The sequence below is a fragment of the Amblyomma maculatum genome, chromosome 5, assembly GCF_055883805.1.
Source record: "Amblyomma maculatum isolate TAMU_Amacu chromosome 5, ASM5588380v1, whole genome shotgun sequence".
NCBI lineage: Eukaryota > Metazoa > Arthropoda > Arachnida > Ixodida > Ixodidae > Amblyomma > Amblyomma maculatum.
Genome location: NC_139348.1, coordinates 110859846 through 110921007, shown reverse-complemented (window position 1 = coordinate 110921007; position 61162 = coordinate 110859846). Strand labels below are relative to the sequence as shown.

General features: G+C 46.5%; 1 protein-coding gene across 1 annotated transcript; it reads right to left on the bottom strand.

Annotated features, from left to right (window-relative positions):
* Nucleotides 1-11758: 11758 nt before the first annotated feature.
* On the bottom strand, nucleotides 11759-29450 carry LOC146189245 (BTB/POZ domain-containing protein 6-like). The gene is made up of 4 exons (XM_084604138.1): nucleotides 29252-29450; nucleotides 19274-19371; nucleotides 16816-17036; nucleotides 11759-13342 (listed from the first exon to the last, which is right to left on the bottom strand). The coding sequence occupies exons 1-4, from the start codon at nucleotides 29253-29255 to the stop codon at nucleotides 12757-12759; spliced, it is 909 nt and encodes a 302-aa protein (XP_084460264.1). The 5' UTR covers nucleotides 29256-29450; the 3' UTR covers nucleotides 11759-12756.
* Nucleotides 29451-61162: the final 31712 nt, after the last annotated feature.

Here is a 61162-nt window from a genome sequence, read left to right as displayed (position 1 = left end):
GCGTAGGGTCGTCCGCAGGAGAAGGGATCATCGATGGCACCTCCACCAGTGTCACGACTGAAGTCAGAGGGAGCCGTGAAAGTACACGTAGCCGAGAACCCGAGAATAAGGTCGGCTTGTAGTTCCGAACACAGAGTCACAGCGTCCAGCACCAGCGCGCCGCTCGTGCCAACCCCCGCTTGGTCGTCGTCGGCACCAAACACGGCTGTCGCGCGGTGCTAGGCACGTGGCAATATTGTCGCCTAAACGAGGCCCCTCACAGTTGCGCCTGGGGCAGGCTCAGAGTCAAGAAACAGTGTTAGAGCTCAGTCTTGAAGCTAGTGCACTTTTCGTTCTCTCACACTTCTGCGCGTCGTCGTCGCAGCGCATGCTACATTAGCCCCCCGTTCGAGAAGCATCGGCCCGATGCTAAATTAAAGTGGGGGCAGAATAGTATAGTCACTGTTGTCTGGCATGAAAAGGCATCAGCCGTACTACGCAGACCCCTTCAGAACACTTGGGACTTCGGTGTTCTGGTTCCTCATGAGGAACGAATTCATAGTCTAGATCACCAACGCGTCGAAGAACACGGTAGGAACCGAAATAAATGCGCAAGAGTTCTTCACAGAGTCCGCGTCGTCGAATAGGGTACCAAACCCAGACAAGGTCACCTGGAAGATATTGTTCAATGCGCAGCCGCAGGTTATAGCGTTCTGCATCTCGGCCTTGCTGCTGCTTAATTCGCAATCGGGAACATTGGCGGGCCTCTTCAGCACGCAGTAGAAAAGCTGCAACATCGTCATTTGGAATTTCGTCCATATGATGCAGCATTGCGTCGAGCGCGATCGTCACTTCTCGTTCGTAGACTAGCCTGAACGGAGTCATGTTGGTCGTTTCTAGAGCGGCGGTTTTATATGCAAATGTTAAGTAAGGTAGCATTTCGTCCCACGTCTTGTGGTGGGCGTCCACATACATCGACAACATGTCGGCAATTGTCCTGTCCAGACGTTCCGTCAGGCCGTTTGTTTGAGGATGGTATGCAGTTGTCCGGCAATGTTTGGTGCCACTGAGAATAAGGATATGATGGAAGAGCTCTGCAGAAAATGCTGCTCCTCTGTCTGTAATCAGGACCTCTGGTGCTCCATGTCTCAGGCGAATTTGAAGAACGAAAAATTTTGCAACTTCGAAGGCGGTAGCACAAGTAATACCAGCAGTTTCCGCGTAGCCTGTCGGGTAATCAGTAGCTACTATAACGCACTTGTTCCCACAGGTGGAAGTAGGGAACGGTCCAAGCAAGTCCTTAGACGCTATTTTTAGACAATGCAAACAAGTGGTAATGGTGTTCTAACAGCCTGGCTCAACGTCATTGTCGGGTAGTCCTTCACAAACTACTGTTTCTTTAGGCTTGTTTGTAATATTATGCGCAATAGAAGATATATTCTCTGGAATTAGTTGATAGAATTATTAGCGAAATTTATACACTCGAATGGAGGTAGCAAAAAAGTAGCAGCTGAAGGCGCATTAACGCCCTCTCATCATAACAATAGAGGGGGATCATGAGGGGTCCTTAAATATTTTCAACAGTCCTTCATTTGTCGCTGCAGCGAGGGTAAATATATCCATTCTCTCAAACAATGCACGTAGATGATCTCTTTTTATACTCAAGGTTTTTCTGCACGAATGTCTCCCGAATTCAACACTTTATATGACAGATGTGATGGGCTTTGTGGGTTCTTAGCAATATTTAAACTCTAAGAACGGTTCATAATATTCTAGGCTTGCTGCTTATACACACCAGATGTCACCAGCATTATTACGGATTTATATCATGTGAATAGCAGGAAACAATCATATTTTAAGAATAAGGAATCATCAACGAGCTTGGTGAATTGAATTTGTATTTCATATCACCTAAAATATATTCAGTATCATAAATCGTCGGGCGGCATCCTTCCCCGTAAGCAAATTACCAAACTTTCGCTTAGTGCTCACCAATAATGGCTTATTTGCCCCAACATCCGTTTACCCTGGCGCAACGTGTGTGTTTCTGTAACACGGGTTACAAAATCTGTTACCAGAAAGGCATACCTGAGACGATGGTGCGCGTGTTTCGTAACCATTGCTTGCTTTTTCAGCATAAACCATTAAAAGCCCATTGGCACTGCAGGCTTCGTCCTGAATAATATGCGTATGAGGAAAGGACACCCGGTGTTTACTTCAAAATCAACCTTACTGTCTATTCTGTCCAATATCCTATATTGGCGAACCTAAAAGATTCAGGCAAGGCTTCGCCAGCATCGAATTCACGTCCCACATTTATCCTTTCACCGCAATAAAACATAGCGCAATATCAAGATGCCGCGGTGTTTGCTTACAAGTTGAGCGCGAGAACTGAGGCCGAGAACTTTTAAAAACGTTCTGGAGGCTGATCAGTAGCACCAAAGTGTGAACGGCAATGTATGTCATGGGTGCGAATATGGATATCGACGTGATTCCATACTGATAGCTACAGTAAATGACGATTAGAACCAATATATTGCAGTCATATCTCAATGATAATTTTGCCATGCTGTAGAGGCCTGAAGCAGCAACAAAGATAAATCAGAGAATACCGGCCATCAGCCGAAATTGCGCGCGTCTCAATGTGATAGTGATTCGATAGACGCAAATGAAACTCAAACCCACCTTTTTCGTATACGGTATTACGGTTTTGCCAGAAAGCAACATCCACTCTCTGGCGAATTATAATCTTCGCAGATGGTTGAATTAAGTTGAAAGTCCTTTATTAAATTGGAAAGCTGATAGCCATGAATGGGGGTAACGGGGAGTAAGCAGAATCTTCAGTGTCTGCACAGGTCGTCACTGGAATTACATTGCTCTGACCAGACCACTAAGGAAGCCATACTGGCAGATATAATTTGTGAGTTAGCATCAAATCCTAGAACGGAATGGTAGTTCAGGCTGTAGGGCAATCCCCGAGTAGATGAGATATGCCTCGCGTATTAGAATCGTGCAGTGGGGCACGTAATCATTTCCTCTGTGTACTGACACCAGTGGGCCGTAAAACGTGGCGTGTAAGCCAATGGGCGATGAGCTTATTCAAGACGACCTCTTGACATTGGATGAGATGTGCCTTACGCGTAAAAGGTAGGTGTGGCCATCTGCATTCGATGCTGACTAAGGTTATGAAGACTGGTACAATCTTTCCCTTTCAGGCGCTGATGTCTGACACCTACCTGAAGATATCCCTGTTCATGCTGAAACAATTGCGATTTGGGGAGCCTTGTCAGGTTTGCCTTGCACCGGAACTGATTCAGTACGCACTTTTACTGATTCGCGGAAGGAGTGTGCAACAAAAGAACAGTCACGCCCCATTGTCTACAATGCCAAATGTGCGACTATCCCGCCTGCTGCAGGTATATGCTGATGATGATCGACCACTTCACTTGTTGTCCCAAAGTAGTCCCAGTTCCAGACAGTACTGCGAAAACAGTTGCCAAAGCCTTAGTTTCAGCAGGGGTTTCCCGCTTCGGCTACGCCGGCACTCTTTCCACGGATCACGGCCGCCAGTTCGCATTCACTCTCTTCACTTCCCTTACCCGTCTTCTCGGCACTAAACATTTTCGCACCACAGCATACCATCCCTCTACTAACGGCATGGTCGAGCAGCTCCATCGTCAGCTAAAGACTGCCCTCGTTACTTTGGCTGTTCGGCGGCGAACCTGTCTACAGTGCTCCCTTGCGACTTCTCGGAGACTTCTTCGTTTCTTCGGCTCCCTCACCTCAGCCCCTGCAGTATATTTAACGTCTTCAGGACTGATTTCAAAACCTGCGCCTAATACTGACTCGATTTCACCGTAAGGACTTTGTGAACTCAGGCCTTGTGTACTTGACGCATGTTTTTCTAAGACGAGACGCTGTAATGGGGCCTCTTACCCCCTCAAACGGCGGTCCGTACCACGTCCTGAACAACACGACAACTTCGGCTCCTATCCAGCTAGATGGTCATGAACAGGCATTCTTTGGACCGAATGAAACTCGGATAAATGGAGACACCTCCAGAAGTGCACCTCGAATGTGGCTGGCTTACTTGCTGACTTGCAGCTGCCGAGGAAACCTCATGTCTACCACGTCAGCGGTACATTTTGCCGTTCCGTCTCGGCGGGGTCCCTTTAGCGCACAGCGACGCAGCAAAGCGGAGGCGCTACGATCAGTGTTCTGAATCGGCGAAAGAAAAAAATAAAGTTGAATGGCGCGTGCTCCGTAGCACGTACGGCCCGGGCTGTTGCGTTCTAGAAGCCTGCCACGCTGGTTCTCTTCATCCGGCGCTTCGCTGCGATCCCTTAAATTCTGTACACGCTCAGAACAAAAAGTTGTGCTCGACAGTGTTCGCTAGGAGTTTAACCTAGGAAGATGAATATATATTTTAGGCAAGCAGCATTCTTGTATGCTCGGGGCATCAACTGTCATGTGGGCGTGGGATCCTATTGTTTTTAAATGTAAGATTATAAAGGAGCGCTTAGCTTAGGACAACTCATAAGGCAGATGCATATGGGCAGGTTTGAATATCAGGACGTTGAGTTTGAAAGGTGTGAAGCGTAATTGAAAAAAAAAAATGTTTGCCTTAATAATACTACAAATACAATAGTAGTGCTGCACACAGCCGGTGCAGAACCACTTGACTGCTGACAACCATTCAAGTGCTTGTTTAAGTCTTGCAGCAGTTAACCGCAGGCATCAAGTACACTGCATTTTACAATATGCCACTCCTTTATCATGTCTTAGGCCTCTTTGGACGAAATGGGCCTCTTCAAACGCTGGAGTACTTGCACGCCGCTGCGTGCATCCCTCTTTCTTTGGATGTATACACATTGGCTGCATTCACGTTATCACTACTCTTTCTGAGTTTAACACTGATGCTAAAGAAAACAAAAGGCTGATGTCACCTAGGCTCGTCGTTAGGAGACCATCTGTGCAGACAATTTTCATCCCAGAATTTTAGTGAACAAAACGTTTTGAAACGAGGAAAGCCTGCTTCAGGTACAATCTTTTTCTTTCGCACTACACAGGCCTCACAATCGTTAGCTGAACGATGAGTCCATATTTTTAGCTTTGCTGCTACTCCAAAAGAAATAATCAGCCAAAATGACCTGGAATACAAATGGTAATCGCTTTCACCTGCACGTGCTACTTCGCGACGTTCTAGACATCGATTAAACAGCCTGCAGCTCTCCGTGACGAAACCAACTTCCAATTTTCTCCTCGTTATTTGGGAGTACCAGCGTGTGTTTATGCGCGCGATAGACTATTCGCTTGATTTAAGCATGTATTATGTTCATATTATTATAGAAACCTAAATTAAATGGCAAACCCAGTGAACCTGGGGTATGAATACCTAGTCGAGAGAAAGGTTTCGATGCTCCGAACAAAATAATAATAAAAATAATTATTGGTTCACGGAAATGTAACGGCACTGTATCTGTCACACTTGTGTCTGTGGACACCTGCACTGCGCATTAAGAAATCGGAGGAATGTGGGAGAGAAAGTGGAAAGAGAAAGATTAGTAGTGGCGGTCTATGGTGTTTTTTCGATCACCTGGCGATCCTTAACTTGCACTGACATCGCACAGCCCACGGACGCCTCTTCGTTTTGCCTCCATCGGAACGCAACCGCCGCGGTCTGGATCGAGTCCGGTTACTTAGGCACAATAGTTGAGTGTCTCACCAATGCACCACCACGGCTGGGCACCGAAGAAAGCCTCATGCAAAAAAAACGACGTTTTTATGCGGCTGTGCTCATTCTTCATAGCAGCCAGGGTGGATGATGAGACGCGTTTTTAAACACCACACACCATTGTTGCAGAAATGGTTCTTCTGGTGCATGAGTCTCAAGAGTGGTGCAACGAACTACAGATCCCTATCAAATGAGTGCGGGAGGGCTTTCAGTAGTCTAGAAGGCAAAGTATACACATGTGTCGATTGAAGAGAACCTCGTTATCTGCTAAGTGTGCAGATGATGTGTAGCCTGTGCCAGAAGTCCTGAGTTGTAATCGACATCAGCACATGCAGCGCCCTCACAGTTTCAGCGCCGCATCTTCGGAAAGCCACACTAATTTGCTGGACTGTAGGTTGGAATATTGAACAATGGCGAAGCTTTTGCGATAGCAGGCGGGATAGTCGTACATTTGACATTGTAGACAATGGGGCGTGCCCGTTTCTTTTGTTGCGCACTCCTCCCGTGAATCAGTAAGAGTGCGTTACTGAATCAGTTCCGGTGCCAGGTAAACCTGACAAGGCTCCCCAAATCGAGAGCTGCTCAGCATGAAGAGGGGTACCTTAATGTAGGTGTCAGGCGTCAAGGCCTGAAAGGGAAAGATTGTACCAGACTTCGTATTCTTAGTCAGCATCGAATGCAGGTGGCCACACCACACCCACCCTTTACGCGTAAGACACATCTCACCCAATGCCAAGAGGTCTTCTTGAATAAGCTCATCGCCCATTGGCTTACACGCCACGTATTACGGCCCGCTGGTGCCAGTAGACAGAGGAAATGATTACGTGTCTCCACTGCACGATTCTAACGCGCGGTGGCATATCTCATCTACTCTGGGATTGCCCTACAGCCTGAACTACCATTCCCTTCTAGGAATTGATGCTAACGCACAAATGATATTTGCCAAATGATATTAACACACAAATGATATGTGGCTACCTTGGTGGCCTGGTCAGAGCAATGTAGTTTGAGTGACGACCTGTGCAAACACTGAAGATCCTGCTTACTCTCCATTACCCCCATTCATGGCCATGAGCCTTCCTGTTTAATAGAGGACTTTCAACTAAACTCCACCTTCTGCGGAGATTATAATGCGCCAGAGTGGATGTTGCTTTCTGGCAAAACCGTATTACCATATACGAAAAATGTGGGTTTTCGTCTTTTGCGTCCTTCACATTACTATCATATAGCAACGCGCGCAATTTCGCCTGATGGTTGGTATCCTGTGATTTAACTTTGTTGCTGCTTCAGGCGTCTACAGCATGGCAAAATTTTCATCGAGATGTGGCTGCAATATATTGGTTGTAATCGTCATTTACTGTAGTTATTAGTATGAAATCACGTCGATATCCATATTCGCACCCATGACATACATTGCCGTTCACACTTTGGTGACATTGATCAGCCTTCAGAACGTTTTTAAAACGTTCTCAGCATCAGTTCTCGGGCTCAACCTTCAAGCAAGACACCGCAGCATATTGCTCTGTGGTGCACTGCGTTGAAAAGATAAATGTGGGACATGGATTCAGTGCTGTCGAAGACTTGAAGGAATCTTTTAGGTGCGTCAATATAAAATATTGGACAGAATAGACAGTAAGGCTGAGTTTGAAGACAATACCGGGTGTCCTTTCCTCTTGCGCATATTATTTAAGACGAAGCGTACAGTGCCCATGGGCTTTTAATGGCTTATGCTGAAAAAGCAAGCAAGGTTACGAAGCACGCAAACCATCGTCTCAGGTATGCCTTTCTGGCAACAGATTTTGTAACCAGTGTTACAAAAACACATACGGTGCGCAAGGGTAAACGGATGTTGTGGCCATCAAGCCATTATTAGTGAGCACTATGTGAAAGTTTGGTATTTTGTTTACGGTCAAGGATGCCTGACTATTTATGATACTGAATAAATCTTAGGTGATATGAAATACAAATACAATGCACCAAGCTCGTTGATGATTCCTTATTCTTAAAATGATTGTTTCCTGCTATTCACATGATATAAATCTGTAATAATGCTGGTGACATCTGGTGTGTATAAGCGGCAAGCCTGGAGTAATATGAACCGTTCTTAGAGTTTAAACATTGCTAAGAGCCAACAGCACCCTTCACAGCTTTCATTAAAGTGTTGAATTCGGGAGAGATTCCTGCAGAAAAACCTTGCGTTAAAACGCAAGCATCTACATGCATTGTTTGGGAGAATGGATGTATGTGCTGCTCGCTGCCGCGCCAAATGAAGGACAGTTGAAAATATTGTGAGCACTGTGTGGCGCTTCATCTTCCACACGGCTGAACGTGCTGCTTCATCTTCATCCTGCTCCCTCTTGTAGATACCCATCGTCATCGCGGAGTGTGTTTGGCTGCTGTGTGCGACCAACGCTTCAGGTCTGCAATAAAGCCTGATCTCCCAAGTCCGACCTTCGCGCTACCTTACACGTGGTGGAGGTGCGCCATGATTTCCCCGCTGCTTCGTTCTGGCCGCCGTTTGACCCCGATCACCATCGTCATGACTCAAGAGGGCCACTCCGCTATTCCGGCCTCTACCAACTCGACTCCAGCTCCCCTTGCCACTTGCACTATCAGTAGCCGTCAGCGCGACCGGCAGATGTTCGCCGGTCTACGCGGCGACGACGCTGATGACTGGCTCGACAGCTAAGACCGGGTGAGTGCTTTCAACCGGTGGGGCGATTCTCTTAAACTAATTAATGTGTCCTTTTATTTGACGGATGTGGCCAAAACGTCGTTCCTAAATCATGAATCGACGATTCCCGACTGGGCTACCTTTAAACAAAAGTTGCGCCAGATTTTCTGAGCTCCTACTGTTCGCACGGAGTCCGCCAAGAAGAAGCTAGAAGCCCGACTTCAGCGGTCCAATGAGATCTATACCTTTTATATAAAAGATGTTACAATATAAACAACCAACCAACAGATGAAGTTCGGTGTCTGGCTAGCCCGCGCCGCAAGCGGAGTTAGCCTACCTTTCCATCCCCGTAGGGCCAGGAAATGCCACCCTTCACCACCTCCTCTTCCCTCCGCTACAGTGGCTAGAATAGTACTCTAGCCACTGTACCTCCACCGCCCTGCAAGTGTATAAACCTTCATTTATATTGCGACCAAACTTCCTTACGCATGCGCAGTAGCGCGCCGTGCATGCGCATAGCTAGCGCCTCTTGAGGCATTGGCATAGCCAACACCTGGCATAGTTTACTAGGCGGAGCATGTGAAAACGTCACACCACTTTTGTTTGATTTTGGATATAATCTAGGGAAATTTTGTTTTCTGGATGGGTCGTTTTTATTTCTCTTTGTGCAGCAGAGCTCGTTGCTGCCGATACTTCACCACGCGTATTGGCGTCACTACGGCCAGTACACGAGCCGTGTCGGGCTCTCTTCCCCGCTGGCAGGTTTACTGGCAGGGCGCAGTCTCTACTAAAAAAATAAAAAAAATAGAGAAGCCTTACTCGGGCCGCGATGCGCGCACCCTTCATCAGCGGAAAGGGCAGACCATCCTGGATAGGTGGCTTTCGCCTGGATACCGCGCCGCACAGACGCTGCATTCAAACTTGGCTGCAAAGCTCGCGCGTGGGTCGCATTCCTCCTCCGTTCTTTGTATTCGCGGCATTCTTTAGTCACAGTAGTCACACATGGATTGGTGCGGTGCCGTCTGCTATAGCACGCGGTTTCACTCGCCAGATACAATCTCTTTAACCTCCCCAAACAAGCTTTATGAAGCAAAGCGATACAAACATTGGATTTCTGTCGCCCCGCCGGTCCAGGTGATCCGGTTCCTACGAGCAGTCGAATGCCTCCTAAAAGACAGCAGACTACGATTCCCAGCATTTCTACTTTTTCTCAACACGTGAGAAGAAAAAGGGGGGGGGGGGAGGAAAAACTCGTTTATATAATGCCCCTGTATTATCTGGTGCGAATTAGCATGTCCTACAGAGGGAAAGCGGCGTGCTCGTGGACGCAGTTCATTATTGCATAACCTTTATTTACCCTTTGCCTTGACCTATATTTGCCAAACGGGTGACTGTCCACGATAGCATGCATACGCAATTCTCAACGAGTACCTTGGGCTTTTAATTGCGCATTTATTTCCCTTTCTTGCGTATAATAGTTTCATGAATTTATCACGCAGCTTTTTCAATGCTCCTAGGCCACGCCGACAGCCGCTTCAGCCTTTCACTATGAACATTTTGTTTTCAACCAAACAGTTTCCTTCTGTCTCACCGTTTTCTGAGTGCCCCAGTGAATATATTCTTTAAATTATTAGGTAAAGACAGTCTACGCTTTATCTTGTATCGTCCTTTAAAAGTTCTCCTTTCTGTTTGTATGTAGTGTTTTGTTGCAATATTCAATTATTATTTGGTGACCATCACTTGTATACCCAGTGCACAATAAAAAGATCTCTAGAAAAATGAACAGTTTAAAAATTACAGCTTCCAAAGTTGCTACAACATGTGGCAAAAGGGTCTCTGGAAAATAACAGAGCTTGCGATTCAACTACGCATCTTTTTTTCCACGCCAGAACATTTTTAACCGTATCTAGGGAAATCTAGAGAATTTCCAGTTACATTTTGGGGGAGAGGTGGCTTTTGAGGTTGGCAGCACTGCGTCACTGTTCCCCGCATATGCGCAGAACTGCACCTGTTGGAGGTACGCGCAATGGCGGAACTTTTACCAATGTATCTCTGGCTACAAAATAAAGAAACGAAGGCTTCGGACAAACCTGCAATAGAGGCTTCCGCTTTGTTGCACTTTAGTGGTTCGAAGGGCCCCGTAAAATCTGTGTATTATATTTATAATTTCCTTTTAGCCTACCGAGCAATGACGTCAGCGAATAAACAAGCGCTGAAATACCGATCGCGCCGAATACGGCACAAGCATGGGTGTCTCATAACAGGATGCCTTTCAGCCAGCCGGCAAAGAAAATAACCGGTTTTATCATCTAGCAAGCAATAGATCTTAAACGGCTGTGTCCTCAATGCAAAGGGAAGCGAATGCATTACTCTCCAGGGGTGTCACAGCGGAACTGATTTTGATTTCTTCACGTGCAGCATTTCATGGGAGACTTATACAGGCGCCACACGAATCTATTGGAAGCGAGAGCTGAGATTGTATGATATTTTGGTTGTGACATCTACGAAAAACGCGTTATACTGCAAGAACAGGACTGCATTGAGCCATTTGTGTGCAACGCGTTTTCCCGAGTGATTTTTGTTACGTGCGGTGTAAACAAAAATACACTGCGGAAAACGAGTCAGCTCGCTCGAAGTGCAGATTGTTCTTTGACGTATGGGAGAGGTTTTCTTTGCGAGTATGATTGAACTGCCTGAAGAATGCCATATGATTGCCATGTGATTTCATCTGAATATTGGCGCATGTATAAATTTTGTGCGTGTGGTATTTATGTTCCTCAATATATAGTTGCCGATGAAGCTTGTTTTAGAACGGTCGCTTCGTTACAATTGATAATGTAAAGAAAAACAGATGGACAAAATTTTTATCAGTACACAAAGGCGTGCCAGAATTCGTCGTTTTCGGTTTGAGTTATCGCGTTTAATGCTCCTAACAGATTTAAGCTATGAGAGAAGCCGTAAGGAATAGTTACCGAAATTTCGATCACGTAAAGTTCTTTACCGCGCACTTAGATCACGAAGTAAAAAGGCGCTTTGCTTTTCGCTTTAATCACAAAGCGGTTGCCGCTACAGAGATTCGATCCCGCCTTCTTGGAGCAGTCCGGCGCCCTAACCACTCAGTCAGGAGAGTGGAGTGAATGTGCGCTTTTCAACGATACGCATTTAAAAACAGCCGTTAATTATAGAAGGAACTCAATTAGATCGAAGTTTAGGGTTTCCACTAAGCATTCCTTTAGCACCAATACATGTCATTTTTATAATTCCCTGCAAATGTTGCAAATGTAGAATTTTGATTTCGAACCAGTTTGATCATTCATAACAATTTTGTTTCGAAAATATCATTTATTCAGAGCAATTTCATTATTTCAAAATTGAAAAAAAAAAGAAATACCACGCATCTAACTCCGCCTTTCTCGGGATGTCTGAAAACAAATATATCTAAACAAATAATACGCAAAATGAACTGAATACTATTTTCAGTCAATGTAGGACACACTGCAATATGTGGATGAAGTAAAATCAGGTTCTCTGTATTCCTAAGCACCTCGACGTTTCGAGATGCTCGTAGCTGAAGGACGATTAATTTTTCAGTAACAAGACGAAACTATTTATATAGCAATAATAACATGAAGCACAAAAAGGTATTTACAAAAGACAGTGATGCAACTATATTACAAGAGAAGCTGACTGAACGCTGCAGCTACGTGAGATGGCATGCTACACGGCACTTCAGCTCTAAGCTCCCTATTCATGACTTATCAGCCAGGGTCTACTTGCCACGGCTATCGTGGCTTCGTCGAGAGCCGATGGTCGCAGCGCGGCGTGCCCTCAATTACCCGCCACAAACATTGCAGACGCGGGGCAGGAGTGGTGAAGAGAGCACGAACGCCGCAGCTCTCGCGAACTATGTATGTACCTCTCCGGCTAGCTGTAGAGAGACCTGAAAATTTCTGGAAGACATGATCTGCAAGCGCGGCCTTATCAAGGACACAATGTTAGCAGGGCCGGTTCCATGCAGTGGGATGCACTCGTATGCCACCGTGCCGCATGTGATTGAAGAGGTGAGGAGGCGCAGCGCTCCAGCGCGGAATGCGTAGTCGGCTCTGCTTCCGTCCGGGGGTTTTTGGGCCATTCCATCTGCGGCGCTTTTTCCGGCGTGTGCGCCGAAACATTTTAAAAATGGGCACCCGTTGCTTTACAGATGATAAAATATAATAACAAACTTGTCGAAGCAAATTAAGGAATAAATTATTGACTTGGCAAAAAGAAACACCGACTTGTTTGTGAATCCGAATAAATTGAAACCAGCAAATTCTTAAAACAGCAGATAGCAGCTAGATGCATTTGGTACATATTAGGGGAACTGTTACTATCGCGGTGCATCAACACTGCAGAATCCGTCGGGCAAAGGCATCGATCCTTTGTTCGCAATGTTACATAAGAGTGCGAGCGCCTCGTGGTCTTTAAGAATACCCCATTTGTTCGGTACAGACGCGAACTCCTTTGGCGTGATCGCCAGGAACCTCAGCTTTGGAAAAAACGGCTCCATTAATTTCCGAAGGTTCGTGTCTTCACCATTTGCTGCTCTGTGAAGGCACTGCTCCTGGGCCCACGAGAACACCGCCTCAAGGATGGAAACCTCGGGCACATTTGTGGCTTTGTCGATGATTAGATGAACCGTTTCCTCTAAGCACGATTTCAGACTATCGGAGGTAAGCACTTCTATACATTCGTCGTCAAGTAAATATATCGCTTGGGCAAGAATATCATTATCATCTTCACCCATTATGTGCAGGTAATCGATAGTTGCGCACACGTCCGCCTCTGACATGTTATCTATTGCGTAATTGAGACACTCCTCGGCTAGTTTCGGCTCCAGGTACTTGATGGCCGCAGTGCGAGTGTAGACAGCCTGGAGCGTGCTTTCCACTTGCAGTTGGCCGCTGTAGAAATACCTGCAGCGAAGTACAATTACCATGCACTACAGACCATCTGTAAGTAACCAACATGAACGCGGCCATTTTTTTAGTCCTAATTTGCAGTCGGGTCAAGGAAACGTAATCTCACTGCAATTATATTCCTGGCATGGAGAAGCTAGAAAAACGGTTCTAAAGGCGCCATAAACAAAAACAGTTATCTTGACAACTATTAATCAGGTTTCATAACGATATAAATGCAATGAAACACCAGTTTATGCTATCAACCATTCTATTCCCGTTAAACAGCAAGAGGAGAGGAAAATGATTCGCCAGATATTGTGACGCACAAATTACACTTAAATGGGATACAGCCATGGGTTTTATTACCGCGATTTTAATGCGGTTTTTATTACTAGTAACTTGGAGCCAAGCTCATCAGTGCTGTAAATTCTACGACGACCGCACCGCTCAATTCCTCCATCGTGCGGCGTGTGGAGCAGTCGGGGCTCGCTTCTGCTGCTGCTTCTTCACAGCTTCTACTTCGTACACCAGCTGCTGATTCTTCGCACACAACAAACGTTATTCGTAGTGCTACATATCTCCAAATGTATAAAACATTGCCTGACAATGCTACACAGTCCTCCATCCCAAGCTTACACTTTCCCGCCAGCGCTTCCCAACTGGTTCCCCCTTCAAAATTCCTTCTACACTTCCGAGTAGCCTAGACCCGGATGTAGTGTCCTTAAGGTTCGCAGACAGCTATGGACAGCCCCTTCCTAAAACCAGCAATTCGGCTACGTTTCTTTCACAGACAGCCATGGAGGAGTTAAACAACGAAAAACCGTGTCTGACCATGCATAAACGCAATAACAATGCCTTGATAGCGTCATGGGGTCGTTTGTTATGTTCATCTTTGTAATATGCTAATAAAAACGAAAAAAACGAGAGACAATTGCGAAGACGTATGCGGATGAAATACATTTTCAAAATAAGGAAGAAATAGGTAAAAATAAATTAAAGTAGAGGGTTTGGAATGCAAAACAAAACACGAGGCTGACTCTGCAAGGTTTGCTTACCGCGCAACTGTATCGTGGCTGCTGTGCTGTTAGATGATTGAAGGATGACTAGTGTTGTGCAGAGAATGAACGCGGATGTTGATCAGAGGTTGGACAATAGAGCGATTGGGAAAAAAAACTGCTGGCTTCCATGTATTGTGAAGGCGTCGCTACGGTTGTTAAGGTCAATTGTAAGCGTTCTCGCGTTCTTTCGGTCATAACCGGTTAGATTTTCTGTCCCATGCTTACAACTTTCCCGCCACTGCTGCCCATCTGGCTAGCACACTGGGATTTCCCCCTTTAAATTTCCTTCGATACCTTCGATTAGGCAATACCCGTCTGTAGTGTCCTTGAAGTGCGCCGACAGTTGTGGATAGCCCTTCGCTGAAATCAGTGTTTCGACTGCGTTTGCTTGATGTTCAGACAGCCGTGGAGGATTTAAACCACAGAATGCCATGTTTAACCACGCATAATCGAGCAATCGCTCTGTTAACCTTGGTCAGGCCTACGTGTGTCAAACTAGCTAACCAGCACAGCATTATGCAGTATAACAAAGATTTCACTTGTGTAATCATGCTCATTAGAGCTATGCTGCCTCTATTAATAATTAACCGCTCCTGCTGCAACAAAGTTCTCATAGGTAAGATGCACTATACTTTGATATTTAATGGTTTGTTTTGGTTTATGGCGTTTAACTTTCCTGAGTGAATCAGGCACGAAATATGCTGTATTGGAGGGCTCTGGATATTTCTACCACCTGGTGGTCTTTAACGTGCCCTGATATTACACAGCACACAGGCCCTTATAGCCTTGCGCCTCTATCGAAAAATGGCCACCGAGGCTTAGATTCGATCCCGCATTTTTGGGCACAGTAGTCGAGCGCCCTAGCCACTGCACTTCCCCAGCGGCACACTCAAAAAACGAGATTCGAGCTTCAATTTCTCTGAATCCCGCGTTAAATTCTTTAATACACCACGTCATGGGAACGAAATTATATGCATATCATACAACAATCACTCATAACCAAGCCTTATTATTTGTAATGATTATTGCTGTAACTTTTCACTCATACCATTTTCAGCACTGAAACAGTTTCCGCCTAGTAAGATAGAACTATAACGTGCGGGCTTTAGATTAACATTTCGCTACGTTTGATATGTGTATTCAGCACATACATCGTGAGACAATGTTTATAACAAACTGAGTTCACAGTCTTTAAGGTTCGTACTTTATAAAAAGTCAGCAGCTTTTGTCACATTGAACCTAAAATAGTCAGCCCCACACAGAAACACCAAACATTGTCCCTGTAGGTATAGAAGTTATTTAATGCTCATATTCTGTTACTTAATCATAGCGAAAACGTTCCCATTAGCACTTTTACCACCATAATGTGTCATTTTTTCTGCAGGTCTTAAAATATTAATTCCTCCCTTTAATTCACATATCTTCGAGCTGTTAGCAACAAGTACTTCGCTTTTTGATCTTTTGCAACAGGATGCTGAAAGGTTCCCAAAATTCTTCATTTGCGTGTTCGCGGTATAAGTGACAAAAGTCCCATTGTTTTTCACTTTCAGGTGTACATCTGCCCATTATTCTTGCAATTTTCATTATCTCCAAAATCGCGTCTACCACAGGATCTCCATCCCTCCCATCAAACATGTGCTGTACCATCTGTGGCACCTGAACCTTCCCAAGCATTCCAGTCATTAGCCCACCTGAATTTCATTGGCCTGACGGCACGCTTCCCGTTGTCTAACTTAGAGGCACAATAGTCATATAATTCTTTCGATACACAAGCCTTTCCTTGAATCTCACCTAGAAGATTAATATCCCACATTTGGGTCATTAATAGTTTTCTCCAATATTTACGCAATGACTAAGATAATATTTCGCAAAGCTATCCGATATGTCGGCTTTATTTTGAATCATTATCACGTTGAACATTTAACCTCAATTACAATTCCTCACTCTGCCCTAATATTTCAAGAACTAATGAGGGTACACGCGACATAGAGCTGTACAGAATAACTGCAGAGTTCCAGCCACATTCCCAGGCAGATTGGCTACGAAATCGTAGCTGCCGACTACCACCGGCTAAATATCTGTTTTCATTGAAGAAGCATCCCTTTAGAAGATTTACTGAGGAACATGCAGGGAAAATAAACGAAAGTAAGCAGCCTAGTAATGGTCCTATGGCAGTTCGGATGTCATAAGCACGGGTAAATTTGTTTAATTTAGTATATACAACGAGCACTATTACTGACAAGGCTGAGGTTCTGTTCCGTACAAGAGACAAACGATGAAGTTTGATTGCATGCACATTCAGATGCATATTATTGATGATGCTTGTGACTTGAAACATTATCGTGAGCGCACTTCATTCCTGAAAATAACTGCACTTGTGTATTTGGCAAATTATGAAAAACTCTCTGCATAGCGCATCAATAAACGCACCGGATAAGTCCAAGAACTCCCTCCGGGTGTAAATCGGTGATGAGCACGCGTTCCTCCTTGGCGAAGTCTCCATAAAACATGGCCCTGAACACTTCGTTGTTCAGTGCCAAGATCATCCGGTGCACATTGATTGACAAACTGGTGTCGGGAAAACGGTCACTTTCAACCACAATCTCCACGTCGGCAAGCTCCCCTGACTCCAGAAATCTTGTCAATGAGTACTGAAAGGGAAGGTCGGAGGTGAGGTGTTAATCACTATTCATCAAAAAAGAATCCAAATGGTTCCTCCGGCCTTTTATGTATTCCCAGACCTAAAGTATGCTTCATTGGATTGCAACCATTCTGGTGTGCACTAACGAATTATGTCGAACTAACTCGGAATAATTATCTTCGCTTTATTCATGCAAAGATACAAACGAGAACTTCGCAAACAGAATATGAAAAGTATGCCCGATATTCGATCTTTGTCGTCTTCCTGAAAATCTTTCTGGTTGTGTTTACTTTTATTTTACTTTCATACCTTTAGTGCTGTTTAGGTTAATAGATACCAATGCTAGCTAAAATTATCAGCGCCAGACTTATTAATGATCAACTGAAGGAACTTTTTTGCTCCGTAGAAGCAGCCATTTCGAGTACAAAATTAAGTTGTAGTAAACTTTTTACTGCATGAACTTTAAAAAGAAAAGTTATTAGGAAGCTTGAAACCTTGTTAAAATAAGTTTAGGACTCGATGCTTACAGCAACAAGCAAGCAATCTAGCCGAAGAAAATATCTTCACTATACGCCCTAAAGCTAGTGAAACACAGTTGAACTGATTTTGAACAACGTAACACGTAAGATGAGAAACTCGTAATGTGGAAATGCCTTCACCGAATAAAATCTGCAAATTAAGAACAGCGAATTTTGCCCGTGGCAGCTACTGATAAGCCAAACGTTCTACAGGGCAATAACCTCACAAAATCTCAACAAATCGCATAGACTCTCATACGGTGGACATCATTATCATAAAATTTTTCGCATAAATTATGATAATGTACAAGAAACTATGTGACCTTATGCAATTATATGCGATATGTATGTGATTTCGTATGCGAATTGAGTGAGATTGAGCGAGAAGATGTGAGGTTATTGCCTCATGCGATTTTTTCAGTAGGTGACCGTATACTTGTTCAGATATCTTGTTTATCGTTTTGATATTCACTGAAATTGGCAGACAAAACGAGCTCATTATCCTGGCTGGCATCATTGTACCAGTGGAGAAAGCGCGTGCTCTAAATGTGATTACATTAGGCCCATTCACGGCCAGTGGGAATTCTCGGTCATGATGGCGAATCATATTGGCCTACCGTTTATCGAGGTACATACGTATCCCTGCACGCATCGCTCAAATGTGCCACGATATGGAGCCGCTGGCAACGGGTTGACGGAACGATGATATAGAGAGTATCATTGAAGGTTCCAAAAACGCGCAGTTTTCAGTCCATTTTAGACAAACGTCGGTGCTTAATTGTCGCACCTCTCACTGCCTCTTTCTTTGGTCGGCGGCCAAAACGCGTAACCTTGACTAAAATTAAAACTGTTTCGTTTCTGCGGATACTCAAAACAGACTCCAGCTCTGTCAAAATGTTCCACAAAGCGGCTAGTGCCCTGAATAGTAGTAGACGTCAAAAAACACCAAAAATCAGTTCAATTGGTTCTTTGGCTCCCTATGTGCAGCAGCGTCCTTGCCATCCTCTTCCAACTTAAAGCGCCAGAAGCAATGAACCGTTTTGTGGAGTTTTGTCTGTCGTACCTTCAGTAACTATTTTAATATAGAGGTTTAAACCTTTTCCCTTTATTTGTCAACATCAGGTTTGAAAGGTTTAGGCCATGCGAAGATTTTTGCTTGTTGCTACCCAATAGTGTAGTTAGTCTCAGATTCGGTATAATTATTTTCGTACAACATGTCAGACATTACCGACTGCAATTCTGCATGCATATAAGTATCTAAGTCTGAAAAGGGGCTATCAGCCAAAGAAAATCATATTGCGGCATTTGGATACATTCTGGGCGCAAATATGTTTGAAAAGAACAAGGAGGTCTGATAGGCTAGAGAACGCCATGAAATAAACTTTAAATATTATAGCCAGATATTGTTATGTCGAACTCTATATAACGTCAGGAACCTTTGAGCATATCTCGGACAACATGTGGTCACCAACCACTTGGAACAAAGGTGCATGTGACGCAAAGGCTGTCATTGTCATTTAAGGTGCCTAATTTGTAGTGAATTCATAAAAAAGACATTTCTTTGCCAGCCACAAAACGCGAAGCTATACGAATGGGGATGTTGTCATCAGTTTCTGTAATAGCTTGTTGGGAAATTTTGGTACAGAAAGAGTAACTAGAAACGTAGCCTGACCCCTAGGCAGTGAGCGAAAAAAAATTAAAATATGGCAGCTACGCAGACTAGGCTTACCTTTTGTAGCTTCTTAGTCGTAGCAGAGGCACCTCCTTGGAGTTCACACTTGATGCATGGGGTGTAGGTGCGGCAGTATTGGCAGTACAATTTCCTCGCTAAAGGATAGAAGCAAGCAGAGATGGCACAATATGACATGTCTGGTACAGCTATTAAGGATAGCATGTTTGCAATTACCCGCCCTAGGCTCTTTCCTTGAATTCCACAACTACCGAAGCCAATAAGGGCTCCGAGATGCAGTTTCAATGCACGTGAAATATCTCCAGCACAAAAAGCGGAGTGTTTGCAATCATTATGTAATTGTTATATTTACTGCACAGTAAATTTTCAAGACATGTGAGCTGTCCAAACAGCTGCGTAGCTAGCGAGGAAGAACAAAAGCTGTTTCCGTTTTTCAACAAGGCTGATCAAATAGACACCTTCAATTACCTATGTTATGACGTCACTTTTACTGTTTCGACATGAAGCTAAAGTGTCACTACACCTCTTCGAGTAGGTTTGAAATACCTCTCTGGTCCCACCCACCATAATGCTGCGTTCTGAGACGATCGAAATCGGAGCGCTTTGAAGAAAGTTAGACTGTCACACTACCTGCTTTGGTCGAGGAGAGCTGAGCGCTGTTCAAAAGATTTCTGCGGACAAATACTATATACAAGGCTCCATTCCGATAGTGATGCCGGATGTATGGATGATATATGGGCCTAGCGCTATGACCGTTGCCACAGCGTTGATAAATTATGCAAGTGCTCACTGAGACTTCAAATCTCTTCAAAACAAGTATTCAACAATCATTATGCTAACAGTATGTGCATTGTTGCTGTCCTGGCGAGGAAACGCGATGGGCCCATATTCACTTAGGACAAGGGTGAATGTTTTGATTTGGATAGCTGCCACTATTAAAAAAATATTAGCAAGGCAGTCACAACACGCGTTGAAAATTTGATAACTTTAAAGTGTGAGTTCGGCTCGGACTGCTTCTCCTGTCTAGTCCTCTCTACTGGCTGCATACTGACATAGTGAAGCCACTGACACCCTTCCTTTAGCGACACAATTGGGTGGTCCCCGTCGAAGATTACATGGGTCCTCCCACTGCTGTAGGCAGAAGTTGCGTTTATTCGTCCTCTATTCTAATTAGTTGAAAGGAGCTGACTAGATGCATCTGCATACAAACAAGCAGAGCTTTCAGGTGCTGGTTCAGATACCAGCCAAACTCTCAATTCCCAGCTCTCACGTGAACTCCGCCTTGTCACGTGACTTAATGAGGACACACACTAAGAACACCAATCAGCATCTGGCCATGTCACTTGCAAACTGCCGCTTGCCAGCAGATGTGCTAACTCGGCAATGTGACGCGGTATGATGACTAATCAGCACTTAACTATATAGTGCGTGGCCCTGTAACGTCATGATTGACTTAGTGATAACTGGGGAAATAGTAAAATAAGATATTGGTGTAAAGTAAAACCGAACTTCATGCACCCGTCTGTCACGTCGAGCTAGTCCACGCTGCCGAAAACAACCTCCGGGGCGAGAGAGATAGAAAGTGACTGTTCGAAAATATTTCCGGGACGTTGAAATAAACTTTATTGTTTAACAACTAACTACTAGAAAACGTAGAGCAAAATATACCTGTTGTATAAATCCTTACATATGGCAATTATCGTAAATGTCGCAAACCACAGGTAAAGTGCGGAGCGATTTTACTACAGTAGTGTGTCGGAAACCTCACATCAAACGGTCACAAGCGTCTGCGAAAAAGAAACTGGTAAACTGCTTTCAGCACATAATGATTTTCTAAACGAAGCAGCAGAGTTATTGGTATAATTAGTATTGGCAGCATTGGTATTACTGGTAGGTATACCTACAGCTTCTGCGTCCAGTGTTCCGCTACCATCTTCCACAACCGCCGTGCCAGATAAACGCGACAAAGACACACTTGTGTTTAATAAAATAAAAGTTGACGATTAACCGTACCGCTGGGACGAATTGATAAAGTTATTGTAAAACAAAAGCCATCATTTCCGCGAAGTGACTAAATCCGCCGGCCGAAAGCCCAATCATTTCATATGTAAATGCAAGAAATGCGGTGAACAAAGCATTAGAGCTGGAAGCCTTCTATTTTGAACCTTTTCTGGCATTGTTACAATCAGTAACAGTATCCTAGTATTTCAAAAATAGCGTTTCGCTCCAAGTTACTCAGTATTGCGCTAGGATAAGTTCCCACGAGGTGGAGGAGTCGCTATTTTAAGTAATGAACATATATAGATGTATCCACTACTTGCCTTCAATAATGTATAACCACTCCGGCAAAACATTAAAACAGAACGGTGCTGTGTCTATGTCGGGACAGTGTGCCGTCCGCCACATGCTTACTCTGAAGTAATAAAAATTAACACGCAGACATGTAGCGCCACTTACGTGATCCCAAAATTATTCCAACCGACGATTAAAGTATGCCCTACATATATTGGTCTGACTTCGAAAACCTTCCCCGCGATAATGAGCCTGATGAACAGCTCCTCGATATAGCGTTTGATTTTATTTCCAAGACACATTGTTCAAATTCCTACATATATCACTGCGACCAGCAGCAGCATAATAGTATTGACGTCTGTCAGTGATACCTTTCCTTCAGACAGTTTCATAAGAGTTCATAGAAGGTCTGTCTGGCCATATAATGCTACCTTTTGCTCTTTACTTCTATCCTTGCTAGTGCGTATGAGGAATTCGGGATCAAAAGTTTATGTCTGGGCAAGAGTAGAAGACGTCGATGTTCCCGAGATGCTTGATTTTCCACTTTCGCGTTGTCAAACATTTGCTACTGATCCAAGGGTGACTACAAAGATATGGTATTTGTTTAAAGACTTGGATGTCTATCTCCTTATATACTTCTGAAAACAAACGAAATGAGAAAAAAAAAGACTGCTACAGCTCACTGTTTACTTCCGACGATGGCTTCTTGCAGAATTAGAAGTGCCACCTCAAACTTTACTCATAATACAAAACTTCTTGCGTACAGCTCACTACTCTGACCGGTGGTTGAGTATGGCATAGCATGTATGTTGGTTAATATATACTAAGATAAGTATGCAAGTTTCAATGTATTCAGCGCTAAGCAGCTACATTAATTTTTAACAAACACGATTGCTGCATTTCACCCTCAGACCTCCTGACAGTGATTGGATTACCCACAATTAGCCAGCGGGCAACTTTTTTACGTTTGGAACCTTTTGTTCCAGCTCTTCAAATATTCACTCAAAATTGGCAGCAGCAAGTGCTCATTTCTTTCTAGCATGAGAGCTACCAGGCAGAAACATAAAACACCTCGAGGAATACAGATTCCACGAACTCATTCAGTTATTCTTTTTCCCGTGTACAGTCAGGGAATTGATCCGTGCCCTATGAGCTTGTGAATTTCCAATCGTTGACAACCTTTATCAGCAATCTCTCCAAGTTTGTGTTCCAAACCTACCTCAACATAACGCATTAAGTGTTTGCAATTAATATGCACAGGGTTTAGGCAAAGTGCTTGTTCTTTTGACTTTGTCGCATGAACGTGTGTTTCTTTGGCAGTACCCATTAGGCCAGCGGTTTATGTATGCTGTGTTAGAATGGTCTGTTTTCTTACTGTTGCGAACAAACATTTTTACTGTTGTCAATTGTTCCTCAATCCTGCTGCAGCCTCCGAAGGGGCTTGCAGTATGTGTAAATAAATAAAATGTTGCAAATTCTTCAAAACCGACAGATGCCAAAATCTAGTTCTGCTGAGTAGAGTGCGTTATCAGTTGTCACAGGTACCAAGCTGCTACCATGACCTTGTTATCCCATTCCATTGGCACGTAGAACTTGTGAGTATACAACCCGCTGACGACTCGAAATGCAAGTCTATGCGCCCTGCGCTCTCAAGCGCTTCCTTTTATTAGTGCGAGTGCACAAAGAAGCTTCAAAACACACATGCACTCCTGGCGCGCCACCAGGTAGTGTCTGATAGTTCGCAGTGCCGAAGCTTTACGGGTACTGAGGAAGCCACTAACAAAGAAATTTAAGCTGAGGGGCTGCTCAGATTTGTACACGCTTCCAGTGGTTGCGGCGGGGGCGCCGCAACCAGTTGTCCTCGCAGCTCGCCTTCACGTCAAAGCAGCAGACTTGGAAGAGTACCATTTCTCGTGGCCTTTCAGTGAATGCAGACCGGCGGCTGGTCTCGAAATGGTGCCTGTCAGTATAACCGGTGCGAGTCGCCTGTCGCGTCGTCGCGTGAAGGTCATCGGCGAGGTAAATTCGACCTTCAAGTGGAGGAGTGGAAGTATGTCAGCCACTGACAAATTATGATGAATGTCTACAGTACATAGAATGTCGGATGCATCGCATCCTTCCGGCGGAAGCGGCGCCAAGGTACAGATCTTGGGTGGCTCAACAAAGTCGGTGACATAAGCGATGGCCGTTCCTTTCAAAATGTGCTGAAACTCAGTCCCGAAATTTGTGATCGAGGGTGCCGTACAACCGTTCCGTAATTCCGTAAGCGAACAAGTACTCCAGCAGCACGGATCCCTTTCTCAAGTACCATGCTCATGTCCCCCTCTGCCATTATGTCGAGGTCGCAGGGTGAGTCGCTTTCTACCAAATCCGTGATGCTACACCTTGGCGCAACCATAAGTCTTCAGCTCCAATACGCAAGGCGGGCATTGGTGAAGAACCTTCAGCGTTAGATATCGCACTGGTTTGGCTCGACAAAAACGTCACACGCGATTCATGCAAAATTTATTATCGTATTGTTAGCTTGTAAGAAGTCCAAACCGATTAGGACGACAAGTCGCCAATGTAAACAAATCTCTGAATTGCAGTTCGCGGAGTGCATCTGTTGCAGGTGTATTACACCTCCCCCTAATCTGAGGCCCAGTCCACTCGCTTCAATTTCTTGGCTAGGCCACTGCTCATAACAGAATAGTCCGCTGCCGTATCAACTAAGGCGGTAATGATAAAATCTTCGATCGCAACCGATAAGTCTGAAGCTACGCACTCGGGTTCATCTTTACGTGGCCCCATCTGATAGGCGTTATTTGGAAAGAAGCGCGATGAAGCACGTTCTATAGTTCGCTTCTTAGTGACGTCACCTCCGCAGGTCGCTGTTTGTAGTATTCCCGGCGGCTTGGGAACGGGGGCTCGGCGACCAGCCAGTGCAGTTTGTCGACGAACGTAGACTCGGGGAACGATAGCTGGAACACGTGATCACGTGGGGCACGTATTGTGGGAGCTATCCGAGGACAAGTACTCGTCGATTTCACATGGTCGTTAAACACTCCGAGGACACAGTGCACGCGAACGAAAGCCACGAAGTCTGGCGCGGCGCTGTGAATACAACCTCCACGTGTGGTCGGCTTCACCAGTGGTTACAAAGGGGCGGGCGGTCAGGGGCACGACTGAGGTGAGCCGAAAAACGACCAACTTGAAGACGGAGATTACCATTTTGAACACAAACACGGTGTATAGAAACCTTATTCACAAAAGACCACGGTGTAAGTATACATCTTGAAAAGACAGAGGCGACTACACTTGACAAAAGGAAGGAATGAAAACTAAGCGCAGCTCCACGAACTGGCACGTCAACCGCAACATGAGCTCATAGCTCTCTTTAAGACTTGTTCTCAGCCGGGGCCTGCCTACTACCGCAATCGTAGCTTCGTCAAGGATCAGAACCTCTGGTCGCTGCGCGGCGTGCTCTCAAATAACCACGTGCACCGCCAAATTTTCGGGAAGCGGAGAAGGAGAGAGAACAGCGCAGCGCTGCCAAAGCTATGCTCTTTTCTTCCTGCTCGCTAATAAGACCAGGACTTTGCTACCAGCCATGGCCAGCATGCGCGGCCTTTTCAATGACACGAAGCGACGAGGACCAGGTCTGCGCGGTGGGTAGCATGCTTGAGTCAGCGTGCATTTTCGCCCCATGACGACGGTGGCGAGGAGGCGTAGCGCGGTGGCCAGGTTTGCGCATCAGTCGGGAAGCCGCTTGGTCTTTCCATCTGCGCCGGTTTCTCCTGGCTTTCTTCGGCGTGCATGCCGAAATATTAGAAAACGGATTACCTTGTCATTACAACCGCGATAGAAATATCAGCAAAGCCGCCAAAGATACGTAAAACAAATTGAAATGATGTAGAAGCAAACGCGACTCGCTGAAATCATTCCAAATACATCTCGATGCATCCTGCGGAACAACGAAAACGATAAAGTCAAGATCGGTGGCTTTGAGCGTACGCAAATGAACAAAATTGCTCGCGGCACTTCCCAGCTCATTCTATGCGTTATAAGCGATATGATAAGGCCGCATGCCTGCCGATTTGACAGCGGCAAGCAAAGAATACTTTGGGACAATATGCAGGTGTTTCAGGCTATTGTACAGCAAAGTATGTAGACATCCCAGTAAGCGGATGTAAGCGCGCCAGATATAAGAAGACCTTGCGAACGCTCTTCTACTAAACCTTGATTTCATTCAGTTGGTTGGGTTTGAAGTCCTAAATCGACTAAGGCTACGATGGAGGCCATAGTAGGGGCCTCGGACATTTCGACCATCTGGGGCTCCTCAACATACACTGACATTACGGAGCACATGAGCGCCTTTCTTTTGGCTTCTATCGAAAAGGCTAAGGATACAACTAAGATATAAATGTTCACGATTACAATCTAGTTAGTGCTAGGTCATTCGCAGTACAATAACGTACTGCACCGGCTCCATGGTATGTAATATGACAAGCTCTAGAAATAAAGCATTGTACCTATCCTGCGTACGTTTGTGTACTAACTTGAGTACATGCACAAACCAGCAACGTAACGAAGAGAGCAAACACCATCAATTGAATTCAAGGCAGGTAAAATATCCTTTATGCTAGCATACACAGAAGTCTGATGAACGGGAGAGTACAAATTGGACGCATATGGTATAAAAAATTGCCCAACCATTCGCCATAAAAAGCTTCATGCTGCGAGTGGGACGAGATAAAAATATACACAAAAAGCTATAAATCCCCTCCATAGCTTTTTACACGAGAAAAAAAAAGGTGATCCTGCGCCGATTTTAGGAACGAATTTACACTCTGAGGTAAAGAACCTAAGAACAACTTTGTGTATTTGGACTATAGCGCAGAAACAGGAAACCAGGAGAGAGAAAAATTAAAAAAAAAAACGTGAGAGAAACTTGCTCGGCCGTTAGGGCATGGCACGATAGAGGCCTATGATTCTCATTCATTTTACACAATCAAGTTAGAATACAGTGGTAACATACCCCTTGACGTGAAAGAACAAAGACTATAACACCACCCCCACTTGTTTCAAAGCGGTGCAAACTGGTTTTGGGTGGCCAAGTCTAGAGTGTTGCGGTCGCAACCAGAGGTACGGGTTGTAATCCCGCCTGAGAAAACTGTACGCATTTATTTAAAGGAATTTATATCATTCATATATTTAAAGCACTTGAGACATGCAGAGTCTTTAAATATGGTTTAATATATGATGCTTTATTCACGTTTCTTCAACGCGGGATTTTGGCGTCGGTATGAATGTTCTGTGCCGGTTGAAATTCATAGCGAGGTATGAATCTATTAGGACTTTCACGTCAAGACACTATCAACCAATCGAGTCTTGTCGAAAACAACGCCGGATACGAAAGGTTTATCAGGAGCTTTTTGGCTTCATGCTATAGTCTTAAAGGGAAGTTTTCTATCATTGGTGACGAGAGCCTCTTGATACCTTTTAACTATAGCCGATTTGCCAGCGGTACAAGCAAATGTGCGAGGCAGAGTGCGCAGACACCCGATCAGTCGCTACACTAATCAAAAGCTTCCATCTGTTCCCACGCCCGGGTGAAAAACAGATACTGCGGCTAACAGCACTGAGCCCCACTATGACATAAAATTCCGCAGCCAACGCCTCACGGACGTTAATGGAGGTCGAAAAAGGCTCTAATGAGCAGACTGGCAGAATGATAATGCAATCTTCGAACCATTTTTCGACGTAAATATTCTCCAGGTGCTTACACGCAAAAGACAGCTCTGATAGCTAAAAGACAGCACAGAGCTTTAAAGAGCGGAGGTTCTTGTGCATAAAGCATATATATGTATAGTGACTTGCAATAATACATTAATAGCGCGCCACCGATCACTCCGCACGATGACAACGAAAAGCATGAACCGGCAAAGTAGCTCATCCCATGTAGAGGCATTCCAGGCAGCACTAACTGTTCTCCAAATATTCGTCCGATGTTGACTGATGTCCGTCACAGCATAGAACCAGTTCATTGCCAAAAAGTACCAATAATAAGCCGATTGTTCTTGGCGCTAAGGCGACCCCATCAAGAGCTGCACCGGCAAAAGAAAACTGAGCTTTCGCCCTATATTGCATTCGTACATGTTAGCATACACCACACCACGCAGGAAAATGTGAACCTGGTGTGCATCCCAAGTTCACAGCGTCGAAGCGAGAACAGATTTGCACCCACTACCGCACTGCGCGATGAAGGAGCGAGAACTCACCATCAAAAATATATAGCGTATCAAGAAATCGCGCACTAGGCACACGAGAAGTCTATAGAGCTTAAAGCCCAGCGAGCGGCGACAACTTACAACCACGGCATAGAGACTTCCGCGACGGGAGCGGAAAGCCACATGTGCAGGCACGTCGCGCAGTATAGGAAGAATGACGTAGAGTCCACCGATAGTTGGGATTGTAACTGCGCAGACTAATTCAGATGTAGGAAGAGAGGCGTTGATGAGTTTGCGGCATATGATCTGAAGCGGGCCCTGTAAAAGCTACTTCAACTTCCGTGAGTAAGTGAAATCCTGTAATGGCGTGGAATAAAATATAGATTCGGAATAGCGAGAACCACAAAGCACGTATCCAGTGCAGGGGACATAAAGCAGTCGATGTAGGCACACCCACTCGCAGTGCTATATGAAGTGCGGCGAAAAGGAGGGCAGGCAACGAGGCAAGCTAGGCAGGTTTTGAAAAGGAAAGTATTTGGTGTTTCGGAGCTTGAAATCCTCACGCACATACAGCAGCTGCTCAAGAAACTAATGGAGCTGACACGAAACGGTGAGTTATTTGAAGATAATTAACTGCTTATCCAGGAATTTGAGCACCGCAGCCAGCGCGGAAGGCAGCAGTTGCCGCAGAATCCTGCGCGGCAGCAATGGCCCCGAAGAGTGGGCAGCGCATGCTGTTGAGGCGTTCCCCTATCAGCGGTTAGAACAATAAGCGCGCATAAGCGCTGCTAAGTAATCGAAAGCGAGAGCCAGAGAAAAGTGGGTGGTGGAAGGTGTGAGCTCGTTTAACCAGACTCTTGGGGGTTACTACCAGAGAACAAAGAAACGTACAGTGTGAAGAGCCTGAGGCAAATGTGTAAACGCAGATACAAAGAAAATCTCCTAGCGACGGCGTAGCTATGCGCGTAACTGGCCTTTGCAGCGGCCTGTCCGTATGGTGGTGCACCGCAACTGCATTGTTAAAAAATAAAGGACAGCGCGATACTGCGGCATATTCTACTATGCGGATTCATAAAAAATACTGAGCATTCTGCCAATAAATCATACCTAAGAGTTCGCATGCCACCGGCTGAAAAAACCACCAGGGAAAATAAAAAAAGCGAAAAATAAAAAAAGATACATGTTGAGCAAACAGGCATGAAAGCTACTCGTACGTTAACTTAGTTTGTTCCTTTCAGAATTAACCTGACCGACTGAATACAGCGGGCTTTTCTCAAAGTCATACCGACTATGACTGCTGACCAAAATCTATTTGCAGGTAAATGTGGCTAGGCACTGACGCCTAGGCGCCTTCCCGCAGCGCGCATTCCGTGCACTGCCCGCATAACTTGCCATCATACGTCGAGCTCGCTAGCGATATTACGAACGTTTGTGAACGGGCCAGATCAAGATAACCCATGGAATATTTGTCACAAAAATCTAAAGTGTTTGAGCACAGAACACCCGAAGTACTCACCCATTTTTTGCAGCCAAGTCTGTAAAACAGGAAGCAGGAAGTCGAAAAAACCCGTCGAACAAGCACACACTGCTCAACGCCACCCAAATGCCAACAGCGAAAAGTTGGCGAAGGATCGTCGGAAGTAGTCAGGGCATAATCGCTTTAAGGAGACAAGGAGCGCCACCTGACAGCTTCTTTAGGACTGCGCATAATCGCAACAGATTTTTCGGGTTATGCCATGCCGATGCAACAGGATGCGTTACCAGGAGCAAACCGTGAGCAGCAACCTACTGCCAGCGGCAACAGCTCGATGATGAACAATGCAAAGGGCTCGTGTGAACTGTGATGCCAAACGCGTAAACACAAAAAAATAAGATTACTCCAAACAACTTGACAGTAAATATGATATTTATGCACTAAATAATACGATTTACGTTTCTGGAATAAGAAAAACGTGTTATATTTGTAATAATATTTTACCTTGTTTTTAGCGACCTCTTTTTTCTCATTTAGTATCGCTGCGCAGACATAGAGAAAAGATTTGGTAAAGAGCGGACACTCGGCGAAATCTGGCCCCAAGAAATCACACACGTCTGACAATGTTAGTTACAGCCCCTGACAATGGATGGCGCCAGCAGCACTTGTCGTGCGCGCGAGGGCCGCCGTCGCAGACCAAAGCAAACTACGAAAGGGCACGGATGTCTGCGCTGGCACCGTGGCTGTTCTCCAGGGCAGACCTCGAAGCTGAACTACTGCAGTTTGTCAGGACGACAAGGGGAGGAATGTTATTTTGCCGAACAATGCTGCATTTCAAGCAGTTTAGGCGAACCACGCCGGCTGGTTTCTTGAATCGCGCAGCTTGTGAACAGGCACCGGCGCGCACGTCGTCATGGGCCAGCCAGTTCTTGACCCTATGACAGGTTCCAGCAAAGGTGAGGTGGAAAGTGCTTTTGTCTTGCAAACTACACGTCGTTTCAAGAAGTTTAGCTCAGCGCTTTGACTAGCGCGGTTGTGAAGAGAAGTCAATGTTCTGACATATGACACAAGTACTAGCCGGTTTGTGCGCAGTTAGATAAGACTGGACCCATGACTGATGCTCTTTGCTTGTTTTCCCAGTGGTTAGTTTTGTGCTGTTTCGCGTTAAGTTTTACGTGTTGGGGTGTTTTTATGGCGTTTAGCAATGTACCACTCCTCTCGCTTTCTATTTGTTGGCCAGGTAAAATTTGACCATCGAAAGAGTGGGGCTTATGTGTTGTATACGAGCGTAGTCGCGTGTATGTACAGGACCGTTATTGCTAAGATGGTCGAAAAATAAAGCCCAAAATATAGCGCAAAACCTGCTTCGCGCACGCACAGCTCGGGAATTGGCTTTGAAACATGACCATAGAAAAGAAAACGCTAAGGTCTTTCTAAAAAGGTTGATACCAGGGAAGTACCGCGTCAATATTTCTGGGCTCTCCGTTTCTGAAACGATGCATTCCGGTCGTACATTTATTTTCAGTGCTTCTAGCAAATCCTGAACGTTTGGCCGCTAGCTTACATGTTATTGCCGCCCGTGTATACAATATTTTTATCGAATTAAACGCGTACTCGTCTCTCAATGCGCCTTCTGTAAATCAAATATTAACGTTTGAAAATGGAGCGATGTTTGGAAATTACTTGTAGGGGTATTCACCGTGTAGCTTGATTGTGTGTATTTTAAGTGGTGTCGCAGAAGAGGTTAATTCTGTAAATCATATTGGCCTTCTTCGTAATTTCATTCCTTTATTACTTTCTCACGTTTCGCCTGTTTACACAGTTTCGGTAAAAGAGGGGCATCACAATGACAAATACGTCTGCTGTAAACTTTCAGCTTATGCCAGGATCCGGCAGTCTTTGCTACGTGCCCTAGTGAAACAATTACAGCGTACAGCAACAGACCCGGAGGAAAATTCCGTATCCCAAAAGGCAATATGTTTGTCCAGCTTTCGTTTTCGGCTTGCCATTTTACGCAACCTAATGTGCGAATAAGGTATTTGAGCAGCGATGTAACAGTTAATCAACCTGAAACATTTACTATGTTAATAGGCACGAAAAAAAAAGCCCCTGATGTTTATGCAGAATATATAATCAGTGCATGTTTTAGTGCACTGGATCGTCTGGACGCCCACCCCTTAACGGAAGGGAAGATCTTGGGACCATGCATGGCCACAAACGTCATCTGCGCTACAAGGCACTTCGCTTTTTAAGAGAGACTAGTCTGATTGACAGACTGTGACTTTCTCACCTCCTATCCTCTTTTACCCTCCTCTTTTAATCCCCTATATGCTTTTTCCATTGCAGGGTAGCCAACCGGAATGCATTCTTTCAGGTTAACATCCCTGCCTTCCGCCCTCCTTTTCTCCTCCTCCTCCTCACATTCCGACAAAATCACCATATCATAACTTTTCATGGTAAGCTTGGTTGGTTTATATTTTCACGTAGTTTGTAACAAGGTTTTAGGCACCAAAAGAGGAGGCAGCTCGTAATAGCACTGAAATCAACACTTTATTTGGCTAACTTGCACCCGCAAAAGTACAAGCAACTGGGTGGTGGCGACAACAGCAAATATGTTCGTCGGTCGTCGAACAAGAAATACCCGTCGCACCCGTCAACGCTCAACTTAAAGGCTGCGAAGAAACATCGACATAGAGCCGCAGACGGTGACTAGCACAGCCTGGAACATTGCAGAAACACACGCGAGTGGTCGTAATCTTCGACAAACATCTCAGCGCATCTTGCCCGACAAAGAAATGGTATCGCATCGGGACAACAGGCATAATTAAACAAGCAACACAGATTCGATAGGTGCGCTAGATTCACAGCGATAAGGCCACGTGCCAGCGGTTGTCTAAAGAGAACAAATATCCAAATGATTCGCGGGATTGCTCCCCCCTCAAAAAAGTATCGCCTCGATGCTTACAAAACAAACGCAAAAATGTAAACAAAATTCGAGAGGTTAAAACAGCCAGGACCTTCAACGCGCGTAATAAGGATTTAGGCGCATAACATGGAAAATTATTTCTGAGCGTGTCCTGCGCTGCTGAGACGTGATGTGCCGTCGGGGATGACTTCATAATTAAGCGGTTCGATGCGTCGAAGGACTTTTTAAATGCTGAAGTACCGTGGCAAGAGCGTTTCACTCAGTCGGTGGCGGCGTATCGGGGACCAAACCCACACTTGGTCTCCAGGCTTGTAGTCTGCGTCGCGTCGTCGCAAGTTGCACTGCCGCGCGTCCGTGTGTTGCTGTTCTTTGATGCACAGCCGGGCGAGTCGTCGGGCTTCTTCTGCACGCTGCAGGTAGGTGGCTACGTCGCAGTTGTCTTCTGTCAGGTGCGGCAGCATCAGAGATCTTGCGGCTTAGCGAACGAGAATTATTAAACACTTTAAACATATGTTACCTCATTTCGCAGGTGCATTTGCGCATGAAACTTGTGGGAATTCAACATTCCCCTCAAACGCACTACGCGGCGAAAACCCTCTCTCTCTTTTTCAAGGGGAGCTCTAATCTTACCTCTCCTGGCCTCCCTCCGTACCTGCTGCGGAAAGGGCGGGGGGGGGGGGGGAGGAATAACGCACCGTGCTGGGCGATCCCTCTTTCCTCCTCCCCTTTCATCTTCTGCAGCGGGGTGGTGGTGGTTGTGGTGGTGGAAACACTTTATTGCCATCGGAACGAATAGTGGGGGCGAAGCCCCCTACATGACACTTGGGTGCTCCCTTAATACATGGGAGACACCCTTAAAACGCAAAAGAAAGTTCTTGAAGAGCAATCCTCCTCATATCACTGGAAATGATCTTCCGTTGGTCTTGGCTTGAGGTACAGCAGGGGGAGACACCGCGACGCCGCAGCGCGCGGATGCTGCTACGAAACCGACCGAGGAAGGACGTTGCCAGTTCTCTGTAAACAGCTTGGCCCGCTGGCTGTGCCTCGATGGGGAGTTCTTAACGGCCAAGATTATATCCCGAGTTTGGCTTTGAGAGCAGAGCTTCCGCCTCGTGAGAACCCCCCAAACTGAAAGCCGTTTTTTCTTTACAGAATGCGTGACAAACATTCAAATATTGAAGCGTTTTGTGTAAAATGTTTGCCGCACCCTGTCATGTTTGCGTGTGCTTTTGTCTGATTTTTTTTGCTTTCTCTATTCTCCTTGCTTGATTCTTGCGTCGTGAATGCTGCACCTTATATGAAAGACGGACCGCTTGAAATGGGTGATAATAACAAATAATAACTGGTTCACAGGAAAGCAAAGGCCTGTCACAATCCTAATGTGGACACCTGACCCGTGCCATAGGGCATGGGGTGGGAGTGAAATAGGTAAGAAAGGGATGGCCTAGTGGGTGGTTCCGGAGCGACCATCTGGGAATCTTTAATATGAACTGGCGTCGCACAGCACACGGACGCCTTTTCCTTTCGCTTCCATCGAAACGCAGCCACCGGCAGTCGGTTTCAAACCCGGGTACTTCGGCACAGTATTCAGACATCGTAACCACTGCACCACCTCAAATGGGTGGCAAATGTGTGTTTCTGTACTCAGAAGCTCTATGCTGAGCACAGACGTGTAATTACCATATTTGCCCAATTTCCTCGCGCACATTTTTTCGGCGTTAATGAGTGTGAAATTAGCATGCTTGTTAGATTCAAGTACAAACTGAAACAAGCCTATAGCTGCTCATCGTCATTTCCATAATGCTGATGCGGCTGCTCACATACGGTTGGCAAGCATGGCAGCACTTTTTCTCTTTGTTTTCGTCGCAGTAGCCATTTTCAATCGGTGCGGTGTTGTCGTTGTCCGATCCGTAGTGTCTTTTGTCGAGAATGAATGCAGCAGCGGCAATTAAGCACATGGCTTCTGCCGCCAGAACATTTTTAAGCGTAAAGTTATTTACGTGCTAATGAGAGCGGCAATAGGGAAGCAGCCCGTTGTCGTGCTTGAATTGTGTCAAAGACTGGGAAAGACTGAAAAATTTAATCTTTGAGAGCAAGACATCAAGCAAAGGCTGGCACGGTCCACAAGCGGGGAGGTATCTAGACCTTCAAGATGAACTCACGGCATTCTGCCAGATGCCCGTTATAATCAGGGCTTGCGTTTTTTTTCTCTTTCTGTCATATAAAATTGGTGCGCGTTCGATTCGGAGGCGCTGTAGGCTTGGGTTAATACGGTACTCTGTGTGTTAGTATTTGTTTCTAGACATATTTCGCTAAGGCATCTTGAAATAAAATAAAAAATAAAGTGCCTCAATACATATGTCGTCTAAACTTACTTCCTCTATTCCTGGTATGGTTCACACACACTAGAGCCGGGCCAAACGTTAATATGGGTTGCTTTGACGGCAGCCACTGCCACTGTTCTTCAGTTCGACTGAATTTCGAAACTTCAATAAGTACCCTGCCGTCATAAGTCTCCTTTTTTCCGCTGGATCCGAGGATACGCTGCGCGTGGCTGTGACGTCGTATGTATAAATGGCACCACAATGTCGCAGTCTGGTATCCATTAGGATGTAAAGGCATCTGATGCGCTTTGCTTACGTTTCCTCTCTGTTACTCGCAGCATTACGTTTTAAAATATGGGTAGAACATTCGAAGGGGATATATCACTCTTTCTGGATGCTTTTGCGTTAAACCAAGCGCCACCAGATAACACAGTTCTGTCTATATTTTACACGAACAGGGTGAGAACGCCAAACGTAAAGTGCACCGGACTGCAGCATTTACGTTTCTGATCGTCGGTGTGGTGAGAGTGTGTCGCCGTACATATAATACACAACGACGCTATAGTACCTCACACGACGTATCACTTTACTCGGCAGAAAATAAACCGTGGCACGTGGCAGTGGTGTGCGCTCCGTAATTGCAAAATTCAGCAAACCTAATCGCATTGGTAAAGTCCGTGCTAAAACATGTCATAATAACTGCAAATGAGCGTATTTTGTAAGTGAGCATTTGGTCCCTTTACAAATCGTAAGTTTCCCGTATATTTTGGGGCAAATGTCTACCACATATCAGCTGCCGTTCCTTGCGATAACTACTACTTTCTTATGAGGGTGAAAATATACCACATATCAACTCCAACTGCCACCCGTATATGCTCCGTTTCTCTTGGGGTAAAATTGTACCCCAAACATTTCGTTCTAATTCGAACCTTCTTCAAAGAAGGTGTTAGAAGACAAGCCATGTTATTCGGTTTGGGTGGATTGGTGTTGAGCGATAATGCGTAAGCGCCTTTCCATGATGATGGTGTATTGGGTATGTAGTCGGGCATGAAGGCGGCGACTAAAGCGGCGACCCGGTAATATCTTCTAGAGACATGTGCATTGGTTGATAAAATGGGTGTCCCCGTGCTCCCGAAACGTGCTCACCTTGCCTAGCTCAAGGAAATGCTGATTGTAGGTGTTCACTGGGAGGTCGAGAGCCCGTTTAATACTTTTGCGGAGATTGAGATCAAGTGCATCCTCGTCTTCATTCTGCAGTGGAGGTATGGAGTCGAATAAAGAATTCCCAGCTGCAAGGCTTCCTTGCATCGTAAATCCCCCCCCCCCCCCATTTGTGAGAACCTCGGTGGACCATGCGACCCACCTGATCCCCCCATCTTATGTATTTTGGCCAGTGTCGTTTCTGGCCGTCTGTAATGATTTCTAAAGAGCTCCAGCGTTCAGATTCGCACACGTCCAGGGCTTGGCGCTGTCTCAAAGGACAATGTAATTTTCGCTGCGCCCTTTGGTGTTTGGCGTATGTGCACAAACTCAGACTTATGGGGAGAGCAGCGGATGTAGCAGCGGTGGTCATTACTGCTCACAGTGGTCGCCCACGTGCAGAACAGGTACTTTAGGCCAGCTTCACTGCTATAGACCAGGGCCGGGTCATAAGTGATTCCCTGATGTGTATAGCCCTCAGAGGGCTGTCCTCTGCTCTGTAAGGGTGGACCTTTAGGGATGTCCCGTGCCATGTACGGGAGGGTTGTTGCCACTCTACATTGTTTTCAGCGAGCGTTTTCACCACAATCACCCACCGAGCGGTGCTCCCTCGATCTCGATTCCGAGCCTCTTACTGGGCTGCTTGCTCATGAGGACAACAGCCATAACAAAGTGTAGAAATGCTTATGAAAGTATAATAGGGACAACCAATGCTACGTACAACAAAGTGTAAAAATGCTTAGGGGTAAGCAGTGCTGCTCACCTACTTCGCGTTTAACTCTGTAAATCGGCTGTAATGTTTCCTGCATACTCGCCTATCGTAAACATTTCATCGCGAATGCAGACTCAAAGATTTCATTTAGTAGCGATGCTGTTTAAGCCGGAGGATGTTCCGTGTATTGTGTGCCGCGAAACGTGTTAGCCCTAATGACGCCACATCAGGTAATAACCGATGACATCATCAGGCAAGGCCATTCATGCATGTACGAAGATAACCTCGCTGGTCATCTGAATCAGACGTCCGTTCTGCGCCTTTCAATTGAAAAGCCGCAGAACGGGCATCTGGCTCGAAAGCCGCACCACACAGCATACAGAAGCAGACGCAGAAAAGCAGGAATCAGTTGCGTTGCGAATTGGCTTGCAGGAAAGAAAAGGCAAAGACGCTATAGTACCACACGCGACGTATCACTTTACTCAGCAGAAAATAACCGTGGCACGTGGCGGCGGATGGGCACAACGGATAAGCGCGGGAATTCGAGGAAAGTATGTGGCTGCCACTCCAGCTCTTCGTTCTCGTAGCAGGAGTGGCCGCAGGTGGTGTGCAGACAGGAGCTAGGGCGCCGCGAGGCACCTGGCGAAGCACGCAAAGCCATTTAGGGTGACGAGCGTTGTGAGCTGAGTGACAGGCAGTGACGGGTAGAACACCAGCTTGCACGCGCCCTCTCAACCCCGCAGTCGCAGGCGATACACACATTCACACGGGCACCCGATGGAATGCTGTGGCGAGCGCCTAACAATAGCACTGCACTCGTGACGACAGGCGAGCCAAGGCAGGACCGCTGACCGCTTTTTTCTTTTTCCCCCCTTTTTTTTGTACACCGGGTTGAGCGCGCTGTCTCGACCTCGCGGTTGCCGGTGAGATGCTCATTCACGCGAGCGCCCGATTGAATGTGGTGGCGAGCGCTGACAAAAGCAGACAGGCCAGGGGCCTCTCTGCTTGCGGGCCTGAGTGGCGGCCTGGGGCCAACACGCGACGAGCAGAGCTCAAAAAATACAATAGTAATGAGCGCCCTAGGTAGGATTCATCATGCACGAGTGTTGCCACAAGTTTGGTACTTAAGGTGCGGGCTACTGCCGCAACACACGGCAGCCCCAGTCCCCCTCGTGAGGTCGGCAAGAGTGTCATATGTGGCGCGAGACGAGCGCGGTGCCACCATCCCAAATATAGGCGCCGATGATGGTTGCTAAGCGGCCTACTACTCGACGGGGCATGACTGTGGTGCGGGAACGTAATAGGCGAAGCCGCACACACGAGCCTTAACCAACTTCACTTTGGCCTCCATGGACAGGTCATACTGTGCAGCAGGGCTCAATGCGCTATTTGTCCTAGAGATGGCCTCATCCGACACTCGTGGGCATACACCCCCTTCCTCAAAAACGATACCTAGAACTTTAACACCCTGTATAAAAGGAATGCGTATGGGAAGCGGATCGTTATATAGACCAAACCGAAGAGCTTCTCTCTTGTCCCCGTTTAGCTGGGCTCCGCTAAGACGAGCGTAATTCTGGAAAATCTGCATAGAGCTGATCATGCTGTCGGCGTCACGAAGGAACAACGATAGGCCGTCGGCATACGCCGAAACGACAATAGATTTCTTCCCAGTCATGGGAAACCCACGAATATTGGGGGTACATAAACTCTGCGGTGCAGGGGCTCTAAGGCCGGCTAGAAACGTGCTGGAGACAATGGACACCCCTGGCGTACTCCGCGTGTCACTGGAAATGAGGCGGAAGCTGAACCGCTTATAATGAAATTGGCACTCAGATCTTCATATAAAGACGCCATTCGGGTAACAAAGCCTGAAGGCAAGCCAATACACTGTAGCACTGACCATAGATAACGATGCTCCACTCTGTCGAAGGCCTTTGCTTGATCGAGTGACACGAACACAACGTTAAACCCCTTGGCCCGTGCATACACGAAAACATCGCACGTGAGCGTTAGCGATGCGAAGATGGAGCGTCCTGGTACCGCACATGACTGGAAGGGGCTAACGAGATCCGGCAACAAAGGCTTTAAGCGGTCGACGAACAGCGAAGCCACTTACTTGTAGTCTGTGTTTAGGATGGTTATTTGGCCGCCATGTTTCAGGGCACGACTGCACCATTCCCTGTTTGGGGACTAGAACTATCCTGCCCTCCCTAAATGAGTGCGGTTTGACTCCTTCTTCAAGGAAGGCATTCACTATTTGCATGATGGAGTCGCCAAGGGCATCAAAACAGGTGTAACAAAAACCGGCTACTAGCCAATCTGGTCCAGGCGCAGAAACCCTGTGCATGGTCTTTAACACGCCATAAACTTCCTCATTTGTTGCTCGCGCATAGCGACGAGGCTATCTCATCAGGCGGATGGGGAGAGAGCCACAGAACGCGGCCACAACGTCCTCAAAGCCGGCCTGTTCGCGCGTATCCTCCGATGTAAAAATTCGGAATCACCAGGCGTGACAACCCAGTTGATACAAACGCAATGCGACGGGTGTAAGTATTTGATAGTAGCGTGGCGACACGCACGCATCGGGGGTGCGTATATCAATTAAATAGTGGCATCGACGCTGCCTCTCAGAATTTGATTGGTTTTAATAGTGTTAGGGGCTTCACAGGACTATAACATTAAACCAAATGTGACAATCATAATTGATAATATCAAGCAAGTGCAGTTTTTCTAGCTCTAAAAGAGACCACCTTTCTGTATGTCGGTAGAATACATAGAAATATATTCCACTAGGAAGTGACCATAAAGATATTAGCTTTGAGATCGCACATCTGTACTAAAGAAAAATGCAATTTTATGCCCTTCAGCATAGCGTGTTAATAAGATTCGGAAATAATGTGCTAGGCAAAAAATGACGGGGCTCCTATGACAGTCACTGCGCTGAACATTGGGCCGCAGGATGGCAGTGTTTCAAAATTATTGCTTGGCACTGCATAGCTTCGTGTCTATTAGATGTTAAAGGATTTTCATATAACTACTGAGATTCTGCGATCTCTTCTTAATGAAAAACCGCTGTAAATTCCTAGCACTACACCAGCGCAGGGGGACTCCCTCAACAGCCGAAACACAATCAGGCCTACTGCTTAGATAGATAGAGCCGCCTCATTCGCTCAGACAGGTTCGTTATTCACCAGCTTTACAAAAGCTCGTTTATTAATACCTGTGCATGGAGGCACAGTGCCGAAAATTATTGAACTGAGGCCTCACTCTGTATGCCTGAGGCTAATAAAAATCTTATTCATAGCCTGCGCTCTGTGTGTGTTTCTAGGACAGACCTAAAATCTGTTGATGCCAATGCTTCATCCTCGTATTTTGTTAGATTCTTTTTTGGGATGCAGCGTCAAAGACCATATCATGTATAATACCATGCAAAGACCGTGCAAAATACGTCATCGCTCTCGTGACCAACAAAAATGGCGGGAGCTAACTGGCTATAGGGTTGGGCGACCTCACACTACCGCATGGCAATGTTGATTTAAAGGATGCTGCCCACAAAGGAGTTTTATTCGAAGGTGGCAGAGTAACATTTATCGAACCCCCAAGAACTTCTAACTTTTGAGTAAGACAGGCTCACCCTAGGCAGAGGCTGATAAAACTTTATTCACAATAAGCGGAAGGAATAGGGGAAGTCAGCTAGCGTGCCGCAGGCCGTGGAAACTTTTGGCAACGCCGGCCCATTCGACGGCCTTGAACTGAATGAAAGGGTCATCGCTAGACTTTAGCTTGTCCCAAGCTCCTTTAGAGGGATCAGGCAAGGGTTCTGAGGGAGGCTTATGGGCTTTGCAAGCCCAGATCATATTTTGATATGTAGTTTGGATTGAGGAGGGTCCCCGTCTTTAGCTGTCTCCATATTACTTGTTGTTGTCTGGTCAGTGTTTTATGGGTTGGTGGGAGTGTTCTTCTCATTGCTTTATAATATGCAGTGAGTTCGTGGTATGATACGGCTGGCTCACTGAAGGGTTCCGGTTCCTCATTTTGCGCCACCGCTCGGCCGGCTAATTCTCGAGCGTATTGGTGGGCAGCCTCATTTCCCGGATTCCCCGCATGAGCTGGGGTCCATATAAATTCGATATCTCTCTCGAGAGGCGATTCTCTCATTTCACTGAGTATTTGTGAGGCGAGTTTGGAAACTCTACCTCTAGCAAAGTTACTCATTGCCAGTTTGCAGTCGCTTACTATGGTTGTTGCATTAATAAAAGCGATGGCCGCGGCGATGGCGGCCTCCTCCGCCACTAGGGGTCTGGTTGTGGAAACCAGGGGTCTCCGCCATAACGAGTCTCGCTGGGCTAGTGTTGGGCTGTGTGACTCCACATATCGAATATTTGTTAGGGTGTTCCGCGTCTTCTGCGGCGTCGACGTAGATGACATCCTGTAGCCGGCTCAAAGTTTTGTGCAGGCTCTTAGCTCATGCTTTTCTTCGGCCTTGATGGGCATGGGGGTTCATGTTCCGAGGAAGAGGTTTGATGGTGATCCTCTTTCGGATATCGCGTGGAATAGTTAGAGGGAGGTGTTGTAGGGGTTCGCCCTCAATACCTAATCTTTCAAGTATTGTCCTACAGGCGGGCGTGCTGGATAGGCGCCTTATTAGGGCAGTTCGTTGTGCTTCTTTTAGTTCCTCGTCAGTACTGTGGACCCCGAGTTTGAGAAGCTCTTCGTTGGGAGTCGAGCGAACCAGGCCCATTGCTGTTTTGTAAGCCATTCTAATGATGGCGTCGATTCTCTCAACTTCGTTTCTTTGGACTTTTAAGTACGAGAGGCAGTATGTAATCCTGCTTATGATGAAGGCATCTATGAGTTTGAAGAGGTCGTGTGCGTTCATGCCTCGTTTTCTATTAGTGATTCTTTGTATTAGTCTGGCTGTTTGGTGAACCGCCCATTTCATTTTGATTGCTGGCGTGTTTCCAGAGTTTGTTTGTAGCCTGAGCCCCAGGATCTTGATCTCTTGAACATGCGTTACTTAGGCCGTGCATTAGCGCTTTTATATTTATGCCCGGGGATCCTTCGCATAATATGCCAGCTTATAACAGCAAGCTGATAAGTTTATGCTGGATATAAGTAGCACAAACTAATGAAACAGTGAGAAAACGAGATTAATGGATGCGTGTGAAAAAGGATCTTTAAAGGAAGAAGAGGGCGGGAGCTCTCAAAGCTGTCGTTCCATGCCCTTAAAAGATATTATGTTTCCCCTTCGCCTGTAATTTCGAAGCACTAGTTTAGCGTCGTGCATGGCACCGATTTGAGATTTCAGTCCGCATGCAGCCGGTTTTTCCGCTTCCCAATCATATGTTGGCATGGCTACCAAGCACAACTTTATATTAAGGCGAAAACCTTTAATAGCTCATACAAGCTGCCATGACCTATCTGGCCGGCACTTATTCGTGAGCTTCCGCAGGATTCTCCGAGATTGTGTCGTAATCACTCGAAAATGTCAGCGGCCAGTCTACCGTGAAGCAGATATTTCAAGATAAATAAATAACTCCTCTCTCCATCAGGAATCCAACCTCTATCCCTTGGCTCCGCAGCCGAGTCCCTTAACCAAATCAGGTTTTGAAGATGGCTGCGCCACTCCCGCGATCGTGTATGGCTCAACGGAGCTTATAATTCTTGTATACCATTATTGATTTGATTTATACGAAGGAAAAGGAGCGGTAACTGTCTCACTTCTTTTCTGTGGACTGATTTAAAAAAAACTGATTTATTTATTGGAAGGGAAAGGCGCGGTAACTGTCTCATTTGTTTTTCTGTGGACACCGCAACCGCGCCGTAAGGGAAGGGAGGAAGATGGGAGTGAAAGTGGAAAGAGAGAAAGAGGAGCCGTAGTGGAGGGCTACGGAGTAATTTCGACCACCTGGGGATCTTTAACGTGCGCTGACATCGCACAGCACACGACACCTCTTCGTTTCGCCTCCATCGAAACGCAGCCGCTGAGGTCGGGTTCGAACCCGGGTACTCCGGCACAGTAGTCGGGCATCTTACCACTGCACCACCCCGGCGGGACCTCAACCGCGCCGTAAGGGAAGGGAGGAAGATGGGAGTGAAAGTGGAAAGAGAGAAAGAGGAGCCGTAGTGGAGGGCTACGCAGTAATTGCGACCACCTGGGGTTCTTTAACGTGCACTGACATCGCACAGCAAGCGGGCGCCTTGCTTTTCGCCGGCAGCGAAAAGCGGCCGCCGAGACCGGGATTCGATCCCGCATACTCTGGTGTTTATTATTATTATTAATTATTATTATTATTATTATTATTATTATTATTATTATTATTATTATTATTATTATTATTATTATTATTATTATTATTATTATTATAATTATTATTATTATTATTATGCTCGAAAGACAGCACAGACGAAAGGGGATTATAATGATTCTAATGGGCTACCACTGTGCATTGATCTATACGTATTATGTAATATGTAGTGTAACAGGTGCTAGTAAGATTTGTTTCTCAAACGTTCGAGCATTTCTCTAAAACGAAATGAGCTGACTACTACTGCTAGGATGCGCAGAAGCCTTCAGCAAAAAAAAAAAGAAGAAAAATACGTATATAGGTTTAACGAGCCATGCGACGTCGGCTATATAACGGATGATGTAAGGGTGCGATTGACACGTGCGATTGTTTAACGCGCTGTCAAATCCCACAGCCGAGGAGTGTCTTTCGAAACGTTCTCAATATCAGCAGTGCAGCGCCCTACCACTGAGACACCGCGAAAGAAGTTCAACAGCAAAAAAAAAAAAAGAAAAGGTACTCAGACAACTATATCGTAGGTACAGAAGGCAGAGTGGCTTGTTCAAACTGCGTTTTGCTATGCAGCTGTCTGTGGTCGCAGGCTTCAGTAGCTGCGGTATTCCAAACGGAAACGGGAATATATTATTTTTGACCGTTTGCATTAAGTTGCAGCGTTTGAGACACCGCTTGTCAGAGAAACTTAAGCGTCGAGGACCGCGACTGATGTCCTATCCAGCTTGACACACACGATATGGATAAATATTTTTTTTAATGGAGCGTGGGGTGGATAGCCTGTTCAAATTTTTTTGTTTTTTGCAGGAGGCAGATAGGTTAGCAAAAGCGCACAGGCACCGCGCAAGAAACAAAAATCACTCTTGTACACACCGCAGGCGCTCTCGTAAATAACTGCGGGTTGGCACGCAACGCCAGTACGCATCCACACTGATTAAGGTTCGCCGCTATTCCGCTAGATGGCGTTTATGCTCACTCTCGGGGCCAATATATACACCACACTTACCTCTTCTCCGCGCAACCAACCAAGAGAGCGACGTACAGCTGGAGCCGGCTGTGGGTATGACGTCAATTCTCCAGCACTGATCGAGCGCGCGGCCGAGCGCGGCCGCGAAGGCAGATCCGACGCACCAGGTGCTGCCTCTGACGTCACGTGGCTCCTCGCGCATGCGAAGTTCGGCCAACTCTGTGCCACGCGAAATGGCTCTACGACTAGCGTAGTGTTGCTTTCGCCACAAAAAGAGGAAAACACAGTGCTACGCAAGCAAGCGGACGCATGGTGCATCGGCTCCGTGATTTTTCGCTTGTGTTCGTGGCACAGCAACTCGACCCTTGAAGAAATCAGAGCGACTGCATCACGCAAGTGACCCGAGATCTGGAGCCACAAGTTTTATCCAGGTGGGCCCCAATTTCACCGATTAGGGGCTGAGTTTCACCCGTGCATCGCGGCAGCGGCGCTAAGCCTAACGGCTGCGTCGCTCCCCGCCTCTGGGTTGCTCACCCCTTTTTCTCCAATATGACTTCTACCTTGGAACGCGGCTATGATCCGTCCGAAATGTCATGGTCCACCATTTCGATGGTCCAAGATACTGGTTCTTCAGTCTGACAGCCCCTTGAGAACGAGAACCTTTTTCAAACTTGTACAACGCCGCTTCCAGTCCAGAAGCGGACGCAAGATGGCGGCCGACACGTCCACGGCCTCCCAACCTCAAGCCAACAAGGACGCTGGCACGCAGCCCCACGCCCGTCCTGTCCAAACTGCTGACCAACCGAAAATTGCAGCAGGCATGCAATGGCGTCCACGACCCATGCCACACCCGCACCCCCAAGACATTGTTGTAATCCTCAAGCCCCACGTCACGGCGAACTTGCGGAGTGTGTTCCAACATGGCGAACTGGGAGCGGCGCTCACCGCCTACCTTGGCAAGCAGGCGGGAGCCACTCTCAATATCGTCCCGGCATGGGACCAAAATCTTGTAGTAGTGGGAACCCAGGACCCACCCACAGCGGACCGCCTAATTGGCGACTTCAACTTGGATACCGACAAGGGACCCCTCCCTATGCGTGGACATTTCAAACAGACCGGCGAAATCTGCCGAGGTGTGATCTCTGTGGCCAACCAGGAGACAAGCAACACTCTGAAAGAGAAAGTGCAGGGGCGAGCTGGCGAGCTCGTAGAAGTACGCAAGCTGCGAAAGACGAACGTCGCGGTTCTCACTTTTGTGGGGAAGGTGGTGCCGCGTTTTGTGCCTTACAATTCGGAACTGGCTGTCGTGCGTGAATACAAGCGTACTGTTCCGGCGTGTGTGAGGTGCGGTACTATCGGGCATCGGACAGACACGTTCCTGCCCCGAACCCCTCAAAGTGCGGCCTGTGTGGTCAATGTATGGAGATTACTCCAGAAGGTCCAGCTCCACATGAATGTAAACCGTCGTGTGTAATCTGCGGCTTGGCCCACCCTACGGGCTCACAGGATTGCACGGCAAAATTCCGAAGACTTCGGACGCCCAGAAACAAGCCTCGGCAACGTGGCGTCTTGAAAACGGACACACCTAGCAAAAAGCAAGGTCACGCCACTCGCGGAGCCAATGACAGCGCGGAACGCGGCAACCGCGCCGCCGGCTCACGTGACAGTGACGTCAACGATTCTTCCTCCCGTAACGTGACGTCATCGAAAGACAAGAAGAAGGCGCCCCCACCGCCTCCAAGCGGTTACAAATGACAGACACTTCCCGGCCCTTCAGACAACCTCCTTGCTTCAGACAAACGGCGCTGCCGGCGCCCATGCTTACGCGCCGCAACATAAGCAGGTGAGCAGCTGGGCAGGGGTTGCCTCCTCTCCTATCCCTTCCTTACCTTCCTTCCCTCCCGCGGTCACCGGCGTGGACGCCGAGAGTCGCAAAGAAATCGAGCTGGTCAGGGCACAGAACGAGCAATTGCTCGCTAAAATTCAAAATTTGGAAGCCAAACTCACAGCCGCGTCGAGTCCCCAGAGTTCAGACGCTATGGAGAGTGAGCCGGGGCTGCCGGCCGCGTTCGCGTCAGCTATGGCCGCTACGGAGGCGCGTCTCGCCTCCCAACTGCAAAACATGGTGGAGGCCGCTATGGACCGCGTCGCAGCCAAATGCTCGTCAATGGTTCCTGAAACTGTCTCCAAATATATGCAGGATCATCCCAGAACGAGCCGTCGGGCTGGGGACCTTAAAAAAACACGTCCCGTCTTACAAAAACAAGCCGTCGAGCAGGGAACCTTAAACATATGTCCCGTGTCTCAAAATACTCCCGAATTATTGCGGATTCGGATAACGAGGACTCCAGCCCCGCACCTACTTCAGCTACAGGCTCCGGGGTGGCGCCTGTACCAGTCTCGCTAAATATCACTCATCGCGGGACAGCCTAACCAGCAGCCCCTCCCCCCAAAATCATGTAAATCATTATTGGTAACGCAATGGAACTGTAGGGGCTTCAGGAACCGCCAAAAACGCGCGAGTCTACGCCGCTACTTCGAAACACTCAAAACTTTGCCCGGTGTGGTCGCCCTCCAGGAGCCAGGAGCGGCGGCCAAATTAACAAACTACACGACGTTCCAGCGAGACCCCTCGTCCTGTCTGTTCGTACACAAATCATACACTGCCACAGAAGTGGATCTAGACCTAACACTTCCCTATTTGCATGTCATGGTAACGACCTTAGCCCTCCCCCGCTCAGATCCCCCCATGCACATACTGAACATATACTGCTCCCCCAAACTAAAGCGAGTGACGTTCGCAGACATCTTTAGCCGTGCGCTGAAGACAGCGGGTCGAGACCCCCTCCTGATATTGGGTGACTTTAATGCACCCAGTCATCTGTGGGGGTACCGTAAAGAGGAGGTGCGAGGACGCAATCTGGCGGAGCTTGTGTCCACACTGGGCCTCACCCTCCACACCGACCCTGTTTACCCAACACGCGTAGGTAACTCCGTGACGCGGGACACGTGTCCGGATCTTACCTTCACTCGCAACATACGACACGCAGACTGGGTTAACACCGAGGAAACCCTCGGCAGCGACCACTGCCTTCTTAATACCATGATCTACACACGCCCCCTCAAGCGTCCTACCACACAAGCCCACATCCCTAATTGGACTACCTTCCGACAAAATTTTCCCGCCACTACCAACATTGCCATAGCAGAGCAAGGGTACACCAACTGGTCCCGGTCACTGATGTCACACCTTCGCACACATGAAACGCAGATCCAGCTCACAGAGGCAATAACGGACGTGGATAATCACCTCATTCACCTCTGGGAAGCTCGCCGCAGCCTTACACGCCGCTGGCGTCGCCAGAAACACAACCGCAAAGAACGTATTGCCGATATCACCCACCGAGCCGCCGAGTACGCGGCCCAGCTCGCTGACTCGAACAGGGTGGATCGTTGCAATACAGCGGCCCGACAAATGTCTAGCCGTAATACATGGAGGCTCTTTCGAGCTCTCATCAATCCTGCGCAGAGCCGCACCGAAACCCAAAAACATTTACACCGAGCAATCCACTCCTTTAAAGGCAACACTATGCAGCTGGCACAATTGCTCCGGGACCGCTACTTGTGCACAGCTCAAGACCCCCGAGGATCGGTCTACTCCTACGCAGGCAAGGAGAACTCGGAGCTGGACAAACCTTTCCAGCTTCACGATCTTCGGGCCAGTCTAGTCAAAATGAAGAGAGGCACCGCGCCGGGTCGGGACAAGGTCACCGTCAAGCTTTTGGCGAACCTGCCTGACTCGACGTACCAGTGCCTACTCGAATACATTAACGCAATCTGGACAGGGGAAGCCCCCTTACCCATCGATTGGAAAACGGCACTTGTGACTTTCATCCCGGAAGCTGGCAAACCAATAGACACGGATAACCTCCGCCCCATCTCTCTCACCTCCTGTGTGGGCAAACTAATGGAGACTATGGTGCGCGATCGGCTATCCGAGTATCTTGAACACAGGCACACTTTCGCGGACACCATGTTCGGATTTCGCCCACACAGATTCGCACAGGATGTCCTTCTCCAACTTAACAGAGAAATTCTCAACCCATTCGAACGCCCCCACAATGACCGGGTTGTACTCGCCCTAGACTTAAAAGGCGCTTTTGATAACGTCACACACGAAGTCATACTGACCCATCTAAGTGAAATACACTGTGGCACTAATACATTCAATTATATAAGACAATTCCTTACGCACCGACAATCATACATGAAAATACAAGACAAGGAGCACGGACCATTTATGCTCGGCACGCGGGACACACCTCAGGGCGCAGTTCTCTCCCCGCTGCTTTTTAACATAGCCATGATGCATCTGCCGGCCCAGCTGGCTGAGGTCGAAGGCGTGCAGCACGCGCTCTACGCCGACGACATCACCCTATGGACAACGCAGGGCAGTGTGGGCAACATTGAAACCTGCCTGCAAACAGCGGCGAGCATAGTGGACCGCTATGCCCGGCGCTGTGGTCTTCAATGTTCCCCCCAGAAATCACAGTTTGTGCATCTCCGCCCCTCTCGGAGATGCGGTACACAAATCTCGCTGTCGCTTGCGAGCGGTCCAACTCATGAATCAAAAGAAATCAGAGTACTTGGTCTCTTCATCCATCACCAAAGACGCCCCGACACAACACTAGCCAAGCTCCGCCAGGTGGGGGACCAGGTGGGCCGTATGGTCCGCCGGGTGTCTAACAAACGCGGGGGGTTGCGAAGTAAGGATGCCTTGCGGCTGGCAAACGCCTTCGTAACCAGTCGAATCCTGTATTGGACTCCTTACCTCCACTTGCGGAAGCACGAGGAGGATACCCTTGAGGTGATCATCCGAAAAATCATGAAACGTGCCCTCGACCTCCCAATCTCCACCTCCAACAGTCGGCTCATGGCCCTAGGGGTGGTGAACACTTTCAGGGAGCTTCGGGAAGCACATTTGATGAACCAATATACCCGCCTCACACAGACAGTGTCGGGTCGCCGCCTTCTTGCCCGGCTGAACATTCGACATAAACAATTCACAGAGGAGAGGCTCCGCACCCAGAACTCTGGAGACGCGCCCTCAGAGTGCGACCTCTCCCTGCCAACATGTCACGAGAAGACCATAATGGGCGGCGCCTGGCACGGGCGGAAGCCTTGGCCAGCCATTATGGCAACAAATCAGGTGTGTTCTACGGGGATGCCTCGGGCCCCCATTCGGGGGACTGGTACACGGCCGCTGTTGTTCACAACGGGAACACAGTCGATGGCCTTACATTCAAGGCCAAATCTATAACACACGCTGAAGAGGTAGCCATTGCACTCGCCGCCTCAGACCACACTTCTAAATATATCATCACCGACTCGCGAGGGGCTTGCCGGAACGTCGCCCAAGGGTGGACCACCCCCTTAGCCTATAGAATATTTCAAAATTGCTGTCGGGACACGGACCCCGCGTGCCGATATCTCGTCTGGGCTCCTAGCCACCAGGGTCTTGCAGGGAACGAGACAGCTGACGCAGCCGCCCGCGCGCTTTCTCTCCGGGCAGTTTCCTCGGGACTCGAATCGGCTGAGGACATCGATTCCAATCCGGCCTACACATTCAAAGATATTGTAATTTTTTATCAAAACGCGCATCGCAAATACCCTAACCCCTGCAAAGGGTTAGGAACAGCGAACGAGAGGCTGCTCCTGCGCCTCTTCACTAACACAATGCTGTGCCCGGCAGTACTTAAACATTTTGACTCACAATTCACTGGACAGTGCCAGTACTGTGGGGAGGTGGCTGACACCTACCACATGGTATGGGCCTGCCAACAAAACCCATTCCTTCCCCCCATCCCTAACCCTTCCCGGGAGGACTGGGAGGCGACCCTGCTCGGCTGCTGCGACCTACAGGCCCAAAGGGCCTTAATGCGGCGTGCGCGGGCGGCGGCAACCGCCAATGGCGTCCCTGACTAGGGTCTCCACCCAGTATTATAAAGCCGAAGCCCTTAAGGCTCCGCGTCAAACCTCGCATTATGAAATAAACGTTTTCGCCACCACCACCACCAACAAAAAGAACGCATTTGAGAGTACACTGTACTGGGAAGAAAAGATGTGTTCTCTGCATCGAGGGCACGCACAGTGCGACTCGTGCGATGACCGCACTAGTTATTGTCCAGGTGCCACACTAGTTTCCCGACGCTTCCTATTGTGTCCAAAGGAAGAAGAGAGTTGTAAAATATGATAAGAAAAAGCTGAAGTTTAAGAGCGTCTTTATTCTCATTCTTACATTCATGTGTTTCTGTTCACATATATTACCATCTTCAGACATCTTATAGTAGCGCGAACAAAAACACACAATACAGGGTACAGGACTAGTGCTACCTATATATATATTACCATTGTAAGTCCTTGGTTCGACTGCAACTTCCTTGCTGTGTGACAGCAAAATTTTCATTTTTCAGTTTTAGTGTAACGTATTTGCAGCATGTAATAATTGACGTTAGTAGACAAATAGCCCGATTATTGGAGGTACATCTACCAAAAACCAAGGGAAGCCCATCTAGAAATATTCCCTAGCATCCGTCAATGGCCCGGCTCGCCACCGTTGAGCCCTGACGGCGTCAAAATCGTATAAGTCAAAAACATGGTCTACCAAGGCTTCTACACATTCAATCATATTTAAATGCTCGATAGAAGCTTAGAAAGGTATTTCGCTAAATATTTAGAAATATCATTTAAAAAAAATGGACGTGCTCTTTCGCGTATTCCTCTTCAGAACCGAGCAGGCTAGTGCAAATGTGACAATTTTACTACCGATAGAAACGCAAATAGCCAGTGAAATTGCGAATACGCCTGCTGCGTCACTATAATATTTGAGCAACCTGTAGTTGCTGAAGCTTATAAAAACTGAAAAATAAGCTCCCTTGAATAACTATATACATAAAAATATTACGATATATTTCAGATCAGCAGGATTTAGAATCTCACAGATCCAGGCTATATTTTAAATCGTTTTGCATGGTTTCCCAAAGTGCATGCTAGACAATTCTCTTTCCGCAGTTTCGACCTGGGCAATAAAAAGATGTCCCTTTTTATGAATAGCTGGTTTTTAGAAAAAAAAGCTTTTAAATACACTTGACGTATACGAATCGATAATATTTATAATCTTGTTAACAAAAAATTTATGTATGCGGCGCCGTTTATAATTAAAAGGCAAACAATTTACAATAACGTTAAAGAACCTGTGGTGTTAACAAATGTTTGACACTTTATTTCGCCAGTGCTCGAAAACACAAACATGCGCGAAGCCTTCAACGGGTTCGATTGTTATTCCACATAAGTGCTGAATGGAACTTGAAATCAATCAAGCATCCCAATGTAAATCATTGAAGACAGACCTCATTCGCAGCACCTCGCTTTGCTGATGATGAAGAGAACTTTCAGAATGGAAGCGGCGCCTTCATGAATCAAAGCGTGTTACCCCATTGTTGACGACGCGCATATATAGCAATGGAATCACAGGAGAGCCCTGCTACGGAGCGCATTCTACCGGACGACCTCCACCTCGCATTCATTGTAATCAGCGAAAGGACACCCTCAGGGAGCTTCCTGACTCTCCGACTCCTTTAGTACATCGCGACTGCTGCAGGATGGCATATTCTGAGCCTCCATTCCGCAAACTGTCCACAGAGCAATTGGACGTCCTCGCAGATGCAAGAAACCTTAGGGGCTTTCATGGGTATTATTCGGTACGTAGACACGTTCGTCTTCAGTGCAATATCGTCCAATGCATTACAGATTATAAAAACGGCATTGCAATAATATCAGTATGTTAGCCCTACACTCCGTTCTAAAAATGAAATTTTTACTATATTCTACAAACATTAATTTGTATTTTTACACTACCCTGTTTATTTTTCTGTCTCTCAACACTTTTATTTCCTCTACCACTTTTTTACTATCCCTATATTTCCACCTCCCCAGTTCAACTGCTTCATCATTACATAGTATGTCCCGGTGCCGGCAAACAACTTTACCTTATGTTTTCGGTATTTATTAAATAAATGGAGTGGAAACGACAAGGGAAGACCTGAAAAAATTCATTCGGAAGCGAGAAGATTTGGGTTAGCTTTTAATAATGCAACATGTGTATCTGTGGCGGCAAAGGGAATACTGGCAGCTTGATTTTCTCTTGTTGATTAAACAGGTTCGTTACTACACCTTACACAGTCGGGTCGGAGTGTCACATGAAGTCTTGTTCCTCCTCGTCTGCTGCGTGGTGTCACCAGACTTATGGACTTCACAAGTAAAGTAGAGAACAAAGCATCGAGAAATGAAGGGTAATTTATTAGACAGCACTGAGTCACTCCAATCATGAATGCAATCTATATCAGTCTGTTTAACACGTTTGTGAGGTACCATGATGCCTGGATGAGGCTACAATAGGCGACTATTAGGTTGGTTGCATTTGGTGTGTGACGTATTGGCAGTTTTCGTTACTAGAGGGACATTTGTGAGTGCAAGTGGGCTGCCCACTGAAGCGTTTGGTAAACTAGGTTGAATTGACGTCGATTATTGCACCAATCCGCGTAGAGATATCGCAGTAAGCGCGCATGCGGGCCCCTATATCTTTGTTTGCTTAATGTTCAGTCTCAGAAATCCACACTTAGGGTATACTATAAAAAGCAACGTGTAGGCAACCGGAATCATTTTCAGAACATGGAGTTTTAACATGCTCTGACATCGTGCAGCGCACCACCGCCTTCGAGGTTTCGTGCTTATATAGCGCGGTTCCCGCTCCGGAAATTAAACATGGCTTCTTGCCTACTGCCGTAACAAGCAGAGCTCTTTACCAGAGACACCTCCCGCGCGATTGCGCCTCAAATCATTATGCCACAATTATTATGGGGCAGAGCACACGTAGAAGAGCTTCTTCACAGGATACGCAAAAAGGCAGCGAAAAGCCACTGACACCGAGGAAACCATAAAGTTCTTTGTGTGCGATCTTGTTTGAAATCTTATCAGCCATCTTATCAAATTTATCAGCAAGTAGAGGGAACAAAAACACCACAAACCGCAACTGGGATCGGAAGTCGTATCTTAGGAACTCTCCTGTGACACGCTTAAAATATAACGGTATTAAGTTATATATTATAGCTGTAATTATGACTGGTTAGACAAGCACGCAGCGAAGGAAGAATACGGACAGCAACCGAACAGGAATTGCGGATTTACTGCTGGAGAGATGCTTTCCGTTCATTGCCGAACTGATTTATCACGTAACGGCGCAATGAAGGATGTCCCGAGTTTGGCCAACTCGGTATCTCCGAGACCTCTGGCGACGCATTCAGAGAATGAATATATCTAATCAAAACGTGAGCGTCAACCTTCGGAATGCTTTCCAGTTTCAACTGCATATCTAGAGTTTATCTAGGGTTAGCACCGCTTGGGGGGGGGGGGGGGGGGGGGAGGACGTCGTTTCGTTGGTTTGGCATATGGGGTTTATCACGTTCCGATGGCCTGAGGTATAAGAGATGTACTGGAGGGCTCCAGAAATTTCAGGCAAATCGAGTTTTTTAAATAACACTGACATAGTACAGCACACGGAAGCATTGGTTTTAGCCTCCAACAAATAGCGGCCGCCGTGGCCGAGATGCGTACCTACATCTTTTGGCACGATAGTGGAGCGCACTAACCACTGCACCACCTCAGTGGCGTTGGGCGTCGTTTCATAGACTTCGAGGACAGTCGACGAAATACGACTCTCGTCAGCAGATCTTTGGCGCATTCCTTTACTTAGTTATCGTTTAAAAGAGTGCAATACTTGTGAAAATTGTAGACCGAATATAATGTAGAAAAATTTGTAGAAGGAATGTTTAGCTATTCAGAGGCGCATATCCGTTAAGTATAGCCAGTCACTACTGCGCATGCGTCGTAACCGTGGCGCCGCCATTACAATCCCCATCACCATAACAGTCCCGAGAGGGGGCTTTCAAAATTCACAATTTTGGCCTGTGTTCGCCTCTCAGTGAAAAGCCGTCACTAGCGCCCCGGCATGGCTTGTATATACTATATATGAGTACATTCTGCAGTCGGGACACGCCCAAACGTTTTGCCGGCCTCAGCACAACCATACTTCTAGACGCCAATATTCTTCACAGTGGGAACTTCACAGGCGCCCAGGACCACATCTTAAATACATCTGCGTATCGGTGTCGAGGACACATCAAGCGCCTGCTGACGTTGGATTCTTATAGCTGTATCTGATTGCATAACAACCCTATAACCCGCATTTCAACTGCGTAGCACGGGCGAAAAGTTAGCGGCTCGTTACAGCTGGAGATTACAAAGTGAAAGGCGCACATGACGACGATGACAAAACAGAGTTATGGACCAAGCGCGATACTCCAAAAGAAAGGTTTCGTAACTGCCAGTGTGCACTTCCTTCCTATCAAAGGCGGTTATTCTAAGCACAGCGAAACTTTGCAGTCGCCACCAGGTTATTGCCAATCCCCCACAAGATCATCATAGTCATGATAATTTCGCAATCATATTTCGTCGCAATCACAGTCATGGTTATTCATCGTCATAGCTACAGTTTCTGCCGTTATAAAAGCTCAATGAAGACAGCGCTACTGCAGGCTCAACTTTCTGAACATACTAGGCGTAGAAACTGTATGTACAAGGCAATGCACTAAAGGTGTGTACACAGGAGAAGAACGAGACCAGCAACAGAAGAGAAATTATTTCGCACTGCTGCGCTAATAAGGTTCAAGTGTCCCCAGAGTTGCTCATGCTAGTCTACCAATTCTTACAGTACACATTGTTCCTGAAAGAAAAAAGGAAAGCGGGAGGTCTTTAGTCTTAGCTAATAGTATGAGGACACTAAAAATATTGCACCCCAAATAAGACTATTGTGAACTGCCATAAGTTAGGTTCACTCCGCTTTGGCGGAAAGTTCTTAAAAGCGCCGCTACATTTGGCTACGCCACTCGGTAGAGCTTTCCTCGCATCATCGAGCCAAACGCGACACCATTTCGTAAACTAACGTAAGTATATGTGCCAAGGCTGCCACAACAGCGGCATGACTATTCCCCTCCTTTCTTTATACTTGCCTCCGTCATCATCATCATCATCATCATCAGCCTGATTATACCCACTGCAGGGCGAAGGCTTCTCCCATATTTCTCCACTTAACCCGGTTCTGTGCTAACTTGCTTCCGCTTGCGCATAATTCAGCTTCTTATTAAGCACAACGGTTCTCAGTAACGGCAGCGTTTAAATACAAAGTTGTTTTCACTTTTTATGCCCTGTCGAAGGAATAAAAGATGGACTCTTAAAACGTTCTAATCTGGTGCGTTTTCTCCCTCTGTTTGCGAACGGAAGTGGTTACGGATGCTGCCGAGTGGAACTGCGCTGTGTTCTCCTACGCAGCTCGCTTTCATTTTTATCTTTTAATAGTTGCAAATGTTACACTACAGGTAATAATTATTTAAGATAAGTACATAACGAGAATATCTCGCTGTGAATGCCGTTCAATACGAAGAGTGTTTTACTTTGGTAACAACCAATTATTTATAAAGCGCATGTTGTTAAGAGAAGATTTCATGGATTTCGCCATTTGCTTTTCACAGTGTGAAAGCTCTTTCAGAGATGAACGAGCCTGACAAATAGGGTGCATCGATGCGTCCTAATTATTTGGTATTATATTACGGGAGCTCCCCCATCGTTGGCATCAGCTCATTGCTAACAAAAGCAGAGGCTGTGAGCGAATAGCTCATCCTCCACATTTGTGCCGCATGTTTATTCTTCCCAAGCTCATTTAAATCCAGCTTTTGCCAAGCACGTCGTACATAGACGAAAATGCTGTCACCTTGAAGAAAATATAGACACCATCCTTCTCCTCTAATCAATTTCTCGTTGAGGCTTACAACTTCAAGATTGCAAAGCAAGAAATCTTTATATGCACGCTGCGCGCCTAACAAACTGTTTTGTTTTCGACATCTGCAGGGTGGCTTCGACGCTAGAAAGAAACAGTTCTACTTCGAACCTCCGGGTCAAATCCCAGAGGATGGAGCTCTTACCATTTTCTTCGAGAACGTAATCGCCACTGGAGGACCAGAGTAAGTATGGCGACTGTTTCGCAGCCTTCATTTCCACTAGTTCCGCGGAAGCATGTGTGGTGACGCCGTATACTACGCTTCACTAAGTCAAGTAAAAATTCTAGGGTTCACTTAGCACTCCTTAGAGCAATAAAGTGAAAGCCATTGGGGCTAGTTCTACTGTAGTGTTTATTTGGTGCAATTATTTGTAGTAGCATTTTATACAATTTATTTACCTGACATGTAGTTATGAGGAAGGAAGAATTTCAACCCTACACGTCCGCGTCCCAAAGTCACACATAAACCATCACCTTAATATCATCCTTTCGACGCCCCGGGCAAGGACCTCTGACAAATTGGAGGACATGCAGTTTCTTATTCGAAGCGAATGTCCTACCCGGACATGGGACGCGTCATGAAGGCAGGCACGGTCACGGGCTGCTGCTGCCTCATGTGACGAGCAGCTCAGTTCTAGCCGATCGCGGGGCGTCCCTGCAGATGACACAAGGCAGAAGAGCAGCTCTTCAGTGCCCAGTTCCAGCTGAGCAGCTCCAGTTAGAGGCGATGGCACGCGTTCGTTGCGCCGATTGTTCTTCGAAGCTGCCGGCAGATGGCGCGAGGTAGTGCGTAGGAAGGCAGAATCTAGAAAAAAATAATGATTATAAGAGTTATAAAGCAATAAAATAATTCGATTGAAAAGAAGCCCATCATAGACAGATGTACAAAATGGAAACCTTGTATTGAGAAGGACACCTGCTATGATAACTCAAGAGGCTGCGGCCTTTTCTTGGAGGCGAGATTAGGATGTGTTAGATCTCGAAGCTACAAAAGTAAGTTTAATCAAGACGATGAAACTTTGATCTGTGTGCTAGATGCCCGGAAAGAATTGAAAGTATTATATTGCAGCGTGGCAGTATCCACCCTTTTGATACAGGTGCAGCCACTGTAGCCGAAGTCCTGGAGTTATAAGTAGCTTACGAAGCGTTAACAACAGGCGTTTGGACGTTTAGTGCATACATAGAAGAGCAGGGTTCCATGCGAGCTAAGTCGAAACAAAACAAGGGTGTTAAAAAATAAACCCTTGTCTAATAGTAAAGTGGCTAAAGTTGAAGAAGAGGACAAAGAGGACAAAAATTAGGCGCTGAAAAAACTATAGATAATTAAAGTTGAAAAGTTGTCTAAGTTAAGAAGCATGAAAAAGAACGGTTTAGCCTTGTGATGACTATCCCCACCCATTTTCAAAGAAGACATTACCATCCATCTGTTCACGTTAGAAGTATTCTTAAATACCAAAGTTGGGCTAGTTGGTAGCAGCAGACTGGAAACATTTTCTAGCGATAAATAAAAAGAGACACAAACACGACACAGACAAACACTCGCTAGACTGCAACTGGATTTACTGAAGACATGAATCAATATATAAGGTTTTCAATGAGCACACGCGGGTGCCTGGTCATTCCCAACAGGTTTCGTGGCACCCTCCTCCTGCGTGCCATCCAAATGCGCAAATAATCAATTTCTTTCATTGCTAACGCCAAAGAAGGGGTGCTGATATACACGTCACCCGCATCGTAAATCTGAAGGCCCTCAATGAATTCATGTTCCTTTTTCCACGCTCCAAAGGGCATCACAGACGTAGCATCATATATCGAATAACGACCTTCGCAGCTCTTACACTGTTTCACCAATTCAATTTCCCGGAGAGTGATAGAGCAGACCTACAATGTTCTCTGATGCTATCATTCACGCTTAATATGCAGCCGTGTTAGGGGCTCAGCTCTTTCCTCTTTAATGCATCTTCCACGGCCCAACTGACGAGCCCGAACCAACTACGGATATCAAAATTTGAGCTATCAGATATCAGAATTATTGAACTGCTACCCAAATATTCTGGATCTATAAAACGACTCCTGTTTACTAAACAATGTTAAGAAAATATTGAAAGCATCGTTCTTAGAGGACAAATACCGCTTTAGAAGTGACGAATTCGCTCTCAAGTGCCATATTGTCTACTTTATGTATCTGTATTTTGTTGGATGGGTTTTAATAGTCATGTCGTTTTGCTGTAAACGTGTATATCTATATTTGTGTGCATGTAGAAACATCTGTCCTGTTAAAGGCCATTTAATGCGTTTGTAAAAAAAGACCGCTGCTCGCCTCAGGGTGGCGTGACCTCGTCAGGCCGCTTTCTGCCTTTAGTCACGTCCCCTAAGACAGTAGTTCTGTATTATTGCCTCGAACAAATAAATGAAAAAAAAGCGTGTTCTTCGAAATTAAGTACTTTTCAAGATTTAGCTTACTTTCCTCCAGAGAGCACTCTTCAGGCACTCATTACTAAATTGGACTGAAAACTGCGCGGTTTTCCTTGCTGAATGTTATAATCACGCTGGCGTTAGTCTAGCGACATCACTCACTGCTCGAAACATCCACTTCGAGCGCGTAGATGAGGGCTGTGTGGCTACGTCCCTTGTCTTGGCGGCTTTTTGGAAATATGTTCAGGTAAATGCTTGTTCGGGTTATGTTCGAATAAATGTTTTCAAAGTGAAACTTGTGTGATACTTGGATTAGTACATAAACACCTGAGCAGTTGGAGTGTGACATATATTCGGCGCCTTTAGCAATCCTCATAGCCCTTTCTTTTACATGCTTTGATGGCCAATTTGTGGGATCCAAGCTACGCTCCTCTGGCGCCATATAAAAATTAAAGCTTTCATCAGCAAAGTATTAGGCATTTTGTAAGGATTTTCTGCATGTGTAATCACCTTTTTTCCGCCTTCTCTTCACAATAACCAGAGCATACATGAGGTTGGGCCTGTATAATTCTCATCTGAACAGCTACTTTGAAATATCCATGACCTCTGACTACTACGGTGCAAGACGGTCAGTTAGTGGAACTAGAACCGGATACAACCCACTGCTGGCGAATACCGGCGTAGTGGGACCCCATGTGCTGCAGTTCAGGCGGACTTCAACCTTTTTGGAGGTGAGTCTATATTTTTAATCCTTACTCCGCCCTGCGGTACACTGAATAGCACCCAGCTGCACGCATTGTCTTCTCTGTTTCAGTGTGCGAAGAAAATAGAACCGTCGGAACGTAATGTAAAGGTGTCCAAGTTGCACTAAGGTGTTAGGAGCGGTATTAACTCCAATATTGTTGCGGGAGGTGGTTAACTGCATGTACACTGCATGCTGATTACAAATCGGTTTACAAATCAGCTTGAGAAACGAGTGAAAACGGAGGCGTCCAGGTGGTAGGGTATGTAAGTGTCCATTTTGCAAGGATTCATACCTTACAGAAGAAAGTAAGGGGAGAATGCGGTAGTCGCTTGCGTGGAGAATCATAAGTGTTGCCTATAAACTGCAAAACACAGTCGCAATCGGAGTGAATAGGAAGAATATTCAAGGCCATTATATATATGAGAGTACGGTAAAAGTGCTCGACAATCTCGTGTTTCTGCGTCTGGTAACAAGACGTTACGTGGTGAACAATATTGCTGTCTGGAAAAGCGCTTTCACAACTGACAAAAACACGCGATCATAATACCTGAGAAATTCCTGGGCGCATCGTTACGCAAAAATGGCTTTCTCAACTGTAAAAACAGAAACACAACAGGCAATGGCAACTTGTTAGCAGCAGTTCAAACATATTGTGTAAGATGTCTGATGACGCCTATGATCCATCGATTCCCTAAGAAGGAGAAGTGAAGAGGCCTTATAAATATGAATTAAAACTATGAATTGCCGGCCTGGACATAGTAAAGACCGCAGGGGAGTTGGAGGTCTAGGCTGTGGTTTCATGCGATGCCAGCAGTCGGTGAAAACACGGATGCATTGGCGAACAAAACAATACAGGCCCCGCCAGTTGTTGTCATCACTCCGAAGAGTAAATGTTTTTGGTAATCTAGCATAGACGCACTATGTGGATCATCGTGCTTGGCGGCAGAAATGGCAGTCCGGGGATGCCGAGACATTACGAGAGGCCATTTTCGGCCTTCAGGGAGACAGCATTGGCAGCACAGGACGTGATAATGGCCCAGGCAGCACAAACCATGGGCCCAATATTGCAGTGTGTTGGAAATGCATTGATCCTTATAGGGCCGGACATTGCAAGCACAAGACCAATATTGGGCTGGTGCATTGTGCCGCTTGCGCGATGGCTAAGTGATGTGCTTGACATCGGAGAGCTAGAGAAGTAAGGCACAGAGACCGAATGGACAGAACGTCCATGATCAAACCAAGTTAGAGATCCTTGCGCTACTCACACGACATGTCCATAATTCCAAGTAAAGGAGTGAGATTTGCGCCAGAGGGTGGCTCAGAATCAGTGGGAACAGGGAAGCGGGTATGGCGTCTGCATCGGGGCGCTTACGACGCGAGCAATAAAGGACTAGATTGTCGAAGAAGAATAACTTGTAAACGTATAGCACAGCGTGCGAGGCGGAGATAGTTTTTAGCAATGACAGCCAGCAGAAGGCAAGGTGATCACAATCGACTGAAATTCATTTTTTGAGACTCCATGTTAGTTCCTGCTTAAGTCACGGCACGGCTATTGTTAGCAATGGCGTCTTAAGGAAAATCGAGTTTGCGCTGAGCGAGAAGTGTGCCGCTACCGATGCCATTGACATCGGTATAGAGTTACGTAAAAGCTCAGGCGTCGACACTATTGCAGTAACGGATGGGATATGGGAAGATGACGGTGAATTGTTAAAGCTTTTACACGGGTAGGTGACTATGCAGACACGTCGGGGCTCCGAGAAAAAGAAAAGAGGTCAACGGGGCAATAATTTTGGCAAAATTCTTAATGAAGTGGTGAAGAATAGAGCCTGAAGGTGTTCTGTTTTCATTGAGGCGGGCCTAAAACGTTCCGCCACTGAACGAAGGTCAGCAGGGGCCTGTACAACGCGGTCCTTGCAGAGGACATGTCCAACTGTGATCAGCTGCCGAGCACCAAACAATTAAAAAAGGTAGAAGCAGACCTCAATTGCTAACGGAATAAAGAACTCTCAGAGGCGAAGAAGAGATAGAAACCCCTTCTCGGAGAGGAAACAATTAAAATTTCAGCCCGATGAGGATTTTTATCAAGCGCTCGAAATTTGCTGTAATGTATCAAAAACAGAACGGCATGGCATTAAACGCATGTAGGCAATGAGACGTTACGAATACAGTTCTGTGGATGTCGACCTCAGGCACTGGCACCCGCCAATAGCCTGAACGTAGGCCTAGAAAATGAAAGTATTCAGCTCGCTTCAGGCAATCAAGGGCTCCAACAATACGAGGTATAGGATAAGCATCTTATACCTGTGTCACACGAACACTTCCGATCCTCATTAACTCGACTCGGATTGAGGCTTTCAAGAAGCATTGAAGTATCCGGTGCTACTTGGTCGTTTTCAATGAGCATTGAGAAATTTC

Bases quoted from the DNA above. Each gene is read 5' to 3' on its own strand.
- LOC146189245 (XM_084604138.1), bottom strand. The intron at 17,037-19,273 runs GTAAGCCTAGTC...CTTCCCTTTCAG, and splicing joins CGACTAAGAAGCTACAAAAG to TACTCATTGACAAGATTTCT. The intron at 13,343-16,815 runs GTGCGTTTATTG...ACTTCGCTGCAG, and splicing joins GGAGTTCTTGGACTTATCCG to GTATTTCTACAGCGGCCAAC.